The 60,948-nt window shown below is 39.6% G+C and overlaps 1 protein-coding gene across 1 annotated transcript; it reads left to right on the forward strand.

Annotated features, from left to right (window-relative positions):
• The first annotated feature begins 25,592 nt into the window (after nucleotides 1-25,592).
• LOC145905972 (protein NLRC5-like) lies at nucleotides 25,593-51,828 on the forward strand. The gene is made up of 8 exons (XM_082993320.1): nucleotides 25,593-25,666; nucleotides 25,799-25,908; nucleotides 25,961-26,101; nucleotides 26,335-26,521; nucleotides 29,005-30,656; nucleotides 40,750-40,911; nucleotides 46,554-46,715; nucleotides 51,219-51,828. Exons 1-8 carry the CDS (start codon nucleotides 25,639-25,641, stop codon nucleotides 51,381-51,383), a joined length of 2,607 nt encoding a protein of 868 aa, XP_082849446.1. The 5' UTR covers nucleotides 25,593-25,638; the 3' UTR covers nucleotides 51,384-51,828.
• Nucleotides 51,829-60,948: the final 9,120 nt, after the last annotated feature.

Raw genomic sequence — 60,948 nt, forward strand, 5'->3', positions numbered from 1 at the left:
TCCGCCTGTGATTTCAACATTTTTATATCAAGCGACTTGAATTTTTGCTCACAAATATTAGATGCCACTACAAAACGAGAAATGAAAACTAAATTGGCGTCTGTCTTTCAGAATTTTATTGCTGCGCGAAAACGCATGTTACAAACAATGGTCGCTAAGGTCGTGCGGAATTAACTAATTTTGAGAATTCCCGCCGGCAATATAAACAATTTTCAATAAAGCGACCTGAAATTTTGCACACAAAAACTAGGTGCTTCTACAAAACAAGCAATGAAAACTATATTGGCGTCTGTCCTTTAGAATTTTGTTGCTTGCCGAAAACGCACGTTTGAAACTATGGTGGCTAAGCTTCGGCGGATTAACTAAATTTGACAGTTGTCCGCCTGTGAATTTAACATTTTTGTATCAAGCGACTTGAATTTTTGCTCACAAACATTAGATGTCACTACAAAACGAGCAATGAAAACCAAATTGATCGTATGTCCTTAAGTTTCTTATTGCTGCGTGAAAACGCATGTTACAAACAATGGTCGCTAAGGTTCGGCAGTTTTGACTAAATTTGAGAGTTGTCCGCCTGTGATTTCAACATTTTTATATCAAGCGACTTGAAATTTTGCACACAAATATTAGATGCCACTACAAAACGAAAAATGAAACTAGTTTGGCGTCTGTCCTTTAGAATTTTATTGCTTGCCGAAAACGCATGTTTCAAACTATGGTGGCTAAGGTTCGGCGATTTTAACTAAATTTGACAGTTGTCCGCCTGTGATTTCAACATTTTTATATCAAGCGACTTGAAGTTTTGCACACAAATATTAGATGCCACTACAAAACGAGCAATGAAAACTAAATTGACGTGTGTCCTTTAGTTTCTTATTGCTGCGCGAAAACACATGTCACAAACAATGGTCGCTAAGGTTCGGCGGATTAACTAAATTTGACAGTTGTCCGCCTGTGATTTCAACATTTTTATATCAAGCGACTTGAATTTTTGCTCACAAATATTAGATGCCACTACAAAACGAGCAATGAAAACTAAATTGACGTGTGTCCTTTAGTTTCTTATTGCTGCGCGAAAACACATGTCACAAACAATGGTCGCTAAGGTTCGGCGGTTTTGAATAAATTTGACAGTTGTCCGACTGTGATTTTAACATTTTTATATCAAGCGACTTGAAATTTTGCACACAAATATTAGATGCCACTACAAAACGAGCAATGAAAACTAAATTGGCGTATGTCCTTTAGTTTCTTATTGCTGCGCGAAAACGCATGTTACAAACAATGGTCGCTAAGGTCGTGCGGAATTAACTAATTTTGAGAATTCCCGCCGGCAATATAAACAATTTTCAATAAAGCGACCTGAAATTTTGCACACAAAAACTAGGTGCTTCTACAAAACAAGCAATGAAAACTATATTGGCGTCTGTCCTTTAGAATTTTGTTGCTTGCCGAAAACGCACGTTTGAAACTATGGTGGCTAAGCTTCGGCGGATTAACTAAATTTGACAGTTGTCCGCCTGTGATTTCAACATTTTTGTATCAAGCGACTTGAATTTTTGCTCACAAACATTAGATGTCACTACAAAACGAGCAATGAAAACCAAATTGATCGTATGTCCTTAAGTTTCTTATTGCTGCGCGAAAACGCATGTTACAAACAATGGTCGCTAAGGTTCGGCAGTTTTGACTAAATTTGAGAGTTGTCCTCCTGTGATTTCAACATTTTTATATCAAGCGACTTGAAATTTTGCACACAAATATTAGATGCCACTACAAAACGAAAAATGAAACTAGATTGGCGTCTGTCCTTTAGCTTCTTATTGCTGCGCGAAAACGCATGTTACAAACAATGGTCGCTAAGGTTCGGCGGTTTTGACTAAATTTGACAGTTGTCCGACTGTGATTTTAACATTTTTAAATCAAGCGACTTGAAATTTTGCACACAAATATTAGATGCCACTACAAAACGAGCAATGAAAACTAAATTGGCGTCTGTCCTTTAGTTTCTTATTGCTGCGCGAAAACGCATGTTACAAACAATGGTCGCTAAGTCGTGCGGAATAAACTAATTTTGAGATTTCCCGCCGGCAATATAAACAATTTTCAATCAAGCGACCTGAAATTTTGCACACAAATACTAGGTGCCACTACAAAACGAAAAATGAAAACTAGATTGGCGTCTGTCCTTTAGAATTTTATTGCTTGCCGAAAACGCATGTTTCAAACTATGGTGGCTAAGGTTCGGCGATTTTAACTAAATTTGACAGTTGTCCGCCTGTGATTTCAACATTTTTATATCAAGCGACTTGAAGTTTTGCTCACAAATATTAGATGCCACTACAAAACGAGCAATGAAAACTAAATGGACGTATGTCCTTTAGTTTCTTATTGCTGCGCGAAAACGCAAGTTACAAACAATGGTCGCTAAGGTTCGGCGGTTTTGACTAAATTTGAGAGTTGTCCGCCTGTGATTTCAACATTTTTATATCAAGCGACTTGAAATTTTGTACACAAATATTAGATGCTACTACAAAACGAGCAATGAAAACTAAATTGGCGTATGTCCTTTAGTTTCTTATTGCTGCGCGAAAACGCATGTTACAAACAATGGTCGCTAAGGTTCGGCGGTTTTGACTAAATTTGACAGTTGTCCACCTGTGATTTCAACATTTTTATATCAAGCGACCTGAAATTTTGCACACAAATATTAGATGCCACTGCAAAACGAGAAATGAAAACTAAATTGGCGTCTGTCCTTCAGAATTTTATTGCTGCGCGAAAACGCATGTTACAAACAATGGTCGCTAAGGTTCGGCGGTTTTAACTAAATTTGACAGTTGTCCGCCTGTGATTTCAACATTTTTATATCAAGCGACTTGAAATTTTGCACACAAATATTAGATGCCACTACAAAACGAGAAATGAAAACTAAATTGGCGTATGTCCTTTAGTTTCTTATTGCTGCGCGAAAACGCATGTTACAAACAATGGTCGCTAAGGTTCGGCGGTTTTGACTAAATTTGAGAGTTGTCCGCCTGTGATTTCAACATTTTTATATCAAGCGACTTGAAATTTTGTACACAAATATTAGATGCTACTACAAAACGAGAAATGAAAACTAAATTGGCGTCTGTCCTTCAGAATTTTATTGCTGCGCGAAAACGCATGTTACAAACAATGGTCGCTAAGGTCGTGCTGAATTAACTAATTTTGAGAATTCCCGCCGGCAATATAAACAATTTTCAATAAAGCGACCTGAAATTTTGCACACAAAAACTAGGTGCTTCTACAAAACAAGCAATGAAAACTATATTGGCGTCTGTCCTTTAGAATTTTGTTGCTTGCCGAAAACGCACGTTTGAAACTATGGTGGCTAAGGTTCGGCGGATTAATTAAATTTGACAGTTGTCCGCCTGTGATTTCAACATTTTTGTATCAAGCTACTTGAATTTTTGCTCACAAATATTAGATGTCACTACAAAACGAGCAATGAAAATCAAATTGATCGTATGTCCTTAAGTTTCTTATTGCTGCGCGAAAACGCATGTTACAAACCATGGTCGCTAAGGTGTGGCAGTTTCGACTAAATTTGAGAGTTGTCCGCCTGTGATTTCAACATTTTTATATCAAGCGACTTGAAATTTTGCACACAAATATTAGATGCCACTACAAAACTAGAAATGAAAACTAAATTGACGTATGTCCTTTAGTTTCTTATTGCTGCGCGAAAACGCATGTTACAAACAATGGTCGCTAATGTCGTGCGGAATAAACTAATTTTGAGATTTCCCGCCGGCAATATAAACAATTTTCAATGAAGCGATCTGAAATTTTGCACACAAATACTAGGTGCCACTACAAAACGAAAAATGAAAACTAGTTTGGCGTCTGTCCTTTAGAATTTTATTGCTTGCCGAAAACGCATGTTTCAAACTATGGTGGCTAAGGTTCGGCGATTTTAACTAAATTTGACAGTTGTCCGCCTGTGATTTCCAAATTTTTTTTTCAAGCGACTAGAAATTTTGCACACAAATATTAGATGCCTCTACACTGCAAAACGAGTAAAGAAAACCAAATTAGACTATGTCCTCTAGTTTTTCATTGCTGCGCGAAAACGCATGTTGCAAAAAATTGTCGCTAAGGTCGGGCGGAATCAACTAATTTTGAGAATTCCCGCCGGAAATATACATGATTTTAAATCAAGTAATTTCTTCCAATCAAGAGATTTGAATAAAAATGTTGGTGCAGCTAACACTTTTGGTAACGAGATCCAATTGATATACTTTACACCTTGTATGAAAAAATTGTCATCTAATGCATAAAAAAATATGGTAACAAATTTTTTGTTACAGCCAATTTAACGATATATTTCACTTAAAAAAATTTTGTTACGACATTCCAGAAATTTAAAAAAATTTTCCGAAACGAAATTGTTCAATTTGGAACGAAATTTTGTTACTCAGAACGGTTTTGTTAACGGTATTTCAGAGTAAATTGAAAATTGCATTATGCCCCATTACCGTCTAAAAAGTCTATCCGAGGAACGAAAATATGTTCCAACATCAAAAATTATGTTCCCTGAAACGAAAATTCAGTTCGGGCAAAAAAAATTCAGTTCCTGAAACGGTAATTCCGTTCCGGGAACGAAAATTCTGTTCAAGCAAAAAAAATTCCTTCCAGTATCGAAAATTCTGTTCCAGTAACGAAAATTCTGTTCCCGTAACGAAAATTCCGTTACCGTAACGAAAATTCCGTTCCAGTAACTAAAATTCTGTTCCAGTAACGAAAATTCCGTTCCAGGATCAAAACGTCACATTTTTGAACGACATTTAGGTCGCGTATCAACAATTTTCTTGAAGGAATGACAATTGTTTCCTTGGATCGAAAAAGTACCTTCGACGGGAAGTAATTATTCCTCATAGTACGATAATTATGTTCCAAAAACGAAATTTCCCGTAACTAAAATTCTGTTCCAGTAACGAAAATTTTATTCCCGTAACAAAAATTTCGTTCCCGTAACGAAAATTCTGTTCCAGTAACGAAAATTCCGTTCCCGTAACTAAAATTCTGTTCCAGTAACGAAAATTCTGTTCCAGTAACGAAAACTCTGTTCCAGCAACAAAAATTCTGTTCCGGTAACGAAAATTCTGTTCCCGTAACGAAAATTCCGTTCCGGTAACGAAAATTCTGTTCCAGTAACGAAAATTCCGTTCCAGTAACGAAAATTCCGTTCCCGTAACGAAAATTCTGTTCCAGTAACGAAAATTCCGTTCTGGTAACGAAAATTCGGTTCCAGTAACAAAAATTCTGTTCCGGTAACGAAAATTCTGTTCCAGTAACGAAAATTCCGTTCCAGTAACGAAAATTGTGTTCCGGTAACAAAAATTCTGTTCCGGTAACGAAAATTCCGTTACCGTAACGAAAATTCCGTTCTGGTAACGAAAATTCCGTTCCAGTAACAAAAATTCCGTTCTGGTAACGAAAATTCTGTTCCAGTAACGAAAATTCCGTTCCGGTAACGAAAATTCCGTTCCCGTAACGAAAATTCCGTTCCAGTAACGAAAATTCCGTTCCAGTAACGAAAATTCTGTTCCAGTAACAAAAATTCTGTTCCGGTAACGAAAATTCCGTTCCCGTAACGAAAATTCCGTTCCAGTAACGAAAATTCCGTTCCAGTAACGAAAATTCCGTTCCCGTAACGAAAATTCCGTTCCAGTAACGAAAATTCCGTTCCAGTAACGAAAATTCTGTTCCAGTAACAAAAATTCTGTTCCGGTAACGAAAATTCCGTTCCAGTAACGAAAATTCCGTTCCAGTAACAAAAATTCTGTTCCAGTAACGAAAATTCTGTTCCAGTAACGAAAATTCTGTTCCAGTAACAAAAATTCTGTTCCGGTAACGAAAATTCCGTTCCCTTAACGAAAATACCGTTACCGTAACGAAAATTCCGTTACCGTATCGAAAATTCCGTTTCCGTAACGAAAATTCCGTTCCAGTAACGAAAATTCTGTTCCAGTAACGAAAATTCTGTTCCAGTAACAAAAATTCTGTTCCGGTAACGAAAATTCCGTTCCAGTAACGAAAATTCCGTTCCAGTAACGAAAATTCTGTTCCAGTAACAAAAATTCTGTTCCAGTAACGAAAATTCTGTTCCAGTAACAAAAATTCTGTTCCGGTAACGAAAATTCCGTTCCCTTAACGAAAATACCGTTACCGTAACGAAAATTCCGTTCCCTTAACGAAAATACCGTTACCGTAACGAAAATACCGTTACCGTATCGAAAATTCCGTTCCAGTAACGAAAATTCTGTTCCCGTTCCAGTAACGAAAATTCTGTTCCAGTAACGAAAATTCTGTTCCAGTAACAAAAATTCTGTTCCGGTAACGAAAATTCTGTTCCAGTAACGAAAATTCTGTTCCAGTAACAAAAATTCTGTTCCGGTAACGAAAATTCCGTTCCCGTAACGAAAATTCCGTTTCCGTAACGAAATTCCGTTCCTGTAACGAAAATTCTGTTCCAAGATCAAAAAGTCACTTTTTTGAACGACATTTAGGTCGCGTATCAACAATTTTCTTGAAAGAACGACAATTGTGTCCATGGATCGAAAAAGTACCTTCGACGGAAATGTAATTATTCCTCATAGTACGATAATTATGCTCCAAAAACGAAATTTCTGTTCCAGTAATAAAACTTCTGTTCCAGTAACGAAAATACTGTTCCCTTGACGAAAATACCGTTACCGTAACGAAAATTCCGTTACCGTATCGAAAATTCCGTTCCAGTAACGAAAATTCTGTTCCCGTAACTAAAATTCTGTTCCAGTAACAAAAATTCTGTTCCAGTAACGAAGATTCTGTTCCAGTAACGAAAATTCTGTTCCAGTAACAAAAATTCTGTTCCGGTAACGAAAATTCCGTTCCCGTAACAAAAATTCCGTTCCAGTAACGAAACTTCTGTTGCAGTAACGAAAATTCTGTTCCAGTAACGAAAATTCTGTTCCAGGATCAAAAAGTCACATTTTTGAACGACATTTAGGTCGCGTATCAACAATTTTCTTGAAAGAACGACAACAATTGTGTCCATGGATCAAAAAGGTACCTTCGACGGAAATGTAATTAATACCTCATAGTACGATAATTATGTTCCAAAAACGAAATTTCTGTTCCAGTAACAAAAATTCTGTTCCAGTAACGAAAATTCTGTTCCCGTAACGAAAATTCCGTTCTGGTAACGAAAATTCCGTTCCCGTAACTAAAATTCTGTTCCAGTAACGAAAATTCTGTTCCGGGAACGAAAATTATGTTCCATGCATATTTTCATCTTCCCGTAAGTGTCTACGTTTGAAAACGTATATTCGTAACAAAATCAACCTTATACTCGTGAGCAAAACCACGTTTTCTTCTTCTCTTTGTCGACATCTGGTGGTGATTTTTGGCTTGGTCGATTTTCGGAACACAATTTTTAGTGCGATATTACCCAAATCGTGATTTTGGAAACACAATTCAAAAACCAAAATATGTTCCTGTAACGAAATTTTGCGTATAAATAATGTTCCCGAAACGGTTTTTCTCATTTGGGAACGAAATTTCGTTTCTCGGAACGGTTTTGTAACGAAATTTCGGAACAGAGGCAAAAAATGTATTATGACTTTACCCGATATTGTAAGTTTTTTTTCTGTGGCTGTTTCGTGAATATTATGGCTTTGGACATCCTGTGGGATATTAGTGGTGTAATATGGGTTTATATTCAGTCAACTGAAGGTTGTGGTAGTCATGGTTATGATTATCGTTGTTTTAGATCCCAAAGGATGTTTAATTGAACAAAATCAATCGATGTCGACTCCAACAAGCATTGGAATCAATCTTGTGTTGCAAGATGATGGCGATTCAGCTTCCGTTCTCTCTCACACTCTGTTGATGAACGGATCACAAGCTAATGTGATAACAAGTAGTTTCGGAACACTTACCGGTCTCGTTCCGGCCACGTTATATGATGTCTATGTGGAGACCTTGTATGACAATGGACACAATGTTCAATCCAACTCTATCTTAGCCGTCACAGGTAATTATGGAACATTTTGATCAACCAAATGGATTTTATCATTGGTCTTGTATGCAGACCACATTAAACATTTGCATTTATTGGAAGCCTGACTTGAAAAACTTTGTGGTTTTTGTCAGTGCTTCTGCCATTTTGTTTCTTGTGTGTATTGCAATACTATACTGTACAGAATGCAAATAAAATATTTAATATTTTATTTGTTTCAGTTAGTTTTGGTCCACATTTACTTTCACCGTAAATTCATAAACGAGTTTTTTTCTGTTCTTTGAACAATTCACAAATAATATTTCCGACATCATGACTCCGTCTAATTCATTTGTAAACTTGTGTTCCTCCAGTACCTGGAACGTCGTCACCACCCACAGTGTTAAGTGTAGCTACCACTTCCTTGCTTGTCAGCGTCACCAAACCAAACGGGGGTGGGCGGATGTCAACAATACAATATTGGATCGATGGGGTTTTATTTAAGATTTCCAACTACATTTTCCCTGTACCTTCTATCAATCTTACAAGTTTGGTCGGCAACACAGTATCTGCTATCAGTGAAGTTCTGTAATATCGCCTGCGGACAACTTTCAACTGAAACCACAACTCACACTAGTAAGAATATCCAGGGACTAATATTACGTCATAGAGATACTTGTGACATGCAACGAGAATATTTTACGATATGTCATCCCATGATGAACACAAATATGCATTAAGAGAGGGGGGACCATTTTGTGAAGCTATTTCACGAGTTTTTTCAAGCGACACCTAGTGGTGAATAGTACCGCATCTGGTGACTGACTGTAACAACGTTATTTTAATAACTAAGTTTTGGCAGTGCCAATACCCCTCCGAAAGATGCCAGTGATTGCAACCAAGCTGTGGAAATTTACCTTAAAATATTGCCGTGGGCTGCAATGCCACTTAAACATTTATGCGTAATTTAAACCAGTCGCCTCCCATTTAACTTAAACACAAAACCCTTTGTGTTCAGTGCCATACCCAGTGAACAGTTCGACAACAGACTCTGCTACCAACAGTTCAGTCACCGTCTCATGGCCAGTCCCGCCACCAGGTGGCAATGCGCAGAATCTCCTTGTGTACCAGGTTGAGTTAGATGGAGTGCTGGGAGCGACTCAATCAGCTACAAGCGCAACTTTGGTCATTCCTGCAAGCACCCGGATGACCTACGTTGTATTGGCGTGGTACCAAGTCGACACCGTCCCATCACAGACGTTTGTCGCTGTCACAAGTAATTAAACAACCAGCGTATTGTTATCTTCGTAAACAACCAACTATTTGATAATATTTGTTGTCAAAAGAAGCATCAGAGTAAAACCAAAGTTGGTTATCTCCGCTTCCAGTGGGGTTCGAACTCACGCCCTGTGAATCTATCGATTATTTGAACCGAACGAATTCATTTGTTTCGCTTCAGAGCCAGCCATGATGACTGGATCGTTTACGGTGAGCAATGAAACGCAGACCAGTGTGGGTGTGACGTTTACCCCGCCACTAGGTGGCAGTGAGATCGATGGTTACGTATTCTTATATTCCTCCACAACAACAAGCGGATTGTACGTTCATCCTTCAACTGACTTTAGCTGTGTCATATCCCCGTTATCTCCCAATACAAACTACACGTTTGTCGGTTTCGCTTACAACCAAGCCGGGAATGCAACACATTCTCTTCCATTCCATGCAACCACAGGTACGACCGAGCTTCCGTTGCCACCAATAAGTTCATCAACAATTCCACTTCTACCCTCACAGATCCAGGACCTCCAACCAACCTCGTTTATCAATCAAATTCCTCTAGTGACGTAACAATCATGTGGGAATCCCCAGCAGGGGATGTCCAGTCAGTTGTTAATTACACAGTGGAGCTCTTAACATCGTTTGGTGAAGTTCTCAACCAGAGCTTGGGGTTGAACCAAACACAAATTGGATTCCACAGTTTAGATTCGATGACTTTGTATCTGGTGTCGGTGAAAGCTATTTACCCAAACATTGAGGTTCAAGCTGATCTGTTCCCCATTGTCATTGGTAGGAAATTGGTAAAACTTGAATTAAAAAACATTACCATGAACCATGCGAACCATTTAACATTACCACAAACCATGCGAACCATGTGACATTACCAGGAACCATGCCAACCATGTAACATTACCAGGAACCATGCGAACCATCTAACATTACCACGAACCATGCGAACCATCTAACATTACCATGAACCATGCGAACCATGTAACATTACCACAAACCAAGCGAACCATTCAACATTACCATGAACCATGCGAACCATGTAACATTACCTCAAACCATGCGAACCATGTAACATTACCAGGAACCATGCGAACTATGTAACATTACCTCAAACCATGTGAACCATGTAACATTACCAGGAACCATGCGAACCATCTAACATTACCACGAACCATGCGAACCATCTAACATTACCATGAACCATGCGAACCATGTAACATTACCACAAACCATGCGAACCATTTAACATTACCACAAACCAAGCGAACCATTTAACATTACCATGAACCATGCGAACCATGTAACATTACCTCAAACCATGCGAACCATCTAACATTACCAGGAACCATGCGAACCATTTAACATTACCACAAGCCATGCGAACCATTTAACATTACCACAAACCAAGCGAAACATCTAACATTATAAGGAACCATGCGAACCATCTAACATTACCACGAACCATGCGAACCATCTAACATTACCACAAACCATGCGAACCATTTAACATTACCATGAACCATGCAAACCATTTAACATTACCACAAACCAAGCGAACCATTTAACATTACCACAAGCCATGCGAACCATTTACCATTACCACAAACCATGCGAAACATCTAATATTACCAGGAACCATGCGAACCATCTAACATTACCACGAACCATGCGAACCATCTAACATTACCACAAACCATGCGAACCATTTAACATTACCTCAAACCATGCGAAACATCTAACATTACCAGGAACCATGCGAACGATTTAACATTACCACGAACAATGCGAACCATTTAACATTACCACGAACCATGCGAACCATTCAACATTACCACGAACAATGCGAACCATTTAACATTACCACGAACCATTTAACATTACCACAAACCATTTAACTAATATTGTGTAGTTTCATTGAAGCTTCAACACCCCCTGCTATGACGGTGGAAGCCACGTCAGTCTCCAGTCTCACTGTGGAAGCAAACCCACCGTCACCAGGATTCCCCTGTTGTGACGTCTTTTTATTACATATTAATGTTTACAAGAACGGAACCCTTTCCACATCGGCCCATGTTGATGCTGGACAATGGGTTGTGTCCCAAAACACGTTTGACCTTGAACCGAACACGTTGTACACCGTTGAAGGTCGTTGGTTGGTTGAAGGCAAACTTGGGGAATCTTATCAAACAACTGCGGTGACGTGTACGTAGAAGTTGTTACATAACTTTAATTTAAATATGGTTTATTAATTAACGTCAATGTACGTCACTTTAATGACGTCACAAATGTGTGACCACATTCTGTAAGATTATTTAAAATTTAGTCCCAATTCGAGATGGTTTCTTGGTATTTTTCCAAATCATCTATGACAACAACTACTAAGGAATCAATAGAAACATTAATATTTGAATCTCACCGCTCATCCGCGTTATTTGAAGTTCCCCAAGCAATCGAACCTTCCAATATTCGACTTCTTTCCTTTGCAACGAACCTCATTGAGATAGAATGGGACCCACCGGTTTCAGGTGGTGAAGATATCCTCGGTTACAAGGTTATATGGTCACCCTATATATTGGATAGCGATTCCATCGAAACCAACTCAACAAACGCAACAATCAGCAATCTTCAACCTGAACAGGAATACAGCTTCGGGGTACTCACAAAGAATTCAGCAGGGTATTCCCCCAAGTCGCAATCGGTGACGTTTGCAACAAGTGAGCCAATCAGTGCTATGTTACGTCACAGCGTTTGCATTGTTTAAATCGATAAAATGATTCGCAATTTATGTCGAAAACCTACACCATAATGTTTATTGTTTCGTCACAAACGCAACTTGTGTTGATTTCAATTAATTTCCATAGAAACATCTCAATCCCCGCTACCATCAATTTCAACGACCAATCCTCCAACTCCAAACACCATTACCATAGAATGGTCGCACACACCATCCTGCACACCAATCGTGATGTACAAGTTAAACTACCAGCAGACCAGCGGCGACCAATCTCATAATGGTGTCGTCAACATCACAACCATCCAATCACAAATAACCGTCCCTGTTCAAAACTTGATACCGAACACTGTTTACAACGTCACTGTTGTCATGGTGAACAAAGGTGGGGATGGTCTGACGTCACAAGTGTTAACAGCAAGCACAAGTAAGATTGCAGCAAGCACCGAACATGTTGGTAAATTTATTTTATTTGTATTTCGTTTTTTTTCAGTGCCATTGCAAATAGCACCACCTAGTGTTGTGTTCGTGTTAAACGAGAGTTCGATAATCGTGTCATGGGTATCGAACGATACCGATATCGATACTTTCCGTGTATCGTGGAGTTCAGACGAATCGAGCAATTCCATGATCGTTCTTTCAAACGATACAAACGTGACAGCAACCATCACTGACATAACTCCACTCAAACTTTATCAAATCTTCGTACAAGCGATAAACGATTATGGATCGAGTGAAGAATCGGTCGGAGTCAACATAACAACCGGATCGGGAATCGTGTGTGGAACCTCGGTCACTATTATGTACGATTATGACGTCACATATAGTGATTGTGTAAAACGTTCTACGATGAATGTTTAGTCCACTAATTTATTGTTAAATTTATTTGAAATTTTTTATTTAGTGTTAAAAAAATGCACTGGATGTTTGTAAAGAATTGTTCGGTGTTTTTACTGTGGCCACATCATTACCGAGTAACCCATGTTACACAGGTTGTCAGTTGAAGATATCAGCAATAAACTGAGTCCTCTTGATGACGATGAGATAGTCGTGTCTCATTCTGTAGACAACACAGTGGATACACCATCACTACAGGGACAATGCAAAGCGCAACCTGACATCACGAAACCGATGACTTTCAATTTAAATTATTCGGATTGTGGACCGAATATCGAGCATCCTCTTAATGAGAGTTCAGGGGTCAGATGTTTAAATATTTATGTATTCAGTGAAATTGTGTGAATAGAAATTCGACAGATTTGTAGAAATTTTTACATTTAAACTCAGTTATACAATTCGGCCTTCCATTGGTTGAAACGTTTCTCGTAATTTCCAATGTTTTCCTTACAGTTAGAAAATAGCAACTCTACTCTCTACACATACGTAGTACAAGTCGCCCACAAATTCAACGCGAGTCTCAACGTACAGAGATTCCCTCAAGCTTATTCCTTCACATTCCACTGTCAGTTCGACAACTCACTTTCCATATCCTCATCCCTACTGAGGAACCTCGCACAGTAAAAACTTATTGTAAAACAGTGTTTCCCACAACATTTCTGGAGTTACGTCACCACACTAATATTTATGCATAATGCTTTTAAACACGTCATTACCATGTTGCAATCTAATTTTTGTAATCTTACTCCGACCTTGTAAAAAACTTTTTTTTTACACTTTGTTCTGTCATAATGATGGGTCGGTAGGAAATATATTCTGATAAGGTTTGCTGACGTAATTTGTATAAATCTTGAAATCTCCATGTCACGTGTTTCAGAAAAACGGTTGTAATGTTCCGAATGCAACAAGGAACTTTTCAAGTCGAATTCATGCTTTTTACGTCACAAGATTTTACCACACCGTTAGGGGGGAATCCCCCTATACTGACTGCCCTGTCTCCAATCTTCGCCCAGTTGAAAATTCTCACCGATGGAAGCAACCTCTATCTCCATTTAACACGGCTGTCATGGCAACCTCTACCTCCATTTAACACGGCTGTCATGGAAACCTCTATCTCCATTTAACACGGCTGTCACGGCAACCTCTATCTCCATTTAACACGGCTGTCATGACAACCTCTATCTCCAGGTAACACGGCTGTCATAGCAACCTCTACCTCCAGGTAACACGGCTGTCATGGCAACCTCTACCTCCAGGTAGCACGGCTGTCATAGCAACCTCTACCTCCAGGTAACACGGCTGTCATGGCAACCTCTACTTCCAGGTAACACGTCATGATGATCGAAATTTTTTTGTTCGTTTAAAATTGCCATTTATATTATCCGAATTTTATGGTCAGCTTTTTGTTACCTTTAAAAATAATATCCGAGTTTAGTCAACCATGAATTTTTTGCAAAATAACTTTTATGAATTTTTTTAGTTGTTCAGCTTTTGTCGACAAATCTAATTTATTTCCTTCCAAACTTTCATTTTAACTCTAAGTTTCCGAAACGTTTTTTAGACACAAAAGTGTTGGGTGACACCGTTCGCATCAGCTGATGATCCAACCCAATACCCCATCATTGAACATGGGTTTGTAGCATTTATTTATTCCCATCATACCTGGATGAATCTTGTCCGTGTTCAAATATCTGCAAACTTAAACAGTTTCCTCCCTTAACATATAAATGTTAACTTGTTTCATGCTGAAATCACGCGAATGTTTGAGTGATTTTGTATCAACTTAACGAGGTTATTGTTACGTAATAATTCTGTCCTAATATACGTCACACGTATGACAAGATTTGAAAGTTAGACAACAAATTGGTTGTAATGAATTTCCGGTAAGTTTGAAGGTTTATCTTACAGTGAAGCCGTTCACCTTCCTTCTGATCCGAGCAACTCGACTGAAGTGATCAAGAATTACCAACCTATGGTAACTCAGTTTATGTTCGTTGCATTCGTGTGGACTCATCTCTCAGGTCAGAGTCAGTCTATGTTTGTCCATTGTGATGTTGAGATATGTGATTCTGGAACTGGAGACAATTGTCTGATCATGGTGAGTTTGTAACAATCCAACTCACATCAGCATCCAACTTAGTATTGATTGTTTTTTAGTCGAAAAGACGAAGAAGACGATCAATTTCAAGTGGAAATGGTCATTTAATAACCTACGGACCGATTTACCTCATCAACTTACCAACACCTGATATCTGCAACCCAGTAAGTCTCCATCAAGATATGTTTTTGTTCAGGCATAAGTGTAACGAACACTAGAACCGTAACACAAAAACCCAATAATAACTATATAAGAATTAAACATTTCCACAGTAATTGTGACGCAATATTAGTATTTATAAATATCATACACTGAAAAACTTTCTTGAATCTGTTTGCATGCCTTGGATGGGAAGTGGCTGAAATTTGTGTAATGTAATAAATGTCCAAGCAGTTTCAGTTTGAAGTAAAATGTAAAAGGATGTCATGACTATTGTTTAGTTGAAGAAGATTCAATTGTTTGTGTTTCTTGCAGGACAATGGTGGATGTGATGGCTATTGTTTAATTAAAGAAGATTCGATTGTTTGTGTTTGTTGCAGAACAATGGTGGATGTGATGGCTATTGTTTAATTAAAGAAGATTCGATTGTTTGTGTTTGTTACAGAACAATGGTGGATGTGATGGCTATTGTTTAATTGAAGAAGATTCGATTGTTTGTTTTTGTTACAAAACAATGGTGGATGTGATGGCTATTGTTTAATTGAAGAAGATTCGATTGTTTGTTTTTGTTGCAGAACAATGCCGGATGTGACTGCTATTGTTTAATTAAAGAAGATTCGATTGTTTGTGTTTGTTGCAGAACAATGGTGGATGTGATGACTATTGTTTAATTAAAGAAGATTCGATTGTTTGTGTTTGTGAACCGGGCAGAAGTTTAAATCTTGACGGACGAACCTGTTCAGGTAAATTTGTCATCGGATTTAATGAAAATTTCAAAGTTTAAATTTATTGACTAGGAAAAACTAATTGATTATACATAGTTAAAAATAAAGGGAACTTTTTGAAACCATTGTAAGGAATTTTGATTGATTTTCTATGTTAATTTTGTTTTTTAAGGAAACATTCAATAAGATCTATTTTGTTTGTAAAAATATTTTTTTTATTTTGAACAGAAATAAAAGAAAAAGAAAAAGAAAGTTTGAGGCTCGAAATAAAAATAATTATTTCTGTTTTAATTTTTCTCGTTATATTTCTTGTGTGGAAAAACGTAAGGAAGTAAAAATGTCGCGCTTTTTTCAATTATTAAATTAAAATTTTGTTTATTTTTTGTTTTAAAGTTCGTATCGATTATTAACGTTCTATTTTTTGATCAAAATAAATTTTACGCGAATATGTTCAGATTTATTTGATTTACCGGAAAAATATTTATAATAGAAAGTTGTTGCAGTCAATTGTAGATAATTTTACTTGATTCCCTCCAGTGGTGTTTTTTTATTTGATTATGCGGATTAATCTTACGGTTAAGTGAGCACATATGCATGTGCTGTTGCTAAAGCGAATTTGTGCCAGTTTCGGGCAGTTTTAGGTGCTTTGAATCAGTTAGCTACTTAGTGTTGGGTGCTGTAGAAAATTGAAAAAACAGCTAAATCTTCAGGCAATATTTACAGAAATTTGAATCAATAAAGGTCGCATTTATTTGTGGTTTTGTAGAAGATCCATCCCTTATCTATACATTCTGGTGCAAAGTGGTCGCCGGACCCCTGGTGCATTTCATCTCTCCTTGTTGGACATTATTTGGTACAAAAATGCCCAGGGTCCCCCCCTTTGTCCTGATCTACATAAAATTTTAAAGCCGGTAGATGTCGCTATGGCGATTTTTTGATTGACACAGCAAGCACACTAAGCAGTATTCGGACGTACGGCTCACGTCTGTAAGTTTTGTTGGTTAGTTTGTGTGGTACGAATTTTGTGTTGCAGAAAATCGCGTTATGTTGCGTGACGCGCGTATTTTGACTTGACAAGTTTACGAGCACTGGCAGTTGGCAAGCGCTGCCCACGTGTGCGGCTTAACATGCCTTATAGGTCCTTTTTATCCTATCTATTGTGGTTTAAGGTCCATCTCTCCATCACACTATAGCACTAAATTTGATTGCTGAAACAGAATAGAATCCACGAGCAATATTGTGTCCCTATATAAGTCACAAGACCCAGCAACGGTTATTGGGAAACAAATAAGCCAGTCGACAGGTGCGTTATTGCAGAGGGACTTGAAAACAGGATTTATTTTGTCTATTAGACATGTAGGGCCTTCAGGTGCTGTGAATAAACGAGCAGCATATTTTGTCTATTGGACGTATGTCTTTTCTTATGGACACGGGGGCAGAAATCGACATTTTCCCTCTGAACGCCGCACAAACACAAACACGGCAACCTTACTTCTCTGAATTGCTTCACAGGCACGGAGTGCAGCATTTCATAACAACAAGTGGACCTCCAGTGCACGCGCGTGTTCGGTGCCTTCCTCCTGAGAAACTCACTTTGGCAAGAAATGAGTTCGCAAATCAGTTGAAAATGGGGATTACCCGACGCTCGTCGAGTCCCTGGGCTTCGCCGCTACACATGGTTCCAAAGTCTACAGGCGGTTGGAGGCCGTGTGGAGATTACAGGCGATTAAATGCTGCTACTCTGCTTTTTTCCAAAATCGACCTTGTTCGTAGCTACCACCAAGTTTCATCAACGTAGCCAAACGCCGGTTTGGTGTCGACTTAATTAATTTTCTCGGTCACAGAGTCAATAAACAGGGTGCGTAAGTGAAAGCAATCCAACTCGTCCCAACCAAAAGGCTTCGGGAATAAATTTATTTTACAAGTTCAAACCAAACTAACAGCTTAATCTATGAACCGTTTTCGGTCAAAGCAACACAGTTCATTTGGAATAATCGCCTCACTTCGGCATTTAAAACACCGCGCGCGACACTTTTGCATCACCCTCTGCCCACTGCTCTCTGCTGCTCTCACTGACCCGTCACAAACATCGGTTGGAGCAGTGCTGCAGCAATTCATTGATGGTGTCTGGCGACCTTTAGCTTTTTCGGAAACCTTCTCGACCACCAGAAGTGAAATACAATGCATTTGATAGAGAACATCTTTCTTTGCATTTGTCTATGGGACTCGCTACTTCCTGGAAGATCGAAGTTTTTCCGCTTACACTGACCACAAACCCTTGATTTTTGCCTTCACAATACCTTGGTCTGCGCGACATCAGCGTCACTTGGCCGCCATTTTTGATGGCTGTGGCTGGCGATTTTTTGGTTCAACACCGAACCTTCCCGGCGACTTTGAGGTCGGCTGTTGGAAGGTTCCTGCCGACACCCATGACGCATCATTCACATCTAAATCTATTATCACCGTCACAATCAGGACAAACACAAGTGTCTCGTGGATTGTTACGCAGAGCAGCAACTGTTGCAGCATAATGTAAGAATCGGCATTGTTACGTAATAGATTTGTATATCACTTCATAATTACTACATCTGCAATAGACCGGGTGAATAAAAAATGTGCTGCTTTCAGTAAGGGGGTCCGTAAAAAGTGTTTATAACTTAGTGCAGTGGTTACCAACCGGGGGGGAATTTCAAAAAAACTTCAGATAGGTGCAAAATATTCAGCAAAGAGAAGTTTTTATAAATATGGGGAGGATTGGATACTTCCAAAATGGGCAAAGGAAGGAACGCAACAGAAAAGGTTGGGAACCACCGCCTTAGTGCTATAACAACATGGTTCGGCGTAAAATGAAACTGACACGAAACGAAATTTGCGTTGTTGCCTATGTTTAGGGCGATACGACTGACGAAATGTTTTTTGCGTTTTTCTAAAACCGGGAAAAGTCACCCTTGATAATTTACAAACGGTAAAAAATCGACGTTGACCGTTTCTGTTCACCGTTTAAAACCTGCCCAATTCGGCCTGACACAACCGGTACAAACGGCTCAACCACCGCGTCAAAGAAGGCCTTGCAAGCAGAATGGAGTTTCATCATCCGATTCCTCAGTTCATTTGGTCGTATGTTGTCCACTTCTGGTTGGGGTTAACATGTATGTAGCTCTCCCTTCACTGCACTGAAGCGGATTAATTGCCTTCTTTCACCGCGTTTCTCTTGTGCTGTGTTGCGTTGACTAAAAGAGTCATTTTTTGATATGTATGTGTAGTGCAACGCTTTAGGGACTTCCAACGTTGAAAGTAAACGCTTTAATAATAGTTTAAAATAATTGACGATAGATGTCGCTCATGGGTAGAAACGGTTCGCATCAGATGTCGGTGTTTGACGCCAACCACATCGTCCCACTGTGCGGTGAACTTTCACCTAAATCATCGTTTCCTTCTTCTCTCCAGACACAGTAGGTAATTTGCTAGAGGTCGCTCATGAGTAGAAACGGTTTGCATCAGAAGGCGGTGTTTGACGCCAACCACATCGTCCCACTGTGCGGTGAACTTTCACCTAAATCTCATTCCCTTTTCCCTCCAGACACAATAGGCAATACGTTAGATGTCGCTCATGAGTAGAAACGATTCGCATCAGATGTCGGTGTTTGACGCCAACCACATCGTCCCACTGTGCGCTGAACTTTCACCTAAATCTCCTTCCCTTCTTCTCTCCAGACACAGTAGGTGATTCCCCGCGCCTTCAGTGAAGCGTGACGAACCGTCATCATTATACACATGGCTCCGTTGAAAAAAATATCTCATATACGGGAATCAATAGTGATGGAGAAGCTATTTAATATTTACAAACGTACATTTATAATGACAATTTGCTTAGGACCGTCACGTGTTTCCTATAAATTGCCGCTAGTGTTCGATGTGTGTTCAACGACAGAGACAAACTATATTTGTGATAAAACTTTGGGTTTGGGAACGTGTTCAAAAATATATCGGTGTATGTAGAGTTTTGTGGAACAATTTGGACGTTAAGATATGATGTGAGCAAACTTTACTGAAAATAACTGTGTGTTGTAACAAATATCCACATCCCAAGATGTCGAGCTGATGTTGGATGATTTCATTCAAGTTACCAAGTTAAGATGGAAACTGCCTTCAAACTACTTTCATTGTTTGGTTGAATCCACTCGTACCTGATCTGAAGTTAAACACGGGTCACATATAAAGTTTTGTCTTCTCCAAATAAATTTAAATATCAGTCAACGCTACCTAAACAAATCTCTATGTTGTCAGTCTACAATATGGTTTAGTTTTAACAACAATTTAATTTTTTAAGAAATGAAAAAATCTCGATTCTAGAACTTTGTGATATTCCATTACGTGAATGTAAAAGTTTTGAGACGTTTGACCGTGGGTTTGATGCATTGATGATTCCTACACGATTACTGCTTGCTTTGTCACAATTTGGAGGCCTGATATCTCCAACCAGTGCTGTAGTTAAAATAGGTTAAACAGAGAAATTCGTGTGTGAAATTCCATCGAAGTTGAATGAAGTAATCGGTTGGTCAACGTTGATGTCATTCGTCAATCTGACAAGATCAAAACTAACTTTAAACGAGAACAAATGATCTAAAAGTAATATCTCTATTCAAAATTCATATCAACAATATATTATATATGGGATGCAACAATGATGGGAAAGCTATTCAATATTTCCAAACGTACACGTGTAATAATCATTGCTTAGGAATGCAATGAAAATCAGTCACGTGATGACAGGGATTTTTTAAGTTGAACTTGCCGCTAGTGGTCGCTACCTTTGTGGCAAACACTAGGTTTTAGATCATGATAAAAAATATGTCGCTGTTTGTTGAGTTTTGAGGAACAACTTGAACGTTAAGATATGTTGTGAGCAAACTTTACTGAAAATAACTGTGTGTTATCATAAATATCGACAACCCAAGATGTCGAGCTAATGTTGGATGATTTCATTCAAGTTACCAAGTTAAGATGGGAAACTGCCTTCAAACTACTTTTATTGTTTGCCTGAAACTGCTCGTACCTGATCGAACGCTCACGTAGCGACAAACTTTAATGTTTGCCATCATTCGTTCCATGCCCTTATATGGTATTACCTGCCACCAGTACATTAGTAAGTAGGGGCGTTCTGTTGACAAAACATAAAAATTGCCTTTTGTCCCGTCATAAAGCCGACTTGTTGTTTGTTCTGTTACCAGGTTAGTTTACCGAGTAAGAAATGTTCTCCATCCGGTAGAACATCGAACCTTCGCCATCCTGAAGTTAAACACGGGTCACATATAAAGTTTTGTCTTCTCCAAATAAATTTAAATATCAGTCAACGCTACCTAAACAAATCTCTATGTTGTCAGTCTACAATATGGTTTAGTTTTAACAACAATTTAATTTTTTAAGAAATGAAAAAATCTCGATTCTAGAACTTTGTGAATGTAAAAGTTTTGAGACGTTTGACCGTGGGTTTGATGCATTGATGATTCCTACACGATTACTGCTTGCTTTGTCTCAATTTGGACACCTGATATCTCATACAAGTGCTGTAGTTAAAATAGGTTAAGCAGAGAAAGTCGTGTGTGAAATTCCATCGAAGTTGAATGAAGTAAGCGGTTGGTCAAGGTCGGTGTCAGCCGTCAATCTGACAAGATCAAAACTAACTTTAAACGAGAACAAATGATCTAAATGTAATATCTCTATTCAAAATTCATACCAACAATATATTATGTATGGGATGCAACAATGATGGGAAAACTATTCAATATTTCCAAACGTACACGTGTAATAATCATTGCTTAGGAATGCAATGAAAATCAGTCACGTGATGACTGGGATTTTTTGAGTTGAACTTGCCGCTAGTGGTCGCTACCTTTGTGGCAAACACTAGGTTTGAGATCATGATAAAAAATATGTCGCTGTTTGTTGAGTTTTGAGGAACAACTTGAACGTTAAGATATGTTGTGAGCAAACTTTACTGAAAATAACTGTGTGTTATCATAAATATCGACAACCCAAGATGTCGAGCTGATGTTGGATGATTTCATTCAAGTTACCAAGTTAAGATGGGAAACTGCCTTCAAACTACTTTCATTGTTTGCCTGAAACTACTCGTACCTGATCGAACGCTCACGTAGCGACAAACTTTAATGTTTGCCATCATTCGTTCCATGCCCTTATATGGTATTAACTGCCACCAGTATATTAGTAAGTAGGGCCGTTCTGTTGACAAAACATAAAAATTGACTTTTCTCCCGTAATAAAGCCGACTTGTTGTTTGTTCTGTTACCAGGTTAGTTTAACGAGTAATAAATGTTCTCCATCCGGTAGAACATCGAACCTTCGTCATCCTGATGTTAAACACGGACCATATATTTTTACATTTGTCGTTGTTGTTTTAATCATATATTAGCAAATGCTTACAAAACTCCATGTTGTCATTATACGATATTATTAAGTTTAAACCTAACAAAGTTTATTTTTTCTAGAATTGAGAGTTTCGCATCTGCACAAAATATTTCTACGCAACTTTTTGATATTTCATTGTGTGAAAGTAAAAGTTTTGAGACGTTTGACTGCAGGTTTGATGCATTGATGATTCCTACACGATTACTGCTTGCTTTGTCACAATTTGGAGGTCTGATATCTCAAACCAGTGCTGTAGTTAAAATAGGTTAAGCAGAGAAAGTCGTGTGTGAAATTCCATCGAAGTTGAATGAAGTAATCGGTTGGTCAACGTTGATGTCATTCGTCAATCTGACAAGATCAAAACTAACTTTAAACGAGAACAAATGATCTAAATGTAATATTTCTGTTCAAAATTCATACCAACAATATATTATGTATGGGAGGCAACAATGATGGGAAAGCTATTCAATATTTCCAAACGTACACGTGTAATAATCATTGCTTAGGAATGCAATGAAAATCAGTCACGTGATGACTGGGATTTTTTGAGTTGAACTTGCCGCTAGTGGTCGCTACCTTTGTGGCAAACACTAGGTTTGAGATCATGATAAAAAATATGTCGCTGTTTGTTGAGTTTTGAGGAACAACTTGAACGTTAAGATATGTTGTGAGCAAACTTTACTGAAAATAACTGTGTGTTATCATAAATATCGACAACCCAAGATGTCGAGCTGATGTTGGATGATTTCATTCAAGTTACCAAGTTAAGATGGGAAACTGCCTTCAAACTACTTTCATTGTTTGCCTGAAACTACTCGTACCTGATCGAACGCTCACGTAGCGACAAACTTTAATGTTTGCCATCATTCGTTCCATGCCCTTATATGGTATTAACTGCCACCAGTATATTAGTAAGTAGGGCCGTTCTGTTGACAAAACATAAAAATTGACTTTTCTCCCGTAATAAAGCCGACTTGTTGTTTGTTCTGTTACCAGGTTAGTTTAACGAGTAATAAATGTTCTCCATCCGGTAGAACATCGAACCTTCGTCATCCTGATGTTAAACACGGACCATATATTTTTACATTTGTCGTTGTTGTTTTAATCATATATTAGCAAATGCTTACAAAACTCCATGTTGTCATTATACGATATTATTAAGTTTAAACCTAACAAAGTTTATTTTTTCTAGAATTGAGAGTTTCGCATCTGCACAAAATATTTCTACGCAACTTTTTGATATTTCATTGTGTGAAAGTAAAAGTTTTGAGACGTTTGACTGCAGGTTTGATGCATTGATGATTCCTACACGATTACTGCTTGCTTTGTCACAATTTGGAGGTCTGATATCTCAAACCAGTGCTGTAGTTAAAATAGGTTAAGCAGAGAAAGTCGTGTGTGAAATTCCATCGAAGTTGAATGAAGTAATCGGTTGGTCAACGTTGATGTCATTCGTCAATCTGACAAGATCAAAACTAACTTTAAACGAGAACAAATGATCTAAATGTAATATTTCTGTTCAAAATTCATACCAACAATATATTATGTATGGGAGGCAACAATGATGGGAAAGCTATTCAATATTTCCAAACGTACACGTGTAATAATCATTGCTTAGGAATGCAATGAAAATCAGTCACGTGATGACTGGGATTTTTTGAGTTGAACTTGCCGCTAGTGGTCGCTACCTTTGTGGCAAACACTAGGTTTGAGATCATGATAAAAAATATGTCGCTGTTTGTTGAGTTTTGAGGAACAACTTGAACGTTAAGATATGTTGTGAGCAAACTTTACTGAAAATAACTGTGTGTTATCATAAATATCGACAACCCAAGATGTCGAGCTGATGTTGGATGATTTCATTCAAGTTACCAAGTTAAGATGGGAAACTGCCTTCAAACTACTTTCATTGTTTGCCTGAAACTGCTCGTACCTGATCGGACGCTCACGTAGCGACAAACTTTAATGTTTGCCATCATTCGTTCCATGCCCTTATATGGTATTAACTGCCACCAGTATATTAGTAAGTAGGGCCGTTCTGTTGACAAAACATAAAAATTGACTTTTCTCCCGTAATAAAGCCGACTTGTTGTTTGTTCTGTTACCAGGTTAGTTTACCAAGTAAGAAATGTTCTCCATCCGGTAGAACATCGAACCTTCGCCATCCTGAAGTTAAACACGGGTCACATATAAAGTTTTGTCTTCTCAAAATAAATTTAAATATCAATCAACGCTACCTAAACAAATGTCTATGTTGTCAGTCTACAATATGGTTTAGTTTTAACAACAATATAATTTTTTAAGAAATGAAAAAATCTCGATTCTAGAACTTTGTGATATTCCATTACGTGAATGTAAATGTTTTGAGACGTTTGACCGTGGGTTTGATGCATTAATGATTCCTACACGATTACTGCTTGCTTTGTCACAATTTGGAGCCCTGATATCTCCAACCAGTGCTGAAGTTAAAATAGGTTAAACAGAGAAAGTCGTGTGTGAAATTCCATCGAAGTTGAATGAAGTAATCTTTTGGTGAATGTTGGTGTCAGTCGTCAATCTGACAAGATCAAAACTAACTTTAATCGACAACAAATGATGTGAAAGTAATATTTCTGTTTTTTATTGAAATAATTTAATGGGAAAACTGGGGGAAATAATTTTGTAGAAGTTTTAGCTTGTCTGGTTTGAGCGAAAAAAACACGAAGCGTTTACATTTGTCGCGGTCGATGTCAGTGTTTACCGGGAACCTCAGCTTGCCAAATGCACGACCAACCTTCCCATCAACCTCTCTCTCCAGAAAGAGCAGGTGGTTCACTGAAGCGTGACGTGCTTGGGTGAATGTTGTTCAAAGAAGGTTTGTTGTTGTGAATGCAGGGAATTGTTAATTATTATCAGAAGTGTATGACGTCCAAAAACATTTAAATGCATGGGGTTTGTTTCAGGATGTCAAAGGAACCTTTAATTGTTACGAAAGTTAGGCTTTGTTGCTGAATTAATCGAGCCTGCATTTAAATGTTGTATGTTTGACTTCGTGCAATGAAACCTGCAGGTTTAGGAATTAGGTTTTGTTATAGAGAAGGATATTATTTGTTGTATGGTCGAAAGTGAATCGAACTTGGGTCAAGTAATGTTGAAAACCTGACCAAGGGCAGTTATAATATAAGTTATGCATTGAAATTAAACAGGCGAATATCATTGTTACGATTTCCTAAAAACAATGTTTTCATGAATGTTCTGTTTATTTCATTTTGTTTTAAATCGTATCAAATCTTTGCAGACAAACATGTCATTTTCTTCACCCCAAGAACAAGGTAACGTTAAATCAACTCCTCTCTACTTGTTAGCGTTTATAACAATACCTGCAGACACGTTGATAAACCTGTTTATTGTGATTAAAATTAACATGTTCCATACAACACTTAAACATTCATATATCAACCAAGCTGGAAGTTCAAAAGATGTGGATGATCTCTCACAAATGTTGGATGTTCTACCAACGACCAGCCAGCATGACATAGTTGATGTTCCAGGAACATCTGCACAACGTGTAGTGGTAAGTGGTAATGTGGAGATAGCAATTAGATGTAATGTGTGATTTTGCTTAGTCATCAGAGACGACGGATGACTCATCACAACATAGCTCCAGTGAGGAATCGAGCGATACAGATGAAAATGTGAATCAAACTGCTCCCAAACATGTAGATAACCCAGAACATCTTCAAGGAACATCTGGAGAACGTGAAATTGTAAGTCGGTTATTTATCTGCGCTATTAAACGTTGATTGGTTAGTTTGGTGTAGTTGTCAATTTTTTTTTGTTTTTAAGCTTAATTAAGGTTTTACTCCTACAGGTTTTATTGATATAATGTTGTAATGTAAACCGATTGGTTTAATTTAACGTCACGACAGAAATGCTTTGCTAAATTTTTTGTTGAAAATATTCTTTTCTCCTTATTTACACCAAGCCATAACCTGTGCAGAATATCCAAGGAGAAGGCCCTGTCCTTGGCGACCAACACATCCACACAACTGGACCAGTCCTTACCGGACCAGTTACGATTAAACAACAGGTCAGATTTGTTCAACAGACAACACCACAACAGTTCAACGTTGATCAACATGCAACACCACAACAACCCAACCTACAATTAGAAATACAGGAAAAATGTGAGTAAACATTGGTAGAATAATGTGTTGTCTGCAACAAAAATGTAGGGGTTGTAGCATTAAACTGATATTAAAATTGCCAACATGTCGGTTTATTTTTGACAAAATGTGTTGATTTCCTAACTTTTGTGCTAGTTTTATCAAAAATTGTGGGCTTAAAACTTGAAATCGACCATTTAAAAAGGTTTATCTAACTTTAAACGTCATATTACGTCACACTAAGCATTGTTATGCTATTGTAATCCTTGAGTTTAACGTTGAGTCGATTTCGACTCTGAGTCTGACAGATATTTCTATTGTGTTTAAATATTTTGATCTGACTGTAATTATGCTAAACACAAACACAGATATGAACACGGATTTGAATAAAAGTTTATTTTGAACAGTCGCAATTTCCTGCTATAATATTGAATACGATCGCAGGGTCTAGTGCACAATTGTGGTGTATCCCCCTAAGGGAATTTACGTGCTCTGATATTCTTGTCCGTGATCATAGAAAAAAGGTACAACAGCCACGAAACTTGACTTAACTTTCACAATAAAAATCTACTCAATGCATTTTAGGGTTAAGGGTTACTGTGTATAATATTAGCGAGTAAACCTTAATCCATCACTTAATAATCTTTGCTTGGTTTGTATTAAACCATTCACAAAAAAAGCATATTTTTATTTCGTTGTCGTTGTCAATTTATTTTTGAAAAACAGTAAATCGGACGGGGCTTGTGTGATGTTTTAACGTTAAAAGTTAGACAACATTTTCAAACAGACGGCAGAGGCTATGAGTTGTAATCGAATGTAGCTTCCAAATCAATAACAAGGTTTAATAGTAATTCTAATAACCAGCACAAAAAGTTAGTAAAAGTCCGAAAAAAAACAATTGTTGAGTAGAAATCGACTCGTTTGTAAATCTAGTGATAGACTTTGCTCGTCAGACAGCGATTAAATGTACTTCGGTGTTGAATGAACGTTTTCTATACATCGTAGATTACAAGTTGTACAAAGTCATCACCATTGGAAAGCATGCAAACAAGGTTACTTATGTACACAATACACTAGTCAACAGTGCTTACCTTCTGTTTGAACTAAAGTGGTCAACGCTTCATTCGGAGTACGAACATAATATCGAGATTAGTGAAAACTCACACAAACACCGGTGGTGGAATGATTACTTGTGTGACCGAAGTTAGTTGGCGCCCCTGAAATTCTGCCTAACCTTCAAGGGGCGAGATATCATAGGTCGAAACTAATAGCTTACCCAACCCAAACTGTGATTTCGAGCAAGGTTTGCCAACCCTAACTTGGTGAACGTTCAGGTTAAGCTGCACTCACGGCCTTCCGCTAAAACCTGGTCATGGTAAATACTCCTATGTTTGTAAGGGCCATAATGCACATATAGTATAAAAACTATGAAACAAAAAAAAAAGAAACAAAGTTTTCGTTTTCAATGAGAAATGACCAATCGGTATGTCATAAATCTATGACGTTACCAAAACTACAGAGTCCAAGCCCAAAAATAAGTGGTGCGCGACTGTCCTCCTGTCAGCATCAACCGGCAAAACAATTAGTTCTTCTCACCCAAATCAGTTATGTGATTATTCTTTGTTGTTTGCGGAATAAATTGACTTTATTCTGATTGGAACACAAAACATTACAATACTCTACCTACACAACTTAGCGACCTAGTTTCCATCAAAACAACATCAACCTCTTTACGAGCCACCACAAGTAAACAACTGGGTTAGGTCACTGATTATTTCGCCCGCCAAAATTCTGACCAATTAACGTGTTACACATCTACCTCAGAACTAAACCACACAAGCGCCTAAAACTAATCGAGACATTCTGGGTGAAACAAATCATGACAAAAGAGTGAGGTGTAAAAAAAAGTTTACGTGACCAGACATAAAAATAAGGATATTAAACCAAGCTGCAGACAGGGTGTACACACTGTTTCGACATGTAAGGTCTCATCAATGCAGCCCTGTGCTAGCTTTTACACTAGCGGGCAAACTAATTTTCACTTTGTGGTATCTTTCGGTCAGCGTCGATCCGCCGGGTACCCAACTAACAACCAACAGAGTATGAGACCTCACAGGTCGAAACAGAGTGTACACTCTGTCTGCAGCTAACAACAATACAAAAACTTCATAATTTCCGCTGTATTATTGAAACTACAGAAAACAATCTTAGAAAGTACTGATTGGATTTCGAACATTTCGTGCTTCGCGTTTCGACCACAAATCGTTTCGGGGCTTGGGTTTTGTCGAATCCCAACACCATGAAGCGACAAGTGGCGGAACATTATCCGTTCTAGAAGGAACATTTCATTACGTCATTACGCTATATAATCAAACATCTGAATGTCAGTTCTTGTTGATTGAAACAAGACGAACATTTTCGTCATTGTTTTATCAGCACATGCAAATTCGTTGCGTCATAGCTTTTGTCAGACGATATTTTTGCAAGTAAAAATCCTGTTGTAGGCGAAGAACTGAAGTCAACTTTAAAAGATAAAGTGGAATCCATCGCCAGTGAAGAATCATCACTTGCAGAAATTACCCAACGAAACATAACACCAGTCAACCTATCCATAGTCAGCAAACCACAACAAATTGATGACGAGTTTCAAGCAGAAGGGCATTACCATCGTAGAGAGGAGTTGGCTAAAGTTTACGATCGACCATCCGGTGACATCAGCCCTGAAGAAATGTTTACTCGTGCAAAGGAAACAGCACAAAAAGAAGCAGAATGGAAATTTGAACCCGAACAAGTGGAAGCAAAACTCAAGTACGTGGAAAAGCATGGAAATATTGTCGGCGTTGTCGGTCAAGCGGGCATCGGGAAAACAACTTCTTGCAAAAAATGGGCTTCACAAGCTTTGCGTGGAGAGTTGTTTGGGAAAATATCCTTCATCTTCTACATTGTAATCCGAAATATAAAATTCGAAACAAGCATGACTTTCCTTCGGTTTCTCCTCCACGCCATGCTAATTAGCAGGGAATACTCTCCGGAGGTAGCTCAAGGCATAATGCAAGCAATCAATGGTGATCCAGATGTTCTCTTTGTTTTCGACGGAGTCGATGAAGCAGCTTTTAAATCATTCTCAAGTGAAGTTCCCACTCCCCTGTCAGATGAAAAGAACAAAGCAGAAGTTTATCTCAAGCATTTATTGAGTGGAAATTTGCTTCCACGTTCCCGGAAGATTTTCACGTCACGACCAGCTCCATTCTACAAACTCCATCCTTCACATCGACCAAGGTTTATTGCTCAGATACTCGGCTTAACTCCAAACTCACAGAGAGAACTTGGACAACAGATATGCGGTGCAAGATATGACTCTCTACAGAACAAACTTGAACAAAACACTAACTTGTTCTCTTACTGTTACGTTCCGGTTAATTTCATACTGACCGTCAACTACCTGCTGAGTCATGATGATGATATTCAGCATTTTTCGCAAACCCGTGTTCTGGCATCTACTTGTGTTCAATACTCACAAACTGATCACCTCAAGGATGAAAATCGACAGTTGAACGAACTTTCAAAACTGGCCTGGGACGGATTTCGGAACAAGAAAGTTGTATTCAAAGTTCAGGATTTCAAAAATGCAAACCTTAATGACTCAACTGTTCATGCTTTTCTGAACACCTCAATTACAAAGCAGGGAAACTTTAAGTTGACGATACTGGACGGACACAAACGTAGATATTTTTCACATCTCATTTGGCAAGAATTCTTCTCCGCGGTTTACCTGATGACGATCATGCCTTTAAAAGAATTCACGACACAATACACCCGACTTACCAAGGACAGATGGGAAGTTGTTGCCAAGTTCGCGTTCGGAATTTGCGATTCTTCAGTTTTCAACGATATTGAAGCCGTAGTTCCTGTATGTTCACGTGAAGATTGGAAAGCGAAGAAGAAGCTGCTGAAGAATCTCGCATCGTCGTATATGAAGGAACCAACCAATCAAGTGATAGTTCGATGTTGTAGCTGGGCTCATGAAGCGAACGATGAGGAGATAACTTCATCCGTGTCTTCCTTACTCCCTGATGAGATCGACCTCAGTGACTCATCGCTCCTCCCGACCGACCTCGAGAATCTCACCTTCGTGATTCAAAGGAAAAGCAAACCGGTAAGATGTTGTTTATGCATTTTAAAACCAGTAAATTATTATGTGATTGAAAAGGCATTGTACGATACATGTTGGCTATTGTTTTGTACGCCGGTCGCAAGCATGTTTTGCAAATCACGCAGAGATTTTGGATTATTGGAGAATGACATCATTCCAAAGTAGCGAAGAGGGAAACTGTTTTTCCCGAGATTGCTTACGCGTAACGTATCCGTTAACGTGGGTGTTTCTCGTTTTTGGTATCAAGTCGTGGTTTGACAAGCCTAGATTAGTCATCGCGTCACTGTATTGCCCGGTAATGGATTCCATTTCCTCGCATGCAGGAAACATGTGACTTTGATTCGGTTCATAGAAATCCGCAACGTAGCGACTGTGGTTCCGAATCGTGTTGTCCGACGTCGAAGCCACGCTAAGTTAGTGGAAAACATCTGTGTGCCGGGGTCATTATACAAATCGAGAGCTTTACCTCGGTGAAATTTGACTACTGATGTCGGTACTCAATGTCGCACTGTCAGGCGTCAACGGGCAAACGCGAAATCGTTTCGTTGCGCCCACGCCTCCTGTTTCGACGTATTTGTCAAATATGAGCCTCAAGCCGAGTCTTAACAATAATATTTATGATAGATAGGAAATTTATTGGATTAACGCATTTGACATAAGATCGCATGTGAGTTTTATTTCTTGTGTTTTCCCAACCTGACTTTGCTTGAAAACCTGATGCAAACATTCCAACAATATTTATTTACCATCAACAATTTTGGATACGAAATTAAAAAACGCCAAACTTAGTGAATTTACGCCAAAACGCTCAGGGGAAGTTGAAGAATCATGCAATCCAAACAGAGCACAACTTGACAGCACCCATTACATAAAGCGGAGAACAAAGACAACTAACGGTCAGCGGAGATCAAGGAAAAAAGTAGCCATCAAATCACTTGACAACACAAACTAGACATGTTTGGAAAAACATGTTGTTTAGAAACTAGACATGTTTTGAGATTCATTTGACGCCAAAACGGCTGGGAAATAATCACACAGAAGGACGCGAAAAACACAACTTACGTGAAAGTACAACCGTTGCTATCGCTACACTTTGAAATGAAGCACACTTGACAAGACGGCCTAAAAATGGCCTATTTACCCGTAACCCAGTGGAAAGAAGATTCCTAACAATGACAGACTGGAAATGCAACCCAAGTACATGAATGCAAACTTAAATATGTAGCGTAATATTAAGCAACACCCCCAATGTGTTACAAAAAGGAGACAGGATAATCACGATCAACTCACATCGCGCGCCACTGGGCTCCCCTGCAATGTCTCTCTCGGTGTCGTTTGATGTCGTGAAGTGAAATAAACCTAAAAGCAATCATGGATGGAAAATATTATTCACTAAATCAAGCAGAACAAATTAAACATCCTGCCACAATCCTCACAAACCAAACATTGGTTGCACTTATTTGCACGTGATATGACATCATTAGTTGTGGCAAAGTGCATGTCACAAAATCCGCAATGAAATCGTACACGCATGTTTATTGCCAGCTTTTATGATATGCAATGATCTGCTACGTATCCTGACAGCCTCCATCATGAGACACTTGGAACTTTCAAATGGATTCGCCCTTATGGATTCTGTTTGTCAATCATTGGATTTCACCTTTGTTTACCTAGATGACATACTGGTTGCGAGTTCCTCGTTAAACCGCACACATCTCAAACAACTTTTCAACGACTTGCAGCCTTGTCATTAACGTGAATAAATGCGTTTTCGGAAAAACACAAATTGATTTTCTGGGACATCGAATCGATTGCAACGGTGCTCAGCCACTTCCTGACAAAGTTTTAGCCATTCAACGTTTTCCGCCCCAACTACGATTAAGGGCCTACAAGAGTTTGCTGGTATGATTAATTTTTATCATCGATTCATTCCTGCGGCTGCTAAAATCATGTCCCCAATCTATAAACAATTTTCTTGTAAAAACAATTTTCAGCTGCAGTAGACACCTGAATTAAATGCCTCCTTTGAAAACGCAAAAATGGCTCTGCAACGTGCAACCATTTTGTGCCATCCGCAACCACGGGCTCCAACGGCATTAACCATCGATGCGACGGATAAAGCTATTGGCGCGGTATTGGAGCAGCAAATCAATGGAATTTGGAAGCCGTTGGCTTTCTTCAGCAAGCATCTGCGACCCGCAGAAACAAAGTACAGCACTTTTGATCGTGAGCTTTTGGCGTCATATTTTTCTGTTCGCCACTTTCACTATTTTCTTGAAGGTCAAAAGTTCACCGCCTTTAACATTCACAACGAAGAAGCAGTCGTAACCGCATTCTGTTCGACAGCAACGCCATGAACAAAATGTTGTTGCAGATGCATTGTCCCAGTCGTACATTGCCTCTGCAGGTCATGCACATATTGACCTTGATTACAACGCCCTCGCTGCTGCTCAACAAAGCCAAGAAGTACAAGCCTACCGCACAGCGCTTACCAAGTTAAAGCTTCAAGAAATAAAGTTTGATCCCGGTTTAACGCTCTTATGTGACATGTCAACCGGTTCCCCTCGACCAATCATTCCACAACCATGGCAACGTCGTGTATTTGACGTGATTCACGGGTTGGCGCATCCTTCTGTTCGAACCATACAGAAGCTGGTATCAAGTAAATTTGTCTGGCATGGCATGAATAAGCAAGTTCGCACATGGGCTCAACAGTGCAATGCTTGTCAGAAGGCAAAAGTTGGCAGACACACGCGTGCATCATTGAAGCATTATCCTACAGCTGCAAGTCGATTTCAACACATCAACTTTGACATTGTTGGGCCTCTTAACCGATTTGGCGTTCCATCTCAAGTTACCTCCGATAGAGGTTCGCAATTTACATCGCATCTGTGGGCGACTGTTACCAATGTTATTGGTATTAAGCGCAACTGCACAACAACTTTCCGCCCTCAGGCAAATGGTCTTGTGGAACGTTTTCACCGACACTTAAAAAGTTCCTTAATGGCCAGACTCAACTTTTCAAATTGGATAGATGAGGTGCCATGGGTGTTGCTGGGAATCAGGGCCATGCCAAAAGATGATCTTCAATCCTCCAGCGCTGAGCTGGTATATGACGAACCGATCGCTGTACTGGGTGATTGCATTCCGCACACCACCAATGCCGTTGAACCCTCTCAATTTCTTAAAACGCTTCGCAGTTCCGTTTCCCGTGTTCTACCTGTACCAATGTCCCGCCATCGAACTTATCGTACTTTTGTTCCTGATTTGCTTTTTACTTGCGAGTATGTGTTTGTTCGGAAAGATGGATACTGTCCTCCTTTAAATTCACCATATCAGGGAGCTTTACATGTTGTAAAGCGCAACGACAAATATTTTGTGTTAGATATTTCTGAAACTCGGCAAACAGTCTCCATTGATCGCCTTAAGCCAGCCTTTATTGATGCAACACAGTCAGTTCTTACACCAAAGCCTAAAAAGAGAGGTCGACCTCCAAAAAGTGCAAAACCCGCTTTTTGGGGGGATTAATGCAGCGACATAATATGTTGTAAAGATGTACCGTCGCGGGTTGTGTTAGTTTCAGTGCGTGTTGCCTTTTTCTTGCGATTCTCTGACTTGTCATGTGGCACGCCATGTTGGCATCATTCGATTTACTGCGAACAAACAGCAAGCACGCCACAGGTTACACTCATTTGCATGTGATATGACATCATCGGTTTTGGTAAAATACATTTTCCACTCTCTGTTTTCCATTCTGCAAATGCTTTTTTGCAGAACTTTTAAATTCATGTTTTTCAACCCGGTGTCGAAGTACTGAAATCGTCGGATTGTGAGCATTAACCTTGGGTCGAAATTTACAAATCAATTATTATATTTCCATTAAAATCAAACCACCAGCATGAAGATCTCTTGATAACACATCGTCTCATTATCTTGAACAAATGATGTAACAAACCTGGAATGTGATTTTCTCCTAACCTTCTTTGTTTGTTTAAGCAGTAACACTGAAAAAATGACCCCAATTCATGCTCAGCATTTTCCTCAACCCTTTTTACTGAAGCTGAAATTACGTCAGCATTCCAATTCGGACGTCTTTACTTTAAAGGAGAAGCAACGAAAAATCTCAACAAACTCAACACCGTCCTTAAACACGCGCTTTTGAGCAAAACGTTTGCGTCGTTTTGGTTTCGTTTCCTATGCATTTTGCCTCATTCTTCCTTCTATTCTCGCAGCTTTGCGAACTTCTTGCAAAGAGACGGCATTAATCGCACGTAACTCAAGGAAGCGAATTTTCAAAAAACTTCTTTTTGCTACAAATTTTCCAACGCCAAACGTTGTGTAATGTCGACCCTGATTGACAACACACAGGTGGTTCAACTACACAGTTTTCATGGCGGGTCAAATTTACTCTCAAAACGTGGTGACTTACTTTTCTTGATGTACTTTAAAACACACTTACCCCTCATCAATCGCTAAAGTACGCGTTGTAATTTCCCGTTCGCCCGATGCCCTGGAATGGGTTTCGATGAAAATAAACACGTAGTATCGATTGTGTTAAGGTCGCTGTAAAATTCACGGTGTAAACACACGAACGTATCGCGCGATCACTTTGTTTTCGTTTCAAAGCTTTCAAATGACTGAAGTAAATCAAAGATACCGAGAACCTCTAGCGGCCATGGTTTGAATATGAGGTTGGACGGCATTGCACGAAATTGCCTGAATATAATCTTGTGTCGGTCGCGATCGTGTTTCGCAAAGCAGGCGGAGATTTTGAACTTCTGCGATAAATGCAATGAAAACATTTAAATACAGTTAATAAGAAAACTGTCTTACCCGAGGTAGCTCACGCTTAACGCATCCGCTAACGTGGTCCTGTTTTCGCGTTTTTGGCTTTGACAAGCCTAGATTAGTCATCGCGTCACTTTATCGCCCGGTAATGGATTCCATTTCCTCGCATGCAGGAAACATGTGACTTTGATTCGGTTCAAAGAAGTCCACAACGTAGCGAAGTGGGTCCCGAATCGTGTTGTCCGACGTCGAAGTCCCGCTAAGTTAATGAAAACTCGGGAGCTTTACCTCGTTGGGATTCGACTACTGATGTCGGTACCCGGTGTCGCACTGTCAGGCGTCAACGGGCAAACGCGAAATCATCTTACATCGCGCGCTTATACGCCCAAGCGCGAACAAATTAAACGTACATCTTGCCACAGGTCTCGCAAATCGCACATCGGTTACACTCATTTGCATGTGATATGACATCATCGGTTTGGCAAAATGCAAATTAATTATTACTTGTTTGACTCGTGTTTTCAACAGATTGTTTTTTGATATCACTTATCTGTGTTGTTATTCACACTTTGTTTATCATTGATATTATTTCGTTCAGCTGAAGATGCTCGACCTCTCCTGCAACAACCCCTGGATAGGAGATCGTGCTGTGGTTTACGTGGCCGACTGCATTCAAAACATTGAACAAGTGTATCTGAGTAGATGCGGTCTGACAAGCGTTGGTGCCAAACATCTATCCGAAAAGATTAAACTGTTGAAGAAACCGGTGAGTGATTTCATGTCTTAGTCGGAATAAAAAATTAAAGAACCGAAATTAAAGCAACAAACTACGTCAGTTCAATGCTGACAGTATTCATGTCTCCATGTAACTTCTAACTGTAACATTTCCCCTTATACCGAGACTAATAATGGACATTATATGACTTCCAGGACACCTGATGTGATGTTTCTGTATTGAAACCTGGAGTTTCGGTAAAAATGGTCGAAAAATGTTGTTGACAATTTGGCGCAGCAGTAACCACAATCGGCGACTTTAAGTTTGAAATTATTGAGGGTGAAATTTACATTAGTATTTTACAACATGTGAGACGTGATACCCACGTGGGTCGATTTATGTGTTTCCAGGGGTTACAATTGAGGGTGAATTTTTGCCCAAGATTTAATCAAAAAACTATAAAATAAACTGGTTTTAACAAAGACGGTTCTACATATGAAACAGGATAATCACGATCAACTTACATCGCGCGCCACTGCGCTTTCCCGCAATAACTCTCTCGGTGTCGTTTGATGTTGTAAAGTGAAAAAAACATAAAAGCAATCATGGATGGAAAATATTATTCACTAAATCAAGCGGAACAAATTAAACATCTTGCCACAATCCTCACAAACCGCACATCGGTTAGATTTATTTTCATATGATATGACGTCATCAGTTGTGGCAAAGTGCATGTCACAAAATCCGCAATGAAATCGTACACGCATGTTTATTGCCAGCTTTTATGATATGCAATGATCTGCTACGTACCATGACAGCCTCCATGATGAGACACTTGGAACTTTCAAATGGATTCGCCCTTATGGACTCTGTTTGTTAATCATTGGATTTCACCTTTGTTTACCTAGATGACATACTGGTTGCGAGTTCCTCGTTAAACCGCACATATCTCAAACAACTTTTCAACGACTTGCAGCCTTGTTATTAACGTGAATAAATGCGTTTTCGGAAAAGCACAAATTGATTTTCTGGGACATTGAATTGATTGCAACGATGCTCTGCCACTTCCTGACAAAGTTTTAGCCATTCAACGTTTTCCGCCCCCAACTACGATCAAGGGCCTACAAGAGTTTGCTGGTATGATTAATTTTTATCATCGTTTCATTCCTGCGGCTGCTAAAATCATGTCCCCAATCTATAAACAATTTTCTGTTTAAAATGTACAGCTGCAGTGGATACCTGAATTAAATGCCTCCTTTGAAAACGCAAAAATGGCTCTGCAACGTGCAACCAATTTGTGCCATCCGCAACCACGGGCACCAACGGCATTAACCATCGATGCGTCGGATAAAGCTATTGGCGCGGTATTGGAGCAGCAAATCAATGGAATTTGGAAGCCGTTGGCTTTCTTCAGCAAGCATCTGCGACCTGCAGAAACAAAGTACAGCACTTTTGATCGTGAACTCTTGGCGTCATATTTTTCTGTTCGCCACTTGCGATATTTTCTTGAAGGTCGAAAGTTCACCGCCTTTAACATTCACAACGAAGAAGCAGTCGTAACCGCATTCTGTTCGACAGCAACGCCATAAACAAAATGTTGTTTCAGATGCATTGTCCCGGTAGTACATTGCCTCTGCAGACCAAGCACATATTGACCTTGATTACAACGCCCTCGCTGCTGCTCAACAAAGCCAAGAAGTACAAGCATACCGCACAGCGCTTACCAAGTTAAAGCTTCAAGACATAAAGTTTGAACCCGGTTAAACGCTCTTACGTGACATGTCAACCGGTTCCCATCGACCAATCTTTCAAAAACCATGGCAACGTCGTGTATTTGACGTGATTCACGGGTTGGCGCATCCTTCTGTTCGAACCACACAGAATTGGTATCAAGTAAATTTGTCTGGCATGGCATGAATAAGCAAGTTCGCACATGAGCACAACAGTGCTATGCTTGCCAGAAGGCAAAAGTCGGTTTACTAGGTGGCCTGAGGCTATACCTATGCCCGATGCTACAACAGAAACTTGCGCACGTGCTCTTGTTCACCATTGGATAGCCCGATTTCGCGTTCCATCTCAAGTTACCTCCGATAGAGGTTCGCAATTTACATCGCATCTGTGGGCGACTGTTACCAATGTTATTGGTATTAAGCGCAACTGCACAACAGCTGTCCGCCCTCAGGCAAATGGTCTTGTGGAACATTTTCACCGACACTTAAAAAGTTCCTTAATGGCCAGACTCAACTCTTTAAATTGGATATATGAGGTGCCATGGGTGTGGCCATGCCGAAAGATGATCTTCAATCCTCCAGCGCTGAGCTGGTATCAGGCGAACCGATCGCTGTACCGGGTGATTGCGTTCCGCACACCACCACTGCCGTTGAACCCTCGCAATTTCTTAAAACGCTTCGAAGTTCCGTTTCCCGTGTTCTACCTGTACCAATGTCCTGCCATCGAACTTATCGTACTTTTGTTCCTGATTTGATTTTTACTTGCGAGTATGTGTTTGTTCGGAAAGGCGGATACCGTCCTCCTTTAAATTCACCATATCAGGGACAAATGTTTTGTGTTAGATATTTCTGGAACTCGGCAAACAGTCTCCAATAATCGCCTTGAGCCGGCCTTTATTGATGCAACACAGTCAGTTCTTACACCAAATCCTAAAAAGAGAGGCCTAACTCCAACAAGTGCAAAACACGCTTCTGTCGGGGTTTTGTTACTTTCAGTGCGTGTTGTCTTTTTCGTGCGATTCTCTCACGTGTCATGTGGCACGCCATGTTGGCATCATTCGATTTACTGCGAATATAGAGCAAGCACGCCACAGGTTACACTCATATGCATGTGATATGGCTTGATCGGTTTTGGTAAAATACATTTTCCACTCTCTCTTTTCCATTCTGCAAATGATTTATTTGCAGAACTTTTTAAATTCATATTTTTTTCAACCCTGTGTCGAAGCACTGAAATCGTCGGATTGTCAGCATTAACCTTGGGTCGAAATTTACAAATCAATTATTATATTTCCATTAAAATCAATCCACCAGCACGAAGATCTCTTGATAAAACATCGTCTCATTATCTTGAACAAATAATGCAACAAACCTGGAATGTGATTTTATCCTAACCTTCTTTGTTTGTTTAAGCAGTAACACTGAAAAAATGACACCAAATCATGCTCAGCATTCTCCTTAACCCTTCTTGCTGAAGCTGAAATTACGTCAGCATTCCAATTCGGACGTCTTTACTTTGAAGGAGAAGCAACAAAAAATCTCAACAAACTCAACACTGTCCTTAAACACGCGCTTTTGAGCAAAACATTTGCGTCGATTTGGTTTTGTTTCCTATGCATTTTGCCTCATTTTTCCCTCTATTCTCGCTGCCTTGCGAACTTCTTGCAAAGAGACGGCATTAATCGCACGTAACTCAAAGAAGCGAATTTTCGAAAAATATTTTTTTGCCACAAATTTTCTAACGCCCAAACATTGTGTAATGTCAACCCTGATTGACAACACGCACGTGGTTAAACTACACAGTTTTCATGCCGGGTCAAATTTACTCGCAAAACGTGGTGACTTACTTTTCTTGATGTACTTCAAAACACACTTATCCCTCATCAATCGCTAAAGCACGCGTTGTAATTTCCCGTTCGCCCGATGCCCTGGGATGGGTTTTGATGAAAATAAACACGTTGTATCGATTGTGTTAAGGTCGCTGTAAAATTCACGGTGAAAATACACGAACGTATCGCGCGATCACCTTGTGTTCGTTTCAAAGATTTCAAATGACTGAAGTAAATCAAAGAAACCGAAAACCTCAAGCGGCCATGGTTTGAATATGAGGTTGGACGGCATTGCACGCAATTGCCTGAATATATTCTTGTGTCGGTCGTCATCGTGTTTCGCAAAGCAGGCGGAGATTTTGAACTTCTGCGATAAATGCAATGAAAACATTCAAATACAGTTAATAAGGAAACTGTCTTACCCGAAGTCGCTCACGCTTAACGCATCCGCTAACGTGGTCCTGTTTCGCGTTTTTGGCTTTGACAAGCCTAGATTAGTCATCACGTCACTTTATCGCCCGGCAATGGATTCCATTTCCTCGCATGCAGGAAACACGTGACTTTGATTCGGTTCAAAGAAGTCCACAACGTAGTGAAGTGTGTCCCGAATCGTGTTGTCCGACGTCGAAGTCACGCTAAGTTAATGAAAAACTCGGGAGCTTTACCTCGTTGGTATTCGACTACAGATGTCGGTACCCGGTGTCGCACTGTCAGGCGTCAACGGGCAAACGCGAAATCGTTTCGCTGCGCCCACGCCCTCAATGTGTTACAAAGAGGAAACAGGAAAATCACGATCAACTTACATCGCGCGCTTATGCGCTCAAGCGCGAACAAATTAAACGTACATCTTGCCACAGGTCTCGCAAACCGCACATCGGTTACACTCATTTGCATGTGATATGACATCATCGGTTTTGCCAAAATGCAAATTAATTATTACTTGTTTGATTCGTGTTTTCAATTGATTGTTTTTTGATATCACTTATCTGTGTTGTTATTCACACTTTGTTTAACATTGATGTTATTTCATTCAGATGAAGTGGCTCAACCTCTCCTACAACAATATAAAAGACCGTGGTGCGCTTTACGTGGCCGACTGCATCCAAAACATTGAACAAGTGGATCTGAGTGAATGCGGTCTGACAAGCGTTGGTGCCAAACATCTATTCGAGAAGATTAAACTGTTGAAGAAACCGGTGAGTGATTTCATGTCTTGGTCGGAATAAAAAAGCAAAGCATCGAAATTAAAGCAACAAACTACGTCAGTTCAATGCTGGCAGTATTCATGTCTACATGTAACTCCTAACTGTAGCATTTTCCCTTATACCGAGACTAATAATGGACATTATATGACTTCCAGGACACTTGATGTGATGTTTCTAAATTGAAACCTGGAGTTTCGGTAAAAATGGTCGAAAAATGTTGTTGACAATTTGGCGCAGCAGTAACCACAATCGGCGACTTTAAGTTTGAAATTCTTGAGGGTGAAATTTACATTAGTATTTTACAACATGTGAGACGTGATACCCACGTGGGTCGCTCTATGTATTTCCAGGGGTTACAATTGAGGGTGAATTTTTGCCCAAGATTTAATCAAAAAACTACAAAATAAACTGGTTTTAACAAAGACGTTTCTGCATACGAAACAGGATAATCACGATCAACTAACATCACGCACTTCTGCGCTTTCCCGCAATATCTCTCTCGGTGTCGTTTGATGTCGTGAAGTGAATTAAACCTAAAAGCAATCATGGATGGAAAATATTATTCACTAAATCAAGCAGAACAAATTAAACATCTTGCCACAGGTCTCGCAAACCGCACATCGGTTACACTCATTTGCGTGTGATACGACATCATCGGTTTTGCCAAAATGCAAATTAATTATTGTTTGTTTGATTCGTGTTTTCAACTTATTTTTTTTGATATCACTTATCTGTGTTGTTATTCACACTTTGTTTAACATTGATGTTATTTCGTTCAGCTGAAGATGCTCGACCTCTTTTGCAACAATATAAAAGACCGTGGTGCGGTTTACGTGGCCGAATGCATCGACAACATTGAACAAGTGGATCTGCTTCATTGCGGCCTGACAAGCGTTGGTGCCAAACATCTATCGAAGAAGATTAAACTGTTGAAGAAACCGGTGAGTGATTTCATGTCTTAGTCGGAATAAAAAAGTAAAGCATCGAAATTAAAGCAACAAACTACGTCAGTTCAATGCTGACAGTACTCATGTCTCCATGTAACTCCTAACTGTAGCTTTTCCCCTTATACCGAGACTAATAATGGACATTATATGACTTTCAGGACACCTGATGTGATGTTTCTAAATTGAAACCTGGAGTTTCGGTAAAAATGGTCGAAAAATGTTGTTGACAATTTGGCGCAGCAGTAACCACAATCGGCGACTTTAAGTTTGAAATTCTTGAGGGTGAAATTTACATTAGTATTTTGCAACGCGTGAGACGTGATACCCACGTGGGTCGATTGATGTATTTCCAGGGTTTACAATTGAGGGTGAATTTTTGCCCAAGATTTAATCAAAAAACCATAAAATAAACTGGTTTTAACAAAGACGGTTCTACATACGAGACAGGATAATCACGATCAACTAACATCGCGCGCCACTGGGCTCCCCTGCAATGTCTCTCTCGGTGTCGTTTGATGTTGTGAAGTGAAATAAACCTAAAAGCAATCATGAATGGAAAATATTATTCACTAAATCAAGCAGAACAAACTAAACATCTTGCCACAATCCTCACAAACCAAACATCGGTTGCATTCATTTGTATGTGATATGGCATCATTAGTTGTGGCAAAGTGCATGTTACAAAATCGTACACGCATATTTATTGCCTGCTTTCAAGATATGCAATGATCTGCTACGTATCCTGACAGCCTCCATGGTGAGACACTTGGAACTTTCAAATGGATTCGCCTTTATGGATTCTGTTTGTCAGTCATTGGATTTCACCTTTGTTTAACTAGATGACATACTGGTTGCGAGTTCCTCGTTAAACCACACATATCTCAAACAACTTTTCAACGACTTGCAGCCTTGTCATTAACGTGAATAAATGCGTTTTCGGAAAAGCACAAATTGATTTTCTGGGACATCGAATCGATTGCAACGGTGCTCAGCCACTTCCTGACAAAGTTTTAGCCATTCAACGTTTTCCGCCCCCAACTACGATCAAGGGCCTACAAGAGTTTGCTGGTATGATTAATTTTTATCATCGCTTCATTCCTGCAGCTGCTAAAATCATGTACCTAATCTGGTAACAATTTTCTGGAAAAAATTTACAGCTGCAGTGGACACCTGAATTAAATGCCTCCTTTGAAAACCCAAAAATGGCTCTGCAACGTGCAACCATTTTGTGCCATCCGCAACCACGGCCTTCAACGGCATTAACCATCGATGCGTCGCATAAAGCTATTGGCGCGGTATTGGAGCAGGAAATCCATGGACTTTGGAAACCGTTGGCTTTCTTTAGCAAGCATCTGCGACCCGCAGAAACAAAGTACAGCACTTTTGATCGTGAGCTTTTGGCGTCATATTTTTCTGTTCGCCACTTTCGATATTTTCTTGAAGGTCGAAAGTTCACCGCGTACCCTGATCACAAGCCTTTAGCAATCACTCGGAAGAAGCAGTCGTAGCCGCATTCTGCTCGACAGCAACGCCATAAACAAAATGTTGTTGCAGATGCATTGTCCCGGTCGTACATTGCCTCTGCAGATCAAGCATATATTAACCTTGATTACAACGCCCTCGCTGCTGCTCAACAAAGCCAATAAGTACAAGTATACCGCACAGCGCTTACCAAGCTAAAGCTTCAAGACATAAAGTTTGATCCCGGTTTAACGCCCTTATGTGACATGTCAACCGGTTCCCCTCGACCAATCATTCCACAACCATGGCAACGTCGTGTATTTGACGTGATTCACGGGTTGGCGCATCCTTCTGTTCGAACCACACAGAAGCTGGTATCAAGTAAATTTGTCAGGCATGGCATGAATAAGCAAGTTCGCACATGAGCTCAGCAGTGCAATGCTTGTCAGAAGGCAAAAGTTGGCAGACAAACGCGTGCCCCATTGAAGCATTATTCTGCAGCTGCAAGCCTTTTTCAACACATCAACATTGACATTGTTGGGCCTCTTCCACAATGCCAAGGTAACAAATGCTTATTTACAATCGTTGATCGGTTTACTAGGTTGCCTAAGGCTATACCTATGCCCGATGCTACCACAGAAACTTGCGCACGTGCTCTTATTCACCATTGGATAGCCCGATTTGGCGTTCCATCTCAAGTTAGCTCCGATAGAGATTCTTAATTTACATCGCATCTGTAGGCCACTGTTACCAATGTTATTGGTATTAAGCGCAACTGCACAACAGCTTTCCGCCCTCAGGCAAATGGTCTTGTGGAACGTTTTCACCGACACTTAAAAAGTTCCTTGATGGCCAGACTCAACTCTTCAAAATGGATAGATGAGGTGCCTTGGGTGTTGCTGGAAATCAGGGCCATGCCGAAAGATGATCTTCAATCCTCCAGCGCTGAGCTGGTATATGGCGAACCGATCGCTGTACCGGGTGATTGCATTCCGCACACCACCACTGCCGTTGAACCCTCGCAATTTCTTAAAACGCTTCGCAGTTCCGTTTCCCGTGTTCTACCTGTACCAATGTCCCGCCATCGAACTTATCGTACTTTTGTTCCTGATTTGCTTTTAACTTGCGAGTATGTGTTTGTTCGAGAGACGGATACCGTCCTCCTTTAAATTCTCCATATCAGGAATCTTTTCATGTTGTAAAGCGCAACGACAAATATTTTGTGTTAGATATTTCTGGAACTCGGCAAACAGTCTCCATTGATCGCCTTAAGCCGGCCTTTATTGATGCAACACAGCCAGTTCTTACACCAAAGGCTAAAAAGAGAGGCCGACCTCCAAAAAGTGCAAAACCTGCTTCTGGGGGGGAGTAATGTAGCGACATAATATGTTGTAAGGATGTACCGTCGCTGGTTGTGTTATTTTCAGGGCGTGTTGCCTTTTTCTTGCGATTCTCTCACGTGTCATGTGTCACGCCATGTTCGCATCATTCGATTTACTACGAATAAAGAGCAAGCACGCCACAGGTTACACTCATTTGCATGTGATATGACATCATCGGTTTTGGTAAAATATATTTTCCACTCTCTCTTTTCCATTCTGCAAATGCTTTCTTTGCAGAACTTTTTAATTTCGTTGTTTTTCAACCCGGTGTCGAAGCACTGAAATCGTCGGATTGTCAGCATTAACCTTGGGTTGAAATTTACAAATCAATTATTATATTTCCATTAAAATCAAACCACCAGCATGAAGATCTCTTGATAACACATCGTCTCATTATCTTGATAGAATAATGCAAGAAACCTGGAATGTGATTTTCTCCCAAACTTCTTTGTTTGTTCAAGCAGTAACACTGAAAATGACCTCAATTCTCCTCTACACTTCTTAGTGAAACTGAAATTACGTCAGCATTCCAGTTCAGACGTTTTTACTTTGAAGGAGAAGCAACAAAAAATCTCAACAAACTAAACACTGTCCTTAAACACGCGCTTTTGAGCAAAACATTTGCGTCGTTTTGGTTTTGTTTCCAATGCATTTTGCCTCATTTTTCCTTCTATTCTCGCAGCTCAAAGAAGCGAATTTTCGAAAAAAATCTTTTTGCTACAAATTTTCCAACGCAAAAGATTGTGTAATGTCGACCCTGATTGACAACACGCACGTGGTTAAACTACACAGTTTTCATGCCGGGTCAAATTTACTCGCAAAACGTGGTGACTTACTTTTCTTGATGTACTTTAAAACACACTTATCCCTCATCAATCGCTAAAGTACGCGTTGTAATTTCCCGTTCGCCCGATGCCCTGGGATGGGTTTCGATGAAAATAAACACGTTGTATCGATTGTGTTAAGGTCGTTGTGAAATTCACGGTGAAAATACACGAATGTATCGCGCGATCACTTTGTGTTCGTTTCAAAGCTTTCAAATGACTGAAGTAAATCAAAGAAACCGAGATCCTCTAGCGACCACGGTTTGAATATGAGGTTGGACGGCATTGCACGAAATTGCCTGAATATAGTCTTGTGTCGGTAGCGATCGTGTTTCGCAAAGCAGGCGGGGATTTTGGAGTTCTGCGATAAATGCAATGAAAACATTCAAATACAGTTAATAAGGAAACTGTCTTACCCGAAGTCGCTCACGCTTAACGCATCCGCTAATGTGGGTGTTTCGCGTTTTTGTCTTTGACAAGCCTAGATTAGTCATCGCGTCACTTTATCGCCCGGCAATGGATTCCATTTCCCTGCATGCAGGAAACATGTGAAATTGATTCGGTTCAAAGAAGTCCACAACGTAGCGAAGTGGGTCCCGAATCGTGTTGTCCGACGTCGAAGTCACGCTAAGTTAATGAAAAACTCGGGAGCTTTACCTCGTTGGGATTCGACTACTGATGTCGGTACCCGGTGTCGCACTGTCAGGCGTCAACGGGCAAACGCGAAATCGCTGCGCCCACCCCCCCAGTGTGTTACAAAGAGGAAACAGGAAAATCACGATCAACTTACATCGCGCGCTTATGCGCTCAAGCGCGAACAAATTAAACGTACATCTTGCCACAGGCCTCGCAAACCGCACATCGGTTACACTCATTTGCATGTGATATGACATCATCGGTTTTGCCAAAATGCAAATTAATTATTGTTGGCTTGATTCGTGTTTTCAACTGATTTTTTTGATATCACTTATCTGTGTTGTTATTCACACTTTGTTTAACATTGATGTTATTTCATTCAGATGAAGCGGCTCAACCTCTCCTACAACAATATAGAAGACCATGGTGCGGGTTACGTGGCCGACTGCATACACAACATTGAACATGTGGATCTGGATGGATGCCGCCTGACAAGCGTTGGTGCCAAACATCTATCCGAGAAGATTAAACTGTTGAAGAAACCGGTGAGTGATTTCATGTCTTAGTCGGAATAAAAAAGTAAAACATCGAAATTAAAGCAACAAACTACATCAGTTCAATGCTGACAGTATTCATGTCTCCATGTAACTCCTAACTGTAGCTTTTCCCTTTATACCGAGACTAATAATGGACATTATATGACTTCCAGGACATTTGATGTGATATTTCTAATTTGAAACCTGGAGTTTCGGTAAAAATGGTCGAAAAATGTTGTTGACAATTTGGCGCAGCAGTAACCACAATCGGCGACTTTAAGTTTGAAATTCTTGAGGGTGAAATTTACATTAGTATTTTACAACATGTGAGACGTGATACCCACGTGGGTCGCTTTATGTATTTTCAGGGATTACAATTGAGGGTAAATTTTTGCCCAAGATTCAATCCAAAAAATATAAAATAAACTGGTTTTAACAAAGACGGTTCTACATACGAAACAGGATAATCACGATCAACTTGCATCGCGCGCCACTGGGCTCCCCTGCAATGTCTCTCTCGGTGTCGTTTGATGTTGTGAAGTGAAATAAACCTAAAAGGAATCATGGATGGAAAATATTATTCACTAAATCAAGCAGAACAAATTAAACGTCTTGCCACAATCCTCACAAACCGCACATCGGTTGCATTCATTTGTATGTGATATGACATCATCGGTTTTGGTAAAATACATTTTCCACTCTCTCTTTTCCATTCTGCAAATGTTTTCTTTGCCGAACTTTTTAAATTCATATTTTTTTCAACCCGGTGTCGAAGTACTGAAATCATCGAATTGTCAGCATTAACCTTGGGTCGATTATATTTCCATTAAAATCAAACCACCAGCATGAAGATCTCTTGATAACACATCGTCTCATTATCTTGAACAAATAATGCAAGAAAACTGGAATGTGATTTTCTCCTAACCTTCTTTGTTTGTTTGAGCAGTAACACTGAAAATGACCTCAATTCATGCTCAGCATTCTCCTCTACCCTTCTCACTGAAGCTGAAATTACGTCAGCATTCTAATTCGGACGTCTTTACTTTGAAGGAGAAGCAACAAAAAATCTCAACAAACTCAACACCGTCCTTAAACACGTGCTTTTCAGTAAAACTTTTGCGTCGTTTAGGTTTCGTTTTGCATTTTCTCTCTTTTTCTGCTATTCTCGCAGCTGCTATTCCTGATCACCCTGCACGTGTGTGTTTTTTCTGTTATTCCTGATCACCCTGCACGTGTGTGTTTTTTCTGCTATTCCTGATCACCCTGCACGTGTGTGTTTTTTCTGCTATTCCTGATCACCCTGCACGTGTGTGTTTTTTCTGCTATTCCTGATCACCCTGCACGTGTGTGTTTTTTCTGCTATTCCTGATCACCCTGTACGTGTGTGTTTTTTCTGCTATTCCTAATCACCCTGCACGTGTGTGTTTTTTCTGCTATTCCTGATTGACAACACACACGTACAGGATGCCGATTTATGCCTTTTTCAACGACACGGTTGGAAACGGCCGGCGTGAATAAATTATGAGTTACCGATATGCAGTACCACGAACAGACGCTACTGTTATCTACAAAGTCCATAAATTGATTTACTGTAATAACTTAATTTATCCTAACAAATCGGTCACGCCAATCTTGCAACATTCACATCGATCTTACTAGTTTTCTTTTATCGAAGATTGGACGCCAACGATTTTCCTATTGACATGTGTTTGACAATTTTTGCTGTACATGTTGGTGGCAAAAGTATTGAAGACGTTGGTGCAAAAAATCAATTGAGGATTGATTCTCCTCAATTGACATTATTGAACAACAGCATTTAACGGTTACGTAGTGTTGAAAACTTAATGGCACCATCACCCCCCAAAATAAATGTTTCTGTTTAGATTGCTAAATAAACGCAACAATTTTTTTTGAAAATATCCATGCAAAAACCAACCATCTCTTGCTTTGAGGTTCAGCAAACTTGCGCGTTAAACTAGCCATTTTGTCCAAACATGGAGTATTGTTAACGAACACGTGGCATTGTTACCAAACATGTTTCATAGTTACGAAACTAGTACCTTTTCCGCCAATCGGACCTCAAAAGAGACATGGCCTACAACATGCAAAAGTAATTGTTTTGTCGTTATTCCAACCTGTATTCTAAACTGATGTAAGTACAAAAATTCTGTAATCGAAGTATTACGACATTTTCACCATCCGACAAGCTCGACAATTTTTCTCAAGATGTTCGACACGCAATAAAAAATCGACGCCCTGAGCACGTGGTTAAACCCCACAGCTTAAGCCGGGTCCACACTCACGCTTTGCGCCGGCGGATTCTTTGTTTGTTTCAATGTCCCGAGCGTACGACCGCACGCCGGCGTATAATGAAACAAACAAAGAATCCGCCGGCGCAAAGCGTGAGTGTGGACCCGGCCTTAGGTTTCTTCCATGTAATCTGGCTGTCCTTGCTTTCTCCCTTCCTCTTTACGTAGAACTCGTATCTCTGTGTTAACGACAAAACACATCAGTTGTAAGTTTGAGTTTTCATGCCGGGTCAAATTTCCTCGCAAAACCATTCATTTGTTTCTTACTGATTTCATAACTACTGCAGCGTCAACAACGTTAATTTTCACAACTATTCACTTACAATCAACAGCTACGTCACACTATTGTCACGTGATTGGACATTATTCTTTTCCAAGTTTGGCTGATTTTGCAAAAAAAGGTTTTCTATGTTTGTTTGGTTCGCGACGTTTTTTCTTTTGGTTTCGAAGATATTTGGGGATGGAATGTTTTGAGTTGCATGCGTCAGTGTTTATACCGCAAACATTCGGAGAACAACTGTTGTTGGTAGTTCTAGTGAAAAGAAAATAGCACGAATGTGAGTTAAAGAAACAGCGTAAGTGTAACGGATAATTTGCCTTTCTCTTTACGTTCTCTCGCTTTGTGTTGTGTCTCGCGAGTTTTGCATTGTTACACAACACAGACCGCAGAATGAAGAGCAACTCTCCTCACTGTGACGAGAAAAGACACGTCACGAACACTCTGAGTTAATTGCCAGTGATGTTTTGAGTAAACGTGGGTTTTCTTTGTTTATTTGTACAACGCCCAGCATTATTCCCTTACTTTTACATTTCCGTTAAATTTTCGGCTCCGCTTTTCGGATTATATTTGAATAAAGCGTTTTATAGTTTTTTGAAGTAAAACACCTATTTAGTAAAAAAAAAACTGCGAGGTGCGCTTAATGTTGGTTGCCACGCGACGAAATAGAAACAATGGAAGTTGAAAAGTTGAAATCTCCAGTACATGATGTCCAGGAAAAGCAGTTGGAAGGAGTTAAACCCCGGTGTTTCCACTACACGCGTTAACCGGACATACAACGTCGGTGATCCTTGCTATGCACTGTATTACGGACCACGACATGACAAAGACCCACGATGGGTTCCCGCACTGGTCATCAAACGTTGCGGAAGTCGAAGTGTTCGGGTTAAAGTTATTCCCCGAGGTCCGATATGGAGACGACATATTGACCAACTTCGACCCAGATATGCATCATCACAAGATGACGAGCCAGGAGATGAACCAGCAGATCACCCAACATCACGCGATGTATCCGATGATGAAGAGTCCGGTCGTGCCGATACGCGCGACACGGTCACCCCTGAGACTATCGTTAGTCCTGACAATACTCATTCACCTGCGGCGCAGGAGTTGTCACACGGGGATAGTTTACCCCGGCGCCCGAAACGGCGTCCGAAGCCTCCAAAATATTATGGTTATTAGTGTCATTTTGCGTTGTTTCATAACCCAATATTGGCGGGGAGGTGTTGTCTAATTGTATCATTATGTGTCCTAAAGTTGACCTAACGCAATGACGTTTTAGATTTGCCGTGCAATCAGCGTGTCTGGCAATGCGACATACGCCTGCGAAATTACTGCGCATCTCAGTATCTAATAATTTCGTTCCAGGCGTTATGCGTGTTGGTTTTGGCTATAAAACCTGCGTACCCTTTTGTACCAATACACTTGAACTGTTTGCAGCTCAAGAATACAACACTTTACATTCGCGATTTATCACTTAAAAATGTAAAGATCATATAACACCTAGAAACTGTGTTAAATTTAATAAAATATCAAAATCGGCTGATGTAACCACTAAGTAACATTAAACATAAGCAAAACGGCGTAAAACCGACACAAATTCTCAAAAAGTAACACAGAATTTGTGCTGCAATTTTGCGTAACAAGACTGACTTAAATACTAACAAACCATTGTTTATTTGTTTTACATTATTTACATATTCCTAGTAATTTCTTGACGAAAAAATTGTATTGTGCCAAATGTTTCAAACAACAACAAGATCACTGACGTCACAATTTCATGAGAAGAAACTTGCTGTGTTTATTTTTGACTTTTTAGTTTATGTTATTACAAATCCACTCTGCTCATTTTACAACAACATAATTAGGTATTGACGACCATAACATGATCCTAAACCTCCAAGCTTAAGTTATTTTGTTGTTTAGATGGAGTTTCTTGGTCTGTTCGAAAACCGTTTGACGGATGAAAGTGCTGAGTCATTGGCTGCATGTGTTCACAACATTCAGGAGTTGAATGCTTGGCATTGTGGCTTCACACAAGCAGGGAAGAATCTCATCAGATCAAAGTCGCGAGGAAGAGTTGACTTTTAACTTTCCATTCTAGCTTGCTGTTCCTTAAGTTATTTCATATGAAACATTTGATTTACATTCAACTGAATATCTCCACGCTACACCACGTGATGCAATATTAACCAGGATTTCATGAGTGTTGGTCGTATAACCTTGAAACGTATAATGAAACCTGATTCCATTAAAACCTTTCTGTAATTTCATGTCAATTTTGTTTTTGTTTTATCTTAATTCGTCATTTCCATGTTTTTTTTGCTTTGGCGGTTGTTGAGAAAACATGATAAATAGAGGAAAGGAAAACAACATAGTGACAGAATGACAATTATCATGTTGTTGTTGATCCAGATTTATTCGTAGTTTGTTTTTGTTGATTACAGCGTGTATGGATTGTAGTCGTATAATCTGTTCCTTTGGTTGTCATGCCAACCGATGTAGCGGTACAGAATAATTATCCCAATAATATTGTGTGCTGATTCTTTTGCTGAATGAACAAAATTGTATTGTTTTGTGTGATATAAAATATTATGGAATAAATACGTGTTGAAAAACCGTGATGTCATCCCGTCATAATTAAGTTTAACCTCATTGAATTTTCGTTTACACACGAATTCCTTTGTTTTTCGGTTTGTTTATTGTTACGTCATAGTATGTTCTGCTTGATTAATTGCAAGTGTTTAAAGCATAGAGCGAGGCGCATTGTGCGTTTGACCGATGTTGCCTTGATATTTTTTTACGCTACCACAGAACAGGACATGATTCACACATAAGGAAAAAGGGGGCAAAGCGAAAAAGATAAACAAACATGACAATTTACGTTGGACATTTCAGACAGTGAACGACAATTTAGTTTTATGCAAGTAAAAAGTCCAGAAACATTGCTCAGAAAATTAACACATTTCGTAAAGGTCGGGTTCGTTTCCGCGTACTTGCTCATGTAAATAGCATATCTTGCAGATAAGATCCCACAATTTAAAAACAGTTTGCTTGGCATATCAAAAATGAATTCCAAATAGTTTTTCTGCATCTGTTAAATTTAGATTTCGTCGTATTTTGGCGCTCTAAAATGAAATAACATCTTCCCAGTACACAATGGCAATGGGGCACGAACAAAAAAGATGACACACAGTTTCCATCTGCTTCTTGCAAAAAGAATGTAATTGCTTGTTGATTGTCACGGCATTAAGATTCAATTTGGAAGCTTCTTAGTTTGGTTTCTATGGTTGACATGTAGACATGCTTATAAACAAGGGGCCATGGGGTATGTTCACTTAACCTTTATGTTTGAGAAGGTAATATATGTCTTTTGTTTTGTTCCGGGCATGCAAAGTCTGAATTATGGTATTGACATGGGAATTATGCGGTGGGACACACTCCATATCCCACTCGGGGGAAACGAAATCCGTATTATTGGGCGTTAAACCGCATTTTTTTGCAATTGTATCGTATGCAAGATACTCTACGTTTGCGTTTAGTATTACCTCCAATCAATTTTCGTTGCAAAACAGCCTTTCTATCATCTTCCAAGTTTCATTAACCTTGTCGTCCTGGAATTTTCTAAACCATTTTAAGTTTAGTGCAAGGAGGTAGTTTTCAACATCACTCACGGCAAGGCCGCCTTCGTCTACATCCAAACATATTGTCTCTCTTTTAACTCTTTCCCACTTCGACCCCCAAACAAATTTAAATATTGGTCGCTTGATTTTTGAAATAAGGTCGTTGGTTAAGATTATCGGTAATACACTGAATTTATACGTTCAAATTGGAATTACCAGAGATTTAATAATTATTGTCTTTCCGAGTAGTGTCAGGCCTCTTGACGACCAGAGATTTAAAACCACTTGGATTTGTTTAAAAATAGGATTAAAGTTCCTGTTTACCATAACATTGTTGTCATTTGTTTTGATTGGTATTTCTACCCCAAGATATTTTATTACATTCTCGGGCCATGACAAACCTTCATTTGCCATTGGTTTGAAACGTTCATTTTCATTTACCTGTAAAAAAAGCGACGGACTTATTCATGTTTAATTTGCACCCTGACAATTCTCAAAACTCCTCTATTACTTTAAATACCTTATGAATGTCGTCCTCATCTCCCTTTAAAAAAAACGATCGTATCATCTGCAAACATTGAGACTTTAATTTCGTGTTGGTTAATTTGAATGCCTTGAAAGTTGGCCTTTTTAAGTGCGCTCGCTAGACATTCTATGCATAAAACAATAAGAGAAAGTGGATCTCCTACTCCACGTTTAGTTGCGAACTCTGGCGACAAGTGGTTGTTGTTTACTATAAAACCGGTTGGTTGCTGGTAAAAGTATTTGATCCAGGATTTAATTTTACTGCCAAACCCAAATATTTTGAGCACCTTGTAGATGAAGTCCCAGCTTATGGCATCAAATGCCTTGTATATGTCCAAGGACAGTATCGCACCAGGGATATTACGAAAATCTGCGAAATCGAATACGTCGAACAAAAGGCGAATGTTCGTACCTATATTTCTACCGGGTGAAAGCCGTTTTGACTGGGAGAAATTAGTTGGTTCAAAACCGATTTTAATCGCGTGTTTATGACTTTGGAGGCAATTTTATTATCTACGTTCAGTAGTGTTATCGGCCTGTAACTTGCCGGTAGGAGAGAGTCTTTTTCAGGTTTTGGTATTAATGTTACCACCCCCTGCACTTGCGTGTTGGAGAGCGCTCCAGTTGTCGTTGTGTATTTCCAAGCTGCGATAAACATGTTTTTCAAGTTACTCCGAAAGGTTGAATAAAATTCTGCAGGAAAACCATCTAATCCGGGTGATTTGATTTTTCCATTTGCATTAGCGCCGTGTAAAACTCTTTTTCCGTAATTTCTGCATTTAATTCAAAGGCTAATTGTTCATAATTTTGGTAGATCAAGGTTTGCTAATTTACGAGCGGTGGCATTAATATCCAGATTGTTTGAGTTTTGCTTGTACAGCTCTTCATAAAAATTAACAAGATCAGACAAAATAAGCTTCTGGTCTGTTATAATCCCATTGTCCGACCTTAATTTATCGATGGTCTCTTTTGGTTTTGTCGCTTCTCTAAGTTTAGTTTTTTTTCACCATCTTCGGTCCAACGTGATCTGCTTCTGACGATTGCGGTGTTAGTTTGGCGCACAAGAATTTTTTTAGTTTGTCCTTAAGTTGAGCTAACTCGGTTAGTAAACCTTCGTCTTCCCCCTTTTCAGCTAAAGTATCTTGCGCTCTCTTTATACGGTTTTCGAATTCATGTAGGGTTGCTAATCTGTTTCTTTTAGCGTTTGAGGCGTGACGAATTGTTTCCCCCCTAATCACGACTTTTAGTGTGTCCCACTTTGTATGTGGATTTGTATCATTTGGGGGATTTTCACGTTCGAAGTTGGTGACTACTTTAACTATTTTCTCTCTATAATTAGAATCGTTAATCAAATCATGCTTATTTTGCGAAAAAAAGCAACTACGCAGATGAACAATATACAAGGAAATAAAATGGCACGGGCACCAATAAAACTATGAAGGTTGTCGAGTCAGGATTCTATTTCCCACAACTTGACTTTGTTAACACTGCTATGCGTTTCCTGCAAGAAGGCAATGTTACATTTTCTAGTTCGAAAATATTGAAAAAACGATTTACGTTTCATTGTGTTGCTAAAACCACGTACATTTTGCGAAAATATGTTAAGAGCTTGTGTTTAAAAAATTCCCTGTTGATATTCCAATGTTCGATTTACTCCGAGTTCCATGTCCCATTCGTATTCCATGCCGCAATCGCAACGGTAAGGACGACTGGGGCTAATTTGGTGTGCCGATATCTTGACAAGTACAACTAATTATTCTGCATTAATACATTCTATTTTTACATGCAATTTCCAATGTGGACTTAGGCACAACATTTACGGTTTCACAAGCACACTTAAGAGAGTACCTTTGGCACTGCACGCATTCGAACATGTCTCCATCAAGACGATACTCTGGTTGAAATTCTCTGCAGCAGGGCATAAGTCTCATTGTGTTCTTGCAGGCCGGGCACCCGCATACTTCCATTCCCTTTTCGGCCAGGAATACTTCACTGGTGCAGCATTCCAATCCTACAGCATATTCGAAACCACATGACCAGCATGTGAAGGTGGTTGCATTGCCAGGTAATGCTGCTTCTTTACTGCATTTCTTGCATGTAACCGTGTTTGTTTGTTCACACAAGCTAATTGATTTGCTTTTCGGCTCCTCCGGGCTACCTAGACCTCTCTTTCTTCTATTACCTTTAAGAGGAGTACTTGCTTGCAGTTCTCTTTTGTGTTGCTTGAAGTTACCACCTGTGGAGTTCTCTACAGCCTCGTCGTCAGTTGCTGCGTGTTTTGCAACCGTCTTATCAGACCAGAGGGATGTTAGTTGACAAAAAAAAAATCGCCAGTTAACAAAAGTTTGAACGCGCGTTACTCTGCCACCTTACGAGGTAGCGCCATGATTTTTTCACACGATACAGATCATAGGCTGATCTTTCCAACGATACCAAAATTACTAAAAAAAATATATTCATATTTGGTTATTAATGTCATATGCGTATTATGACATAAGTCGCGAAAACAAGATTCGCTTCGCTAAATTTTAAAGCATAACATTCTACGCGCTAAACCCTTTCAAACGATATCAAAACTTTTGAAAAATTCGCTGGGGCTTGTACAGAAAAATGAATTTATATTTTTGAAACATGAAAAAATATCGATTTTTCCTCAATAACTTTTTTTATCGTTATGGCCCAAGTTTCAATTTACAACCATACAAAACCTCAAAAATCAAGCTTTCCAAAAATATTAAACATGTCTAAAAACACATTGAGCTGCCGTTGTACGAGCCGAATACACTTCAACCCTACACCCCCCACTGTAAACACGGTTTAGGGGTGCTCTGGTGCATACTTTCGCCGATAAATGTTGCTACAAAGCGAGTCGCAAGCTTTTCTTTTGCACAAACCACCTTATACCATCCCACTATCGAATGAAATCAAAGTTGAATCAATTCAGTCAGAGATGCTATGCTAAATCCAACGATTACTTACTCAAACCCGACCGTCGCCCGCCGCTTTTTTAAACCGCCAAATTTTGTAGTTCTAGTTAATTAAAAATTTATGAAAATATTTTTCCGATTTAATAAAGTTTAAAAGTTTAGTCGCCTCTGTGTTTGGTCAGCCGAAACTGCTTCCAGTCGCACCACGAGGAGGTACACAGATGACTTGGTGTTTGAGCCAAATAGGCCACAAACAACCCAGCGACCAGCCTGTAAAATACTTAAAACGTATGTTAAACATTTGTTACATTAACAAGCCTATACTATAATATCCCGCTGGATATTTTAACATTTTCCGCAAAACCAAGGCACCTCCTCGATTTTAGCTTCATCCGGTATGGAGCGCTCTAAACATTCCGGATGAAACCATTCTTTACACTTACTACACTCAATAAAGTATTGTTTATTTTCTGCAAGTCTACAATTACAATGAATCGCAACCGTCTCGCTGTTCTTTCTTCTATTTACGATGAGCTTCTTCATCTTAAAAAGAGGCTCAAATTCTTTATTGCGCAACATTTTTTCTATATCAGTTCGCAGCGATGGTTCGTTAAAATTTAGATGTTCTGGATGGTGATTAAAGCATAAAGCGACCGCAAACGCAATGGCGTACACCCCACAGTTGCCTGAACCAAATTGCTTTTGCACATTTGGGAATTCCAGATTTATGTATTTGGCATTTGTTAAATTTAGCAACTTAGAAATAACGAATTTTTCTTCCTGTTCATACTTGGCCGGAAGACTGTCATATACTTGAATGGTATGGTTATTTAATGCGAAAATATTTGTGTGTTACCCAATGGCTACTATTAACATTAATTATTTGGATAAACTTCTTTTGTGGGGTGTACGTCGGTACCCTATCCATTTCGCGTGAGTACGCCAACGTGCTCTGCATGCCGTCGATCCCTGGGAACTGATTATGTAATACGCAATGCGCCGCATCTATATGTTTGTCACTAAGCCAAACATTGTCTGCCGAAAGCTCCGCGTAATCTGACGTATTTATACAATTCGCCGCTTCCATTTTGCGCGCGCAGCACCGCCGTGCCAAACTATTTCGATCGAGCTCACTTCTACACACGTGACTTCCTGTTTTTTCTGATGATTTGCTGGGAGCACGCAAAGCTTTGGTGGGAGTTTGAAAGTATCTTCCTATACTTTTGTCCGTCCGGCCATTCCTTTCCTGTACAATATCTACCTTTAATACCTTTACTAATATGATCGAACTCGTCTGTAGTTAAAGTAAAACTTGCACTCCGTGCGAAAGTGCTCGGAGACCAATGCGCGTCGCGGTTTAACTCGACAAACTCATCAACATCGCACTCGCCGAATTCATCGCATTCATCGCGCACATCAGTCAAACCTGTTACCTGTTCGTTTATACCTTCTGATATGTTCGAGCATTCCGCAACATCAACCAAACCTTCATCACACACATCAGCAAAAACCACGTTATTTTGACCCCATCACTCTCGTCGCCCCTATCAGCGCACCGGATTACTTCTTTACCCTCTTCAAAAATCTCGCATTCGCTCGCGCAGTGTTTTACAATTTCATCCCGGTTGCACTCCCAAGTTGATTTAAGTAACCGGATCTTGTTTCGAAAGTTTATTGTGTTTTCCTTGGTATATTAAACAGTAAAGCGTGTGCCAGTTATCGTTATTATTTGGGTCAAAAGTGTGAAATTGTTTTAAAGCGTCAATTATCTTTGAGTCGACTACAATAAATTCGACATTGGATGGACTAGCAGCGCAAACAGGTTCTTCGGCGTTATCATTTCCAACAATATTACAACTACATGATGATTCGCGAAGAGACGTTGTTATGTCAATTCTATTGCGTTCCCAAAATCTTTGAAGTTTACGAACTTTTTTGCGACGTTCTGCGTTTGACATTCTTCTTTTAGAAAAAAAACTAACCAAAGCATGCCACGACGAGAGGGCGTGAGGGTCAAATGTTGAGAACGTAGTTATTGCTCTCACAAATATATCAATTGTTAAATTACCTTGTTTCTTCTTTTCCTTACAAGACGTTGGCGAGACGGTCTCGGGAATTTCCCTTCGAGCACACTTCATCGGTGGTGACGCGATGTTCTTGTTGTCGGGAATTTCCCTTCGAGCGCACTTCATCGGTGGTGACGTGATGTTCTTGTTGTCGGGAATTTCCCTTCGAGAGCACATCATCTGCGGTGACGCGGCCTTCTTGGCGTTAGGACTCTTCTTCTTCTTCTTTCTCTTCATACACTTCTTCAGTGGGGTGTTGGTCATCTCGGTGTCCTCTGGTGTTGGGCTGGTCATCTCGATGTCCTCTGGTGATGGGTTGGGCTGGAACTCCTCGCTGCTCGAGTACCCCGACGTTCTTCCTCCTCGCCTTGTTACAACCATCCATCCGGACTCCGATGCTTGCGCCACATTCCGTTGTCGTCTGGTGTGCAGTTTGGTGGACGACCGCAGGTTGGAATCCAGTACTCCTCCTCCTCCTCCTCCTCCCCATATTTGGGAAGGCCTCTGGAGCCAATCGTACTCTGGAGCCGATCGCTGTACTGGAGCTAACCGTACATATGACGGTTTGTCAACCTAGCAAATACAAATGTAGTTTGTTTAACTGCAAGTTATACTACGATACAGTGGGTTGTGATATATTATGTAATAATTTACCTGCTGCGTCTTTTCCTGAACAATATCGAGAAATGTTGGCCTTGTTTTCACCGGTTCCATCTGCTCCATGGACTCCTAGTGTAACATAATGTCGTTATTGTTATAGTTTTGTTGTAAACACATGTCTACTCACCAACAGTGGACCCGGCGTTATCGCTGTTCCCGCATTTAATTCGGGGAAATCTTGGATAGAAGCCTTGACCACCACCTCCTGTGATTGGACAGTCCTTTCCACGTGTGTCAGCAGAAGTTGTAGCCCTTCATCTGAAAGATGGATCCCATCGTTACTAAGTAACTGCGATGGGATGCCACCCTCAATAAACCGAAGTTCCACTTCTTCTGCTGACTTCCTCAACTCTTTGTTAAGGGATGTAACCAAACGTGGCTTTTTTGTCGAAGGCAATATTCCAGTGTGAAAAATCTGCAACGCGAAATAGGGTATAAATACTTAGAACGTATATTGTTTAAATGACACAAAGTAATACCAGAGGGATGTTAGTTGACAAAAAAAAAATTGCCAGTTAACAAAAGTTTGAACGCGCGTGACTCGGCCGCCTTACGAGGTAGCGACTTACTTTTTTCACACAAAGATAGATCACAGGCTGAACTTTCCAACAAAAGAAAAATCAAAAAAAAATTTGCATTAATATTCGAATATGAATATGATATGTTTGCTATGTCATAACCATAGGTAAACATCGATTCCCGCTGGAATCCTTAACGGTAGATATTCTTTGGTGTCTGTACTATCTAAAAATAGTAAACTTTTTCGCGAGGAAAAACGCGCGCCCTTTCAAATTTGAAGAATATTAACCATAACCCCCACATTTTGCAACGCTCTGCGCTCGCCGCGAAAGGTAAAGCGACGAAAATAAATACATCGGTAAAACGAACGTTAAACTTATAATGTGCGATAGTTCAATGGCGCTTATTCGTTCAATTTTAGTTGAGTATATGGTTGAGGACTTCCACGCTTATATAGAACGGTGTTACGCGTTGCAAAATGTGGGGGTTATGGTTAATATTCTTCAAATTTGAAAGGGCGCGCGTTTTTCCTCGCGAAAAAGTTTACTATTTTTAGATAGTACAGACACCAAAGAATATCTACCCTTAAGGATTCCATCGGGAATCGATGTTTACCTATGGTTATGACATAGCAAACATATCATATTCATATTCGAATATTAATGCAAATTTTTTTTTGATTTTTCTTTTGTTGGAAAGTTCAGCCTGTGATCTATCTTTGTGTGAAAAAAGTAAGTCGCTGGCTTTTAAGATGGCAGAGTTACACACGTTCAAACTTTTGTTAACTGGCGATTTTTTTTGTTACCTTTCGCGGCGAGCGCAGAGCGTTGCAAAATGTGGGGGTTATGGTTAATATTCTTCAAATTTGAAAAGGCGCGCGTTTTTCCTCGCGAAAAAGTTTACTATTTTTAGATAGTACAGACACCAAAGAATATCTACCGTTAAGGATTCCAGCGGGAATCGATGTTTACCTATGGTTATGACATAGCAAACATATCATATTCATATTCGAATATTAATGCAAATTTTTTTTTGATTTTTCTTTTGTTGGAAAGTTCAGCCTGTGATCTATCTTTGTGTGAAAAAAGTAAGTCGCTGGCTTTTAAGATGGCAGAGTTACACACGTTCAAACTTTTGTTAACTGGCGATTTTTTTTGTTACCTTTCGCGGCGAGCGCAGAGCGTTGCAAAATGTGGGGGTTATGGTTAATATTCTTCAAATTTGAAAGGGCGCGCGTTTTTCCTCGCGAAAAAGTTTACTATTTTTAGATAGTACAGACACCAAAGAATATCTACCGTTAAGGATTCCAGCGGGAATCGATGTTTACCTATGGTTA

The sequence above is a fragment of the Ascidia mentula genome, chromosome 6, assembly GCF_947561715.1.
Source record: "Ascidia mentula chromosome 6, kaAscMent1.1, whole genome shotgun sequence".
NCBI classification, from domain to species: domain Eukaryota; kingdom Metazoa; phylum Chordata; class Ascidiacea; order Phlebobranchia; family Ascidiidae; genus Ascidia; species Ascidia mentula.

Excerpts from the sequence above, each read along its gene's own strand:
- LOC145905972 (XM_082993320.1), top strand. The coding sequence starts at position 25,639 with ATGTCATTTTCTTCACCCCAAGAACAAG. Across the intron at positions 25,667-25,798 it reads TTCTTCACCCCAAGAACAAG|CTGGAAGTTCAAAAGATGTG; the intron begins GTAACGTTAAAT and ends ATATCAACCAAG. Across the intron at positions 40,912-46,553 it reads TTAAACTGTTGAAGAAACCG|ATGAAGCGGCTCAACCTCTC; the intron begins GTGAGTGATTTC and ends TATTTCATTCAG.